Source organism: Coffea eugenioides, chromosome 6 (assembly GCF_003713205.1).
Source record: "Coffea eugenioides isolate CCC68of chromosome 6, Ceug_1.0, whole genome shotgun sequence".
NCBI lineage: Eukaryota > Viridiplantae > Streptophyta > Magnoliopsida > Gentianales > Rubiaceae > Coffea > Coffea eugenioides.
The window spans coordinates 28,389,786-28,461,874 of NC_040040.1; the positions used below are offsets into that span (position 1 = coordinate 28,389,786).

At 36.7% G+C, this 72,089-nt stretch overlaps 2 protein-coding genes across 2 annotated transcripts; both read right to left on the reverse strand.

Annotated features, from left to right (window-relative positions):
* Positions 1 to 1,120: 1,120 nt before the first annotated feature.
* On the reverse strand, positions 1,121 to 4,412 carry LOC113774016 (cytochrome P450 CYP72A219-like). Its single transcript, XM_027318596.1, has 5 exons — positions 4,130 to 4,412; positions 2,979 to 3,196; positions 2,460 to 2,704; positions 1,919 to 2,303; positions 1,121 to 1,567 (listed from the first exon to the last, which is right to left on the reverse strand). Exons 1-5 carry the CDS (start codon positions 4,410 to 4,412, stop codon positions 1,121 to 1,123), a joined length of 1,578 nt encoding a protein of 525 aa, XP_027174397.1.
* A 6,726-nt stretch (positions 4,413 to 11,138) lies between these two features.
* Positions 11,139 to 15,807, reverse strand: LOC113774971 (cytochrome P450 CYP72A219-like). Its single transcript, XM_027319646.1, has 5 exons — positions 15,502 to 15,807; positions 13,398 to 13,615; positions 12,856 to 13,100; positions 12,317 to 12,701; positions 11,139 to 12,086 (listed from the first exon to the last, which is right to left on the reverse strand). The coding sequence occupies exons 1-5, from the start codon at positions 15,782 to 15,784 to the stop codon at positions 11,661 to 11,663; spliced, it is 1,557 nt and encodes a 518-aa protein (XP_027175447.1). The 5' UTR covers positions 15,785 to 15,807; the 3' UTR covers positions 11,139 to 11,660.
* Positions 15,808 to 72,089: the final 56,282 nt, after the last annotated feature.

Consider the following 72,089-nt stretch of genomic DNA (forward strand, 5'->3'; position numbering starts at 1 on the left):
TTATAGACTGGAGAAGGGTACAGCTATGTGATCAAAATACTCGTTAGTTTATGTCTATATGCATAATCTCAAAAAAAGTACCATAGTTTTCGGCCGTTTGTATGGGTCGCTCTATTAATCTAAGGGGCAAATTTGTAAATATTGATGATGGGCAATCCAGCACTAGAATTTTTAATTGGAAAGCCAGCTTTGGACAGTCACTCCGAAGGGCAATCCAACGCTGTGTCAGGTTGAGATTTAAGCCCTTTCCTATCGTCTTGTCAGGTTTTGGTTCTTACAATTTGATTTTGCATATTTCGTCTTTCATATGTTTAAACCGTAAAAATGTCAATAAACTACACATAACCCCTTTGTAGATTTCATAGATTGCCATATGATCCCTTTTAATGTTTAAAATATTCACGTCACCTCTATAATTTTATGTAAAGTGAAAAGTTGATGATAAATAACTTCTGTAACGTTACTAGTTGAAATACTAATGTTGGCTAAGCACGAGATTGAATAATGGCATGACTACCTCTGATTTGTTTACACGTGTCCTGATGTAGGATCTAGTTGAAATACATTTAAGTGCATATCACATTCAGTAATGAGTGAATAGCTTATCACTTAATTTTGCCTAGGAAATTCAGTACTATTTAATTAATTTAGATGTTCAATTTTTGTTAATTGAACGGTCTGAATATGTTGAGATATGAATCCATTAAATTTAAGTACCGAGCTGAATTATCAAAAAGCCTTAGGCAGCTACGCTCCTTTTTGTAAGACTAACACAAACTAATAAACACATATTGCTGCGGAGGTTGACTTCAAGCAAATGAAGCCTATGCGGACAAGCGTGGCTGCTGAGTTTTCGTTCATTTTCAAATGAAATTTAACAAGAAAACTTCACAATGCTTGCTTAAAAATTACAATCAGGGTTGAGGCATTTACGAACGCCACATGATACAGTAAACCACATGATACAGTAAAGACAGAAAGGACAAACTGCTCCATACAACTGTTTGTTCACTCCAGAAGGAGTACATGAGATCTATATATCTCGATTTTGGAAGAGAAGCCAAATTTGAACATCTGAATTTTTGTATCCTTACAAGACAAGGACACAAACAGCTGCAAATTATGCAGTCATAGTTTCATGCTTCAATTTGTGCAAAATCAAGCGAGCACCATACTGCGGTTGAATCGTTATGACTGCGCGGGGTGCATGAGTATAAGAGGGGGAGAGTTCAAAGGAGAAACGCTGGAGAAGCATAGCTACTGCCAGTTTTGCTTCCAACATGGCAAAGTTTTGGCCAATGCATAAGCGAGGTCCCCAGCCAAATGGGAAGTATGCAGTTTGGCCCTTTGTTGCATTTGAGACTCCATCAGCAAACCTCTCTGGCTTAAACTCCTCCACATCATTGCCCCATATTTCAGGGTCATAGTGCAACAAAATTGCTGGTAATGATACCTGCACTTGAGCTGGTAGAGTTAAATTTCCCAACTGAATTTCTTCATCAGTTCTTCGAGGAATTGCAGGTACTGGCGGATATAGTCTGAGAACCTCGTGTAGTATCATGGTGACCTATCACAGACAATAAACCACTCAAATTCCCCCCTAAAGCTCTCCACAACACCTCATTTTAAGAGTATATGCTCTTGAGACCTCACTGGACAAGATAATTGCATAGAGTTTTGTTCTAAATATTGAAGATTGAATGCAAATAAAGATTAATCAAAAGTAATTTAAGATCTATCTAGCAAAGCTACATTATATACATCCAAGTATTTTTTTTTTTCCTAATCAAGAAACTATAGGATGTATGTATTCAAGAGTTTGAGGTGATTTCACATCTATGTGGTGGCAGAGCAACTATAAAAGCATTAGAATATCGCAATGATACAACGATGTATGTAAATTGAAATTAGTACTTACCAATTTTAGCTGATTTAACCCTTTAAAATCAGGCTTGTTAGTCCCAAAGTGTTGCAAAACTTCTTCTCTAGCTCGTGCTTGCCAGTTTGGATACCTACTCAATAAGACCATTGTCCATACAAGCATCACTGAGGTGGTCTCCTGCCCCGCAAAATAGAACAGCTTGCATTCTTCAATAACATCTCCAATAGTCATGCCAAAATCCTTGCTGCCGTGCTCATCAATTTCTTTAGAATTGGATTCGAGTAATATACCCAATAAGTCATCAGCACAAGCTTCCCCTTCTTTCATTGCCTTCAATCTTGCATTTATAATTTCTCTAATAGATTCTTGAACATCTTTGGCAATTTGTTTCATTCTTCTATTTAATTTGGTTGGCAAAAACCTGAAAAGAATATAATAGTTTCACAAACAAGCAACAAAAGCTTGTATATCGGACCTTCATTTACTGGGTAAAGGGATCTTTTCCAAGCAATGGCATCGAATTTAGAAGTCAAAAGTTTCTTCAGAACAAAGAAGGCAGCGAGTTAACACAATTTACCTCCACCCTGGAATGTATACTGATTCTACAGCCTTTAGGAAATGTTCAGCCTGTTCCCTTTGAAGTTCAAATATCCTTTTTCCTTCTTGATAGTTACTTCCAAATGCCGTCCGTGAAATTGCATCAGAAGTCAGAGTTTGAATGTCCGGCCAAACATCCAACTCACAGGAGCCATTGGTCGAAACAATCTCCTCCCATTTGCTCAACATCTCACTAGCACTTGCATAAAATGAAGGGACCATGTGCTACAGGCAAGAACACGGGAAAACGAAAAAGAGGTCATGTACAATGCTACTCCTCCAGTAAGAATTCTCAGTTCATTTTGTAAATTAGGTATCATAGTTGTTTTTGCTTTTCCTGTAATCAGATAGCTTACCACTTCATTATGGTGAATGCATTCATTCCAATGAACTAATCAAAGTTTCCAAGATTTCTGGTATGACGACAACCTTACCTTGTTGGTCTCATTAAGAGATGAAGTAATAATTCATTAAATACCCAGATAAAATTAGAGAAAACCTTCAATTTCTCCACATGGAAAGCGGGAGTGATGAGTTTTCTGTGTTTAGCCCATTTATCTCCATCATAGCTCACCAGCCCTGTTGCCAGCAATTTGGTCAATGGATTAGCAGGAGCTTTTTGAAAGATGTAAAGCTTTGTTGTGATCTCCCTTATGTGTTCAGGGTTCAAGATCAGCACCATCGGTTTTGGTCCATGCCATATGTATGTATTCTCACCTGAGAGTCATTCACCACTTGTTTCAACTCAGGATTAAACAAATATCTTAAATCAATCAAGGGTACCTAGAACTGCTATCTTTATCTGTTTTTTTTTTTTAAATCATTTAACAAGATGGATACGTTGGAAACGAGATATTGGAGGGTACTTGACCTTATGAACTCCTGCCAGTACCTGAAAATCAGACGGCATGCTATACAGTAGATAAATTGGACTCCTTGGATTAATTGTGATCATAATATTTAGTTCTGATCATCCTAACCAATCACTCAAGAAGATATAAAGGCCTCATTTATTTTCGAATACTACTCGGCATTGCTGTCTATTTGATTCACCATGTTTGAGGTTTACATTAATCATGAGAAGATCGAGGCTTCCTGTTGTACTACAGTGTCATTGAGTTTGAACTCTTGAGACTGGAAAGTGGACAAGCAACCTAATTTAGAATAATTTGTCCAGATTAGCACATCCACCCATTTGTATTCATATGCCAAGGTTCAACTCTCGTTGCTCTAATTTGCACTATTTGCTCTGCAATCTCCTTCATGTACTCAAAACAGGGGGGAAAAAGAAAATTTCTTGCTAAAAAAAGCTGTCTCATTTACTGAATAGTGAAAACAGATTAGTATCCACTATTGCATTATTTGCCATATCAAAAATAAGATAGAACTATCCTTATGAAATAATAGCGATAGCGATATTGTTTTGTGTGTTTTGGGGGGGGGGAGCAAAAGGTGTAATGATGACTCTGCAATCTCCTTCATGTACTCAAAACAGGGGGAAAAAGAAAATTTCTTGTTAAAAAAAGCTGCCTCATTGCAAGGTAAATTGAAGTAAGGAATCTTGAAAGGTAAATTGCAATCATTGAAGAAATCCATGAACACTTGCAAAGAAAGCATCGGACGATTGAAAAAGATGATACTACTACTTACCATACTTCTTGACAGCTGCACAGAAGTGAGGAATAACTCTCGGGACGAAGTCGTCAGATACATTGATTGGCTTGGAGTGAGCTTCCTTGAAGTGGGTTGCGATCTCTTTGAAGTCTCCATAGAGAAGTTTGTAAGGATTTCCTCTGAGACCTTGCTCCTTCAGCCGCTTTTCCAGCTTCTTCGGAGTTAACCACGCCCAGTTGAACGCTCTCCATGCAAGCACTGAAATCAAGAGCAGAATACAAGAAGAGAACACAGCAATTGGGCTGTATCCTATCTCCATTACAGAGGCGTAGTTAAAGGTTTATTGTGATCATCTGCTCTTGCATTCATATTTATAGCTGAAAGTTGTCGGAAAGTCCGAGAAAAGTTGTCTTCGTGTTGTCCCAGAATTCAGTTTTAGAGCAAGTCACTCTTTAGTCACTAGTTGTTTAACGACTCACTTAACTTTCCTATAATTATAATTTTAATTAAGAACTATACTTAACCCACATATTTTGGATTAAAGTGTCAAAATCATGCAAATTATTATTGTTATTATTAATTTTATGCTAGAGTCAGTTGAAACCTCAAGACTAATCTCAAGTCACGACGGAAGTTTTTTGTAAAGCATGTAGGGTTTATGCATAGCTTTATAAGTTATAAGAAGTGCATGTAAAAAAGAATTAGACTACGTACTGGAGACTAAAGTGTAATTCATCTTCTATTTATACATCTTTAGTATTGAAGTAATTTTAGCTTTTTTTATATTTTCTTGAATTTTGTCGATTTCATGGGTCATTTACTTTTGTGCATTTTAATGTGAATTTTCTTGTTTTGTAGATTTATTTTTAAAAAAAGGAGAGAGAAAAAAAGGAAAAGAAAGAAAAATTAAAAAAGAAGAAGAAAAAGAAAAAAAAAAAACTCTCTTATCATTTGTTCCAACTAACACACTATTCACCCAATTTAATACTCCACCTCTCTTCCCTCTTTTCTCCGGGTACAAAATTCATCATTTTTTAACCCACAGCTTCACAACAACTCCAACCAACACTTCTTTCTCAGTTCACTCTCTCGGTTCTTTCTTTGGCTCTCAATTCACAAGTAAAAAAAAAAAAGAGTAATCTTATTTACACCGATAGTATATACATTATTACGGTTAGATATACGACACATATGTAAAATTTGAGTTTCAAATTCAAATTCGAATTATGTGTCATGCATCTAATGGTAAAAATATATACACTGACAGTGTATAAAAGATTAATTAAAAAAAAAAGAAGAGGAAAACAACTTTCCCTCAATTCCCTCTCCCTCTCCCTCTCGGCACTTGGGATCCTCGGTGACATATTTTCTATGCCAATCCAATGCCACCTCTACTATTGCGCCAAGTGTCTTATTATTATTTACACTTTAATTTTTTAATAATTTAAATTGATTTGGTTTAACATAAGTTTTCTCTGCCCTTTAAAACTTTGAACCAAGTGATAATTTCTCTGCCCTCTAAATTGATTTGGTTAATTTTGATTTAAAGTTTTAGAGGACAGAGAAAACTTGTGTTAAATCAAACCAATTTGAATTATTAAAAAATTAAAGTGTAAATAATAATATGACACTTGACGCAATATTAGAGGTGACATTGGATTGACATAGAAAATATGTCACCGAGGATCCCAAGTGCCCTCTCGGATCTCCTCTCCCCCTTCCCCTCTCAATTTTTCCACCATCACACTCTCACACTCTCACACTCTCTCTCGGTTCACTTTGCACGCACAAGCACACCAAGCACAAAAACTCTATCAATTTCAAAACAACTCACCAACTTTTTCCTCCCCCCCAACTCTCTCTCGGCTCTCCGTCAAATTTTCACACCACACACTTGCACGCTCCAACAACCTCCAACTCCCTTTCTCTTCCTCTCGGCTCTCTCACTCCCTCCCTCTACACATATTCATCCGTAAACCAAACACAAAAGAGTATCCTTTTCGTTTTCCCGTGATGTTGAGCAAATAAGCAACAAACATGCATTTAATATAATTAATTAAAAAAAGAAAAGCTTAAAAAAAATACATCAATGAAAGTTGTAGTCCCTTGCCAAAGTTTTTGATGGGACCATGTGCTACAGGCAACAACACGGAAAACGAAATGGAGGTCATGTACAATGCTACTCCTCCAGTATGAATTCTCAGTTCATTCTGTCAACTAGGTATCATATTTGTTTTTGCTTTTCCTGTAATCAGATACTTTACCACTTCATCACAGGGAACTCATTGGTTCCAATGGACCAGGGGCAGGAACAGTTGCAGGCAGTTATGTGCATTTTGCACACGGCGTAACTTTGTTTGCATATGGTGTAACTTACTTTTAACAACGTGTTACTTCAGAACAAAATTTTGTGAGTCCTACATATGTTGTTAAATCGAGATATAAGATGAAATATGAACCGTACAATTTTTTTTGGCCAAATCTTGGCCACTCCTGCCCCTCTTCCGGTTCCAATGAACTAATCAAAGTTTCCAAGGTTTCTGGTATGACAACCTTACCTTGTAGATCTTATAAAAGATGAAGTGATAATTCATTAAATACCCAGATAAAATTAGAGAAAACCTTCAATTTCTCCACATGGAAAGCAGGAATGATAAGTTTTCTGTGTTTAGCCCATTTATCTCCATCATAGCTGACCAGCCCTTGCGCCAGCAATTTGATAAGTGGATTAGCATGAGGCTTTTGAAAGATGTAAAGCTTTGTTGTGATCTCCCTTATGTGTTCAGGGTTCATGATCACCACCATCGGTTTTGGTCCAAGCCACACGTATGTATACTTACTTGAGAATCATCCACCACTTATTTCATTAAACAAACATCTTAAATCAATCAAGGGTACTTAGTACTGCTGTCTTTATCCGTTTCTTTTATCATTTAACAGAATGGATATATTGGAACCAAGATACTGGAGGGTACTTCACCTATGAACTCCTGCCGGTACCTGAATATCAGACAGCAATGTATACAAGAAGCACGATTAAAAGAAATGCATTACTGCCAATTGGACTCCTTGGATTAATTGTGATCATAATATTTAGTCCTGATCATCTTAACCAATCACTCAAGAAGATATAAAGGCGTCATTTATTTTCGAATATTACTCGGCATTGCTATCTATTCGATTCACCATGTTTGAGGTTTACATTAATCATGAGAAGATTGATTCTTCCGGTAGTACTGGAGTATCATTGAGTTTAAACTCTCGAGACTGGAAAGTCGACAAGCAACCTAATTTAGAATAATTTGTCCAGATTGGCACATCCACCCATTTGTATTCATATGCCAAGGTTCAACTCTCGTTGCTCTAATTTGCACTATCTGCTCTGCAATCTCCTTCATGTACTCAAAGCAGGGGGGAAAAAGAAATTTTCTTGCTAAAAAAAGCTGTCTCATTTACTGAATAGTGAAAACAGATTGGTATCCACTATTGCATTATTTGCCATATCAAAAATAAGATAGAACTATCCTTAGGAAATGCTTCCAGACTGATAAAAAGAAAGGTGTAATGATGACCCTGCAATCTCCTTTATGTACTCAAAACAGGGGGAAAAAGAAAATTTCTTGTTAAAAAAAGTTGTCTCGTTGCAAGGTAAATTGAAATGAGGAATCTTGAAAGGTAAATTGCAATCATTGAAGAAATCCATGAACACTTGCAAAGAAAGCATCGGATGATTGAAAAAGATGATACTACTACTTACCATACTTCTTGACAGCTTTACAGAAGTGAGGAATAACTCTTGGGACGAAGTCGTCAGAGAGATTGACTGGCTTGGAGTGAGCTTCCTCGAAGAGGGTTGAGGTCTCTTTGAAGTCTGCATGGAGAAGTTTGTAAGGATTTCCTCTGAGGCCTTGCTCTTTCAGCCGCTTTTCCAGCTTCTTAGGAGTTAACCACACCCAGTCGAATGCTTTCCATGTAAGCACTAAAATCAAGAGCAGAACACAAGAAGAGAATACAGCAATTGGGCTGTATGCTATCTCCACTACAGAGGCGCAGTTAAAGGTTTAATTTTGAGCATCTGCTCTTGCATTCATATTTAGAGTCATCTTCATGATGTCCCAGAATTCATCAGTTTTAGAGCAAGTTACTCTTTAGTCCTAGTTGTTTAATGATTCACGCAACTTTCCTATAATTTTAAAAGCTATACATAACTCTCAAATTTTGGATTAAAGTATGTTCGGGGGTTAATATCTTTAATGCTAGCGGTCCCAGAAAAGGGGCGTAAATCCTTCATATTGGTCATTCCGGTTTCCCCTGAGACTTCAATTCAAACTTCCAATGTGCCTTCAATACTATGAGCCTATGAGGTTATCTTTTATCCAAAATGTTTCAGATTCTAATTGCACTTTTATTTTGTAAAATCAAACACCCCTGCCGGGCTAAGTCTGCCGCCCTGTAGCCTGTAGGGGACAACATTCATAACATTCAATTTACCTAGCACCCTAAGATTATTGATTACCCTTGAAACTGGTTCTGAGCAACAAGAAACCCGGAGAGGGAGCAGACTAAGACTCAGGCAGAAACTTTTGAACAATTTCCTGAAAAAAATCGTTAAATTTCAAAATGCAAGAACATTACACTGCCTGGCAGTTCTAGACAATTGAGGGTTACTTTAATAGTGAAGGGTTAGCACTTTGATGGTTGTAACTAATCTGTAACATACATCTCCTAGTCTATAAAGAGATCAATTGAGGGCTAACTTGCTGCAAAAAATCATCTTATCAAAACTTAGATATTCTGTAATAAGTACGCCAAAAGCTTTTTCTTTGGAGCTTTGAACACTAATGCTAAGTACTATCAAGACATGTTTCATTTTATCCGAAAGATAATTCGTCTATGGTGTTGCACTAAAATAGAGTACGAATTTAGCCTAAAAGAAAGTAAATCCAATTCACGACTTGAAGCCAACTTCTTGTTTTTCATCACATGCATACATTCCTCTCATTTGCGCCAACAACAGGTCCCAACCAAATGGGAAGAATGCAACATTTCCCTTTGTTGCATGTGAAACTCCTTGACAAAACCTTTCTTCTGGCTTGAACTCTTTCGCATCTTCGCCCAATATTTCAGGATCATGATGAGCTATCAGGGTTTGTAATTGTAACAAGACTACCATTCCACTGGGAAGAGATAAATTTCCTAATTTTGTTTCTGCAGCCGTTATTCGACCATTGACTAGTACTGGTGGATATAACCTTAGGACCTCGTGTAATATCAAAGTTACCTCAGGAAGAAAAACAAGAAACTCATTAGTCCTCTACCCAGATTTGTCAATGTTAATTATGTTACCAGGCTTGCCACCAACAGAGAAAGTGAGAAAGCTCGACTCAGTCTTCAACAAAACAGACTATGTCATCCAAGTGACATTTTAAGTTGGAATATTTTCTTCAACAATTACATTTAACGATTGTTGATGAGAATACCTTTTGAAAACTTCCTAAGAAGTCCTTTAACTACAATAATTGACTAAGGATGACTTAAAGCAATAAGTAAGCTTACATATTATAAAAGTCCTTTAACTTCCTATAAATGTATGTATGTATGTATATGCACAAAAAATAAAAAAGAGAAGTCTTGAAAGGTAAATTGCAATCTTTGAAGAAATCCGTGATCTCTCGCAAAGAAAGCATCAGATGATTGGAAAAGAAGATTTTACTGCATATCAAATTTCCTGACAGCTGCACAAAAATTAGGAATAACTCTTGGGACGAAGTCATCAGTGAGGTTGATTGGCTTGGAATGAGGTTCCTCGAAACGTCTTTGAAGTCTCCATAGAGAAGTTTGTAAGGATTTCCTCTGAGACATTGCCCTTTCAGCTGCTTCTCCATCTTCTTGGGAGTTAACCACATCTAGTTGAATACTTTCCAGGGTAGCACTAAAATCAAAAGCTGAATACAAGAAAAAAAACTATTGGGCTGTCATTCGTGTTCTACAAGTATCAAATTTATGATGATAAAGACAACGGAGAAAATTTTAATAGGTGGCAATGTGGCACATATTTTTAATGTTAATCATCTGCAAATTATACTTCTTTTTTAATATGGCATAATGGTAGGGTTTTTTTTTTTTTTTTTGCTATTTTAGAAAAGGGAAATGGAAGAAAATTTTGGAGCAAATTTTTGGGCTTTCATTGTTCTAGAAATATCAAAGTTATGATGATATGGTGTACGTTTACATAAACTGTTGCATTTCCTTCAATATTTGATGTAAATAAACAAAATTCACACTTTTGACCAAAAATTGTATCAATAGAATCCAAGCAATATCGAAAGTTAAACTACAAAATTGTGGCTTAAATGCTTTCGACTCACATCTTTATCAAACTACTCATTTCTTTCAAGTGTTTTCATTTATCTCCTCATCACACAATTTAGAATTTCAATTGAAAATAAAACCTGAAATTTCTCCCTTTTGTCTTCTCTCCTTTCCCATCACCGCATTCAGCTTATGCAGCTTTTCGTTGTTTCATTTTGTAGCTAAAAAAATTTTATTTGGCTGGAGTCTAATGCTGATTTTGTCTGAAGATATCTTACCCTCATATGGAGGATTCGAAGATTAATAGCAAATAATTTTTCTTTAGTTTTAACGATAAGATTGGACGACTCTCCGGATGTTTGTACGCGATAAAAGTTTCAATTTATGCCAAACTAAGGTCCCGTTTGGATTGTATTTTCCGTCATTTTTTATGAAAAAATTACTGTAGTGATTTGATGTATGTGAGGAAAAAATGTAATAGAAAAATGTGTTTACGGAAAATGACGAAATTTTTTTACGAAAAACAGCAATCCAAGCAAGGCCTAAATTTTTACTCGTTGATTTGAACTTATGCACGAGATGATCTATAATAGCTTTCTATTCCACATTAAAAGAATTTCTCTTCTTACGCTCGTGCCTTGGGTTGAATTAACCATTCATGGTTTCTTTTCGCAAGTCAATCAACTGAATATTCACCGATGACTAGGAAGCTTCTTCAAAGCTAAGGCTCAAATGGGGTCAATTACAAAGATTACATGTTTCAAAAAATTTGTGATAATAAGTAAATCCTTGTCAAACACGATTTTCAGCATTTCCACGCCACCCCCGCCCCCCTCTTTTTTTTCTGGTGACTAGGGGAAAGTTTACACCCTTCCGCAGGAACTCCTCTAGAAGTAGCCGCACCTATTACATCTGCAGCTAATATGCATCTGTTGTTCCTGCTAACTATAGATCTCGTTCTGCTTGACATTGATTTCTCATTCCTTAAGCATCCACACATCCTTTTGTAGGAGTAGCACAAGAAACTTCACAATGCTTGCTTACAAATTACAATCAGATTTCAGGCTTTTATGAGCAACAGATGAAGATGGTAATAACAGAGAAGCGGGCAAACTGCTCCATACAACTATTGTTAACTCCACGAGTAGTGCGTGAGGGTATTTGGGTTTTGGAAGAGAAATCAAGATTTAAACATCTGAAGTACTTATTTCCCCACAAAGCTAATGACGCAAACAGCCAAGATACATAATTCAAGCTAAAATCTCTGCAAAATCAACTGAGCACCAAACTGGGGTTGAAGCGTTGCTGCTGCCCGAGGAGCATGAGTATAAGATGGCGAAAGCTCAAAGGAAAAGCGTTGCAGAATCATAGTCAATGCCAGTTTGGCTTCCAACATAGCAAAGTTTTGGCCAATGCATATACGAGGTCCCCAACTAAACGGGAAGAATGCGACTCGGCCCTTTGTTGCCTTTGAGACTCCATCAGCAAACCTCTCTGGTTTAAACTCCTCCACATCATCGCCCCATATTTCAGGGTCATGGTGCAGCAACATTACTGGTAATGATACCAACACTCCTGCTGGAAGAGATAAATTACCCAATTGAGTTTCTCCAGCAGCTCTTCGAAAGAGTGCAGGCACTGGTGGGTAGAGTCTGAGAACCTCGTGCAGTATCATGGTGATCTATAACAAAAGATAAACGCACTCAGACTTTACACTGACGAGATCATACTATAGAGTTAACTTCCAATTTTGACTAACAAGTGCAAATAAAGACACTGTACAGTTCCATTAGGTTCATTTGAACATTTTCTTTAATCAAGACACTGTATGGTGCACATGAGTTTGAGGTTGGTTTCACATATACGATGGTGTCAGAGCAATGGAAACGAGAGCTTGCAGACAGTAGTTACCAATTTTAGGTGATTTAGTCCGTCAAAATCTGGTTTATCAGTGCCAAAGAGTTGCAAAACCTCTTCTCTAGCACGCATCTGCCACTCTGGATACCTACTCAATAAGATCATAGTCCATACAAGCAGCACTGAGGTGGTCTCCTGCCCAGCGAAATAGAACAGTTTGCATTCTTCAATAACCTCTAGAACTGTCATGCCAAAATTCTTGTTGCCATGATGATCAATTTCTTTAGAGTTGGATTCCAGTAATATGCCCAGTAAGTCATCATCACAGGCTTTCGCTGCTTTCATTGCCTTCAATCTAGCATTTATAATATCTTTAATAGATTCTTGAACATCTCTTGCAATTTGTTTCATTCTTGTATTCCTCTTGGTTGGAATGAACCTGAAAAGAGCATAATTTGGCAAACAAGCAACAAAAACTTAAATGTCACCACATCAATATTGGCTAAAGGGATCCAAACAAATTACAGTTCTAAATCATTTGAAGTCAGAAGTTTCTTTAGGATAGAACAGGCAGTGAGGTGGAAAAATTGTACCGCCATCCTGGGATGTATAATGATCGTGCAGCCTCAATGAAATGCTCAGCCTGTTCTCTTTGAAGTTCGAATATTCTTGATCCTTCTTTGTAGTTACTACCAAATGCCGTCCGTGAAATTGCATCACAAGTCAGAGTCTGAAGATCCGGCCAAACATCCAACTCAGAGGAGCCATTGGATGAAACAATATCCTCCCACTTGCACATCATCTCACTAGCACTTGTATAAAATGACGGGAGCATGTGCTATAGGCAAGAGAACCAAAAAAGGGAAAAATAAGTCAGTATTACTGCTATTCCACTGGTAAGAATTATCAGTTCATTCTATCAATCAGTAACCACTTTTGATTTTGCTTTTCTTGCAACAGATATTAACCACTTGATCGAAGCCAAACACATTCATTTCAGCTAAAATTTATATATATATATATGTATATATATAGTTTCAAAGATTTATTTTATGATAACCTGACATCACACAGCTTATTGCTTATCATGCTACAATTCACTAAATAATTGAAATAAAATCAGGGAAAACAAAACCTTCAACTTCTCCACATGGAAAGCAGGATTGATGAGTTTTCTATGTTTAGTCCATTTATCTCCATTATAGCTCGCCAGCCCTTGTACCAGCAATTTTAGGAGTGGATGACTATGAGGTCTTTGAAAGATGTAAACCTTTTGTGTGACCTCCCTTATGTGTTCAGGATCCATGATTACCACCGTCAGTTCTGTTCCCTGCCACAAATATGTATGCTTACCTGCAACGCATTCACCACTTCTCTTCACTTTCATCTCAAGGATAAGAATTTATCTTTCCATATAATTATCAAAAAATCAAGTGTACTCAGCTTTGTGCCATACTATCTATGTGTTTCTCTTCTTCCGTTTCACACAATAAAGATATTGGCATAAAGGGGTGTAACGAGGGTGCTTAATCCTGCTCGAACCCAGAAATTAGTCATGTAACATGGTATATGGCAAGCACGTACTCAAATAAATGCATTACTAGAAACTTATGTCCATAATCTGATCATATATGTATATATATTTTTTGATTAACATAATCTGATCATATTAAAGGCTCAGTTTCGAAATATTTCTATTCTTTAATTTGCTTCAGCATGTTTTGAAGTTTATTCCTGTATAAAAAATTACAATTACAATTTAATTCAGTTTAAACTCTTGGACAGTGGCAATATGTGGTTTCATTGAGAACCTTGAGTTCTTCGCCGAATAATTCATTTTAATGACCATTCTATGTTCTTAGACTCCATAAAACATAGTAGACACAGAAAGGGAGAAAAGCAACCCAAGTTAGAACAAGTTGTCTCAATTGGTAAAGCCATACCTCCCTAACAATGTGCCAAGAATAGATGCAACTGTGGTCCCTTCCTCTTAATGTACTTAAAAAAAAAAAAAGCCTCGTAAAAAGTTGTTTCCTGTAGTAAAAGCAGGTTCCCATCTACTCCTTGATAACTAAAGAAATTTCATAAACAGCCCTCCAATCTCAATAAAACTAGTTCTAGTAAGAGTAACTATCAGAAGAGAGAAATAAAGGAAAAGGCATTATCAAATACCCCAAAAAATTAAAAAAAAATCCGCCTCGAGTGTAGGGATATAGTAATTGTGTATTATGAGATATTTCAGCGCAAGATAAGGACTAGCACGTGAAGTCCTTTCAGAGTGATGACGAGATGTAGCGGTGGGCGCAAGGTGTTATGATTCTGATTGCAATTGTCAGGTGTTGGAGTATTTTTTTTATAAAATAGTTTAAAATTATTGTTCCGTCAGAACAAAAGTCCAAATGTCAAATAGACAGATTAGCAATAGTTATAATAATTATTATAACAATAATAAAATTAACTATAATAAAATAATTAAAATAATAATATAATAATACACAAATATAGAGGCCTAAAGCACGGATTTTTCATTTTTTTCATTTTCTTTAAGGTGATTCAAAACGCTGTGGAAGAATTAATTCCGCCGGTGCAGCAGAATCTTTGACTTGTCATCTCCAGAATACAACAATCCAACCACATTTGCTATCATTCTCATTAGTATGCACAATTAAGAGAATATAGCTCCACTAACACCAATTTTTTCTTTTTTCTTTTTGCCAATCTATGAAATAGATAGAGTGTTTCTCTTACGAATTATAGCTCACAAAATATAAGTTGTTGTAGCACCTTTTTCTATCTCAACGACACATATTTACAAGTGAAGAAAAATTAGTCAAATATAACCTACACTAGTAATATGCAAGGTAAATGCTGAAAATTATTGGCTATTCCAGACACATTTTAATTTGAATTATAGATTATAAAATTTATTGTAATTGAAAAATCATAATTTCATATAATAAATCTTTAGTCAAAAATCATCCAAACACGTAAATTTCAAAAACACTTACCAATTATTCTCCTTATAACTCACACATTTAATTGAGAATTTAACTATTTTATTAAAATACTCCAACAGGAGGTTAAAACTTCCAAACTAAAATCTTGATCATTGTAGAAATTAACTTAAAACAAAACAAAAATCATTGAAAGATAAATAATGATCATTGTACAGATCTAAACTTGTAGAAAAGAAAGCATCAGCTGATTGAAAGAGAAGATACCACTACAGTACTACTTACCATATTTCTTGGCAGCTGCATAGAAGTGTGGAATAACTCTGGGGACGAAGTCATCAGTGAGATTGATTGGCTTGGAGAGAGCTTCTTTGAAGAGGGTTGAGATCTCTTTGAAGTCTCCATAGAGAAGTTTGTAAGGATTTCCTCTGAAACCTTGCTCTTTCAGCCGCTTCTCTAGCTGCTTGGGAGTTAACCACACCTGGTTCAATACTTTCCATGCTAGCACCAAAATCAAGAGAAGAATACAAGAAGAAAGTACAGCAATTGGGTTGTACACTATCTCCATTACTGAGGTGTCGTTAAGGTCGGATCCGCCCTTGCCCCCATATTTATAGTGGGAAGTTGGTTATCTTTTTGATGTCCCAAAATGAAATGTTTGGTAAAATTACTCTTTAGGACCTTGTAGTTTGATGTCTTTTCGGTTTACTTCCTTATAGTTTTAATAATTATACATAACCTCCCGTACTTTGGACTAATGTATAAAGTGATGGAAATTATTGGAGTCAATTGAAATATCAAGAGTAACTTCATGTCAAAACGAAAATTATTTGTTAAAATTTATGTGTAGCATTATAAATTATAAGGGAGTCATGAGAAAAAAAGAGTTAAATCGTTTGGAAACTAAAATCAAAAGTCCTTAGATTTATACTTCCTTGGTCTCACTTTGGACATTTTATCTTCATCCCAGGTGGCAAATCAAATTGTAAGGAAAAGTGTGTCTAATCATATCTTTGTGGATTTTATTCTTTTCTTTTTTGGTAACAATTAATTATAGTCCTTTTTATAATTCCGTATTTATAGTCAATTTCTTTCAATCTATTAATGACCCACCTTATATAAATTTGTATTAATTGTGTCTTTTTAACTTTTTTTGTCAATTAACTCATATCTTTTTATTTATTGTATTAATTGTAGCTATTGGCCACAATCAAAAACTTTAAGTCTTGGAGTAAGAGGTCACGGGTTCAAATCTTGTCTGCTACTATACGTGACTTTTTCTAAATTCATATGGGTGCATAAAAATCGGAAGAATGTTGTTCTGACATGGGAATGGTACAAAACTATACTGTCGGGCTGACTCAGCCTAGCAAGAAAGAAAAAAAAATTTAAATGATAGGTTGCCGGGATGACTAAGCCCGGCAGCCAAGCTAGAAATTTTTTTTTTATCCATTTGTTTTGGAGCAGCCAAAAAGGAGGAGGAAGAGGAAACTCTTGATGAATCAATTCTTGACTCGGTGATCAAATTTGTTGTTGTTTCAGTTAAGCAATTTCTAGTGGCCACGGCATGGATAAAGGGCCTTTTCTTGTATGTTTCTTGGGTATACTAGATTGTATACTCATGCACCTGACCTTTCTACTATTCAAGAAAAATAGTCTGGCTTCAGGGAAAAAGAAATAAAAATTAGTTTGGATGCAATTTGTGTGTGTGCGTGTGCGTGTGCGTGTTCGTGTTCATTTTTTTTTTTTTTGTTTTCCATGTAGATTTTAATGGCATTTTTAACTGTGGTTTTAGGTCATTTTTAGCTGTGATCATTTGGTTGCGGCAAAACAGCCAGATATATTCTCTATCTTAGCAATGGTTAGTATATACTACTTATAGTAGATTATTTCTTGAATTTTATTTAAGTGATATTAGTCTTAAAATTAGTAAGGATTTTGACGAATTGATGGTCAGCATATTTTCTCTTTTGGGTAAATTATTGAATTTTTATTTTCAGTTTATTTCAATCAATATGGATGGCTACATGGTGGCAACGGATGTGGAAACGGAGCCAGAGGTTTAAGAAAAAAGCTACCTTGCTAACTGGGAAAAAAGAGACCCCATTGAAGTAGCTGCCTACTGTTATAAAGTGATGGAAATTATTGGAGTCAATTGAAATATCAAGAGTAACTTCATGTCAAAACGAAAATTACTTGTTAAAGTTTATGTGTAGCATTATAAATTATAAGGGAGTCATGTGAAAAAAAGAGTTAAACCGTTGGAAACTAAAATAAAAAATCCTTAGATTTATACTTCCTTGGTCTCACTTTGGACATTTTATCTTCATCCCATGTGGCAAATCAAATTGTAAGGAAAAGTGTGTCTAATCATATCTTTGTGGATTTTATTCTTTTCTTTTTTTGGTAACAATTAATTATAGTCCTTTTTGTAATTCCGTATTTATAGTCAATTTCATCCAATCTATTAATGACCCACCTTATATAAATTTGTATTAATTGTATCTTTTTAAATTTTTTTGTCAATTAACTCATATCTTTTTATTAATTGTAGCTATTGGCCACAACAAAAAACTTTAAGTCTTGAGAGTGGGATGTCAGGGGTTCAAACATTGTCTGCTACTATATGTGATTTTTTCTAAATCCATACAGGTGCATAAAAATCGGAAGAGTGTTGTTCTGACATGGGTATGGTACGAACCTGTTGAGTTGACTCAGCCAGCAGGAAAGAAAAAAAAAATTTTAAATGATAGGTTGCCGGGATGACTAAGCCCGGCAGCCAAGCTAGAAAATTTTTTTCTATCCATTTGTTTTGGAGCAGCCAAAAAGGAGGAGGAAGAGGAAACTCATGATGAATCAATTCTTGACCCGGTGATCAAATTTGTAGCTGATTCAGTTAAGCAATTTCTAGTGGCCACGGCATGGATAAAGGGCCTTTTCTTGTATGTTTCTTGGGTATACTAGATTGTATACTCATGCTACCTGACCTTTCTACAATTCAAGAAAAATAGTCTGGCTTCAGGGAAAAAGAAATGAAAATTAGTTTGGATGTAATTTGTGTGTGTGCGTGTTCGTGTTTCTTTTTTTTTTTCATGTAGATTTTAATGGCATTTTTAACTGTGGTTTTAGGTCATTTTTAGCTGTGATCATTTGGTTACGGCAAATGATCTGGGGTTGTGCGCTAGTATCTGCCTGCATTTCTTTGGTCCTGTTCGGTTACTTGATGATTTTTTTTCTTTTGAGGGTGTTACTTGATGAAAATGATAGGGTGTTAATTGTTAGTAATTTTATTGTTAATTTTCCCTTTTATCCTTGCCAAATATTGTTTTAATTATTAATATTTACTTATATTTGGTATTGGACCCAATTTCAGGGAGTGAAGCAGAAAACTACAAAAAATGAGGGACTTTCTGAAGATAATTGAGACTTCAAATAAGCCACAGACCTGGCCCACATGGTGATAGACGCGGACTGCATTTCTTTTTTGCGAATTAGGAGTATCTTGGAGTGTTGAAGTGTTTGACTATCAAGAGGAAACTAAAGAAAGAAGGACTTCAGAGAACTTCACTTTATGTACACTCCTTTCTCAATTTGTGCGGGGACCACGGAGAGAAGAAAGGCATTAGTCATTTGAATTGAAAGGAAACAAACGTGCAAAGAGTTGTTTTTGTTCCTTATTCGTGGGGACCACTGGTTAGATAGCTTTAGTCATTTCCTTTTGGCTATATAAGGACAACCGGAAGAAAGGCTACGGAGAGTTTTTTAGCATAGTTTAGTTTTATTCTTTCTTGGTTCCTTTGATGGCCTGGATCTCAGTTAAATTACTTTGAGATTTTCTCATGAGGCGTGGCTAAGTTTTCCTAGTCGAAGGTCAATTTGAGAACTCGGTTTTGAACATCTGTGAGATCTAATTATTTTATTTATTTATTTTATTTATTGGTATTTGTGCGTTTCCTGATTTAATTGCTTATGCTTGTTATGTTATTTGAATGTCAAGGGCCCGATATTCGAATTAACCTAATGATCTAATGCTAAATTAATTGATTGAATCCGTAATTGTTCAATTGATTAATACCAGTGGCGACTAGCGTGATTGGTTTCATGTTAGGGAAACGTATGATCTAATTTAAACAAACCCTCGTAGCGTGTTTGTTGGTTAGGATTGAGTTTTTCTAATTATTAATGCAATCAAGTAATTAAATCTTATGGTCGTACCTAGGGTTATTTCTTGGTTAGAGAAATAGTTAACGGTCGTACCTTAACTATCGAGAAATTAAGGAAAGGCTGGTTGTTCATCGCGTGTATGGCAACTATAACCAATCTATTAATAAGTAATTGAATTATCTTTGCGTCGATGATCAGTTGCATGGACCGTGTCTGAAAAGTTATACCTTTGGCTAGAGTCATATTGGTTATTGATTAATTTCTATTTATTTCTATTAGTTATTTTATTAGTTAGTTAATTAGTTATTTTATATTCTCCAAAAACCCCCCATACTTCGGATTCTAAAAGAAATAAATTATCCCCAGTCCCTGTGGATTCGACCCTACTTATCACTATCTACAGAAATTATATTTTGTTTGAGCAGGTATTTATTATTGCACAGACTTGATAACCTGTCAATTTTTGACGCCGTTGCCGGGAACTAGTGCCAGATTAATTTGTTTCTTTTTAAGTTTCATCTTATTTTTATTTTATTTTATTTATTTATTTTTATTTTATTTTTTTTATATAGTTTATGGCTTCTAACACTCCGTATTTTGGTGATAGACTGGATTTTGTTTCCAGGGAAGGCAATGAGGCTAGTTTTTTTGCTAAGTTTGCATATTCAGAAGTACTAAACTCTATTAGAGAAAGAATGGTTGCTGCAACCTGTAAAATTTGTTATGCCAGGGATCATTCAACTAGTATGTGCCCCGAATATCAAGATAATATTAGTGTCCCACTCAATAATTATGGAGATTTTTCACCCTGGTCTCAAACGTGGTATAACCCTAATCCAAACGGGTATGATCAAGGATGGTGGGATAACTCCAATTATAATTATACAACGGGGCCAATGAATTTTCAGCAGTATGAGTCTCAAGAATCATCATCTATGTCAGGTATGTCTCTTGAAGAAATAGTTGTATCAATAGCTACTAATACATATCAATTCCAACAGGAGACACAAATGAGAAATAGGATGATGAAGGATGCAATGAGTAATCTGGAAGATCAAATTTGTCTATTGACATCCAGAATAAATCGATTGGCTTCTCAAATGGAAGAATTGCCCTCGAAAACCATTGTTGATTTTGAAGAAAATAAGAGTGCAATTTGTTTGACTAGTGATGAGGAGATACAAGAGTGTCAAAATGAGAGATCTACAAATGCAGTTGAAAAAGAAGCCGAAAAGGAAGAAATGGAACCCCAACCGCAACCCATTTAAGTGAAAGAATTCAGTGAAGAATCATCAAACGTGGTGACACCACCTCCATTCCCTAACCCGCATTTTCTTAACTCTTACTCTATAATTTCTGTTGATGAGATTGATTTTGTTATACCGGAAGTTATTGAGTCTCATGGCAGGAATAAGTTAAGAGTAGCTATGGTCAAATATCTTGAACCGTCGAATGCTCTTGATGGAAGAGTGGATGAAGAATTGCGATCAATGCTTGATTATTTGGCGCCATTAACTAGTCCATGGAAGACCGTAGCTCGTGTGCTCAAAGATTACTCCATCTATGAGGGTTACCAGGATCACATTGAAGATGAAGTATTGAAACGAGCCACAAGATTTTATCCTCCATGAACAAGACATAACAATGTCTAGCCAAAGACATTAAAGAAAGACTCTTTTTGGGAGGCAACCCAATTGTTGATTTTGTTATTTTTGTGTTCAATGTCTTAAATATGTCGTTTCTCACTTGGGTACTAATCACTCTTGATGTTTTCTCACTATGACCAGAATAGGTAATCTTGGCGTGCCCACGCGAGGAGGGCACGCGTTAAGCGTCTAAATTCAAGTCTCATGGTCAGTGGACGTTTTACAATCTTGGCGTGCCCACGCGGTGTTTGACGACCCAAAAATGAATTCAAAAAAAAAAATTTAAAAATTCACATTGAAAAAAAAAAGCATTTCAAAAAAAAGAAAAAAAAAACATTTTTTTTCTTTCTCTTTGTAGACAAAGAAAATTTATTTAATTTATTTTAGTCAAGATTTATTTAAATTAAATCGATCTTGATTAAATTAAATTAAATTATAGAAGTCCATTATGTTTTGGACTGGCAAATTGGGCCAATATTATATGGGCTATTAAATCAAATTAAATTCATAATGTCCATTTAAGTTAGAGTGAATTGATTGCTTTATTAATTCACCATGGACTATTTGGGTTGGCCCACTATTTAAGCCCAAATTAAATCGGTTTCTTGGGTAACAAGTGATCCAAAATGCAGGAAGATTCTAAGGGTTTTCTTGAAGACCTAGCCTACATATTTTGGCTATAAATAGAGGTCTTCCCCCAAGGCAAAGATAGAGAAAAATCCCTAACATTCGGAGAAACTCTGTCAAATTCCCTCAAGAGCTTTCTTCCTCAAATCCAAATCCAAATCAAGTCAAACAAATCCTCCTGCTATCGGTGTTGAAGACTCGAAGTTCCAAGTGTTTGACGCCATCATCAAATCAATTGTTTTCTACGCCGAAATTGTAGGAAACACCCTTTCGATTGGAGAACAAGTCTTTTCGCCCCTTCAATTGAAGCTATTCGAAGAAAAGAATCAGGGGATTAATTTCTTTGATTCAAGAACTTTCAGAGATTGTAACCCGCTTATTATTTGATTTAATAAATTTGATACTTGTGCAAGTTTTCTTGTCTTTTATTTTAGGCAACAAAATTTGTGCTTACAAATTTCTGGCACGCCCAGTGGGACAATCTCTGCCTCTCATCTCTTTTCTTCCAACAACTTACCAGTTTCAAAATTCGATGGAGTTCAAGAAGGTGAACTTTTCTCTTGAAGGCTTAGTTGCTGATGTCTCAACCACTCAAGGGACGCAGTATACTGCACCTCTGACAAGGAGTAAGGCCAAGAAATTAGCAGAGAAGGCTAAAGCGAACGTTGTGACTGAAGTAGCAAATCTCGAGATGCTTTCTAACAAGAAAGGAGCCCATGATGAATCCATTGGTAGCCCAAGTGATTCTGCTGCCTCTGTGGTGATGCCCGTCATGATGACCAATACCACAACTGTAGAAGACCAAATCTCGAATCTAGCCAAAATTGTCGAAGGGCTAGTAGTGCATGCCCAAAATCAAGATGTCAAGATAGTCAAATTAATGGATATGGTGGAAAATATAGGCGAAAATAGCCTTAGTATGTCCAAACAGAAATCCAAAGTGCAAGATGAAGGTGACTCATCATCAAGGGAAAAGGAGAAAGAGGATGCGAAATCACAAGCCGCGAAGGAATTTTCGATCTCCCCTGATGGCACCATTCATGTTGACAATCTGAAGGAATTTATCGAAGGCACAATCAAGGACAAGATTGGTGGAGGTACCAAGTCATATAGTGGTTACACCAAACCTTACACCGCTAGAGTGGAAAGTTTGAAAATGCCTGTGGGGTATCAACCTCCAAAATTTCAACAATTTGATGGCAAGGGCAACCCTAAGCAACATATAGCACACTTCGTGGAAACTTGTAACAATGCGGGCACTGATGGTGATTTGCTCGTTAAGCAGTTTGTTCGCTCGCTGAAGGGTAATGCTTTTGATTGGTACACGGATCTGGAGTCTGGAACCATTGATAGTTGGGAGCAGCTAGAGCATGAATTCCTTAGTCGCTTCTATAGCACAAAGAGAACTGTCAGCATGACTGAACTTTCTAATACACGTCAATGGAAGAGTGAACCTGTCATTGATTTTATAGACCGTTGGAGGAATCTAAGCTTAAATTGCAAAGATCGAATTTCTGAATCTTCCGCGATCGAGATGTGCATTCAAGGTATGCACTGGGGACTTAGATACATCTTACAAGGTGTACAACCAGAAACATTTGATGAATTGTCCACAAAAGCTCATAAGTTGGAGATTAATCTTGATGGACAAGAACCGCCAGTTCCTGACCCTCACAAGGCCAAAGAGAGACAAGAAGCAAGGAAAGGGGGCAAGCCACCATTTAAAAATGAAAAGAAGGAGGCTATGGCTACAAGTGTAACGCCCTTTAAGGTTGTTCCCAAAACTGCCAGGAGAGAAGACAACAAGATCAATGCACATCAAGAACAAGGAAAGAGGAAACCAACTCTCAAGGAGATGCAGGATAAGGAGTACCCTTTTCTTGATTCTGATGTCCCTGGTATGTTTGATGATCTGTTAAGTATAAACTTGATCACGCTTCCTGAGATGAAGCGACCCGATGAGGCTAGGAATACTGACGATCCAAATTACTGTAAGTATCACCGATTGGTCGGGCATCCCATTCAAAAATGCTTTGTCTTCAAAGACAAAGTAATGGAGTTGGCAAGACAAGGGAAAATTCTCCTTGAGGAAGACAAGGCGAGTGTGAATCAAACGTCCATTGGTTCCCTGCAGTCCATGGAGGATAAAAGGGTCATGGTGCCTGTATTGCCAATAATTCAATTTGGATCACTGGATCCTATAGAAATCAAACAAGAAGGTGCTCATTCAAATCTTCAGGAACATGTATATGAAGATGAAAAGGCGCTACAGCCTGATGTGGATGATGAAGGGTGGACTCTAGTCACGCGAAGAAGGAGGCGAAAGTCTTATCCATCCAGTAAGGCGAGCAAGGTCTTAACAAGAAGTATGGTGACCTGGAAGGAAAAAGAGAAGGACGTGAAGAAAACTAATGACTGTTGTAATCTTCAAGGAGGTCGAATTTTCAAGCAAAAGTCGCGAACTCCTATCACTTTAAAAGAATTTTTGCCAAAAGAATTCTTTGATGTTGATGTGGTAGCAAGTCACACAACGCGAGTAGATCATATCGAGGAACAAAAAGATAATGCTCGCGAATATCTCTGTGAGATGGCCCGTGCGTCCATTGGCAATGAAGAAGGTCGTGTGCCTACCAACAATGAAGAAGTGAATGTCACAAGTATCACTTTTACTAGTGAAGACTTGTTGCTTGGGTCAACACCGCATAACCGTCCTTTGTTTGTGACTGGTTATGCAAAGGAGCAAAAAGTGAATAGAATGTTGATAGATGGAGGTTCCGCAGTCAATATTCTCCCTTTAAAAACTCTGAAGGAGCTTGGTATCCCGGTTGATGAACTCTCCAATAGCCGACTGATGATTCAAGGCTTCAATCAAGGAGGGCAAAGAGCTCTTGGGTCACTAAATTTGGAGATAGTCATTGATGACATGACGTCCAGAGCACTGTTGTATGTGATAGATGCTAAAACAACATACAACGTATTGTTGGGAAGGCCCTGGATTCATGAAAATGGAGTTGTACCTTCAACTCTTCATCAATGCTTCAAGTACTGTCAAAACGGGGTGGCAAGAAGTGTGAAAGCTGATGATAATCCTTTCACTGAAGCAGAAGCATATATCGCTGATGCCAAATTTTACATCAAAAGGCACAATGCGAAGGATAAGCCTGAGCAACCTCTATCTAGGGATAAAATCCAGAACCACGAATCTCCAAATGCAAAAGGGGAGAAAGTGATGACTTCGAAATCAAAAGAGGAAGTTCATGAAGAAACTGATGTTTCATTGCCAAACAATGAATCAGTTGTCTTTCGCTGCCCTCCCAAATCAAGAATGGAACAGGGACAGTCACCTGCAATTCAGCATGAAACTCTAAAAGATTTGACTCTTCCGGTAGCTCATCTTGATACAAAAAAGGCGTCATCTTCTCAACTTAAAAGGTCTAACTTTTTAACCAAAGAATCTGAAGTTGAACAAGAGACCATACCAAAGTCAAGAACTAAAGAAGGTTTTGATCCTATCGCTTATAAGCTTCTCGCTAAGGCTGGATACGATCTCAAAGAATCTGCGGTGTTAAATGTTCCATCCCGTCAATCTACCAGTGACATGATTCATGGGTTGAATCCTACCCAAAAGATGTTGAAGGAAAAAGGATACGCCGTTGAAAATCCCAAATTTGGCCTTGGCTACTCCTCTCCTACACCAATCCGCATCAAGATCAATAGAGTTAGTAGCCAATATATTGCTATAGAGGATGAGTCTTCTCAAATAGTTGGTAAATCTCAAGCTTTTCACGAAAAGGAGAATAAAATTCCACGAGTATCAGTCTTTAAGAGATTAGGACCACAAAAAAGACAAAAATCTCAAAACTCTCATAAGAGTAAAGGAAAAATGGCAAAGTCATTGCAAAATCTTGAAGAACCTTCTGATTGTCCTCATAAATTTGGTAGCATCATTCCTTCGAGAATGAGAAGATGCACAGACCTTGTAATAAAGTGTGGGACTGAATTGAGGGTCAGGGAGTATACCGTGGTGTACACAAGACCAAAAGAGGATGATGAAGAGAGTGTTGCTTCATGCAATCATATAACCATAATTGACGGTGACTCACCTGAAGAAGATGATGATGCTGAAGACGCTCCACCTGAATTGGAGGAAGGTGTTAAGGCTACTGTGGATGATTTAAAGGAGATCAATCTTGGTACTTCAGAGGACCCGCGTCCAATATACATAAGTGCTTCATTGAGTCCTGACGAAGAGAAGGCATATATTGAACTCTTGCGGGAGTATCAAGATGTTTTTGCATGGACTTATAAAGAAATGCCGGGTTTAGATCCAAAAGTGGCCGTCCACCATTTGGCTGTTAAAAAGGGAGTTCGACCTGTGAAGCAAGCACAACGGCGATTTAGACCTGATTTGATTCCGTTGATCGAAATGGAAGTCAATAAACTCATTGAAGCCGGGTTTATTCGTGAAGTTAAATATCCCACATGGATTTCGAGTATCGTGCCTGTGCGAAAGAAAAATGGACAAATCCGCATCTGCGTCGATTTCAGGGATGTTAACAATGCTTGTCCCAAAGATGACTTTCCTTTACCGATCACTGAACTCATGATTGATGCAACTACTGGGCATGAAGTTCTGTCATTTATGGATGGCTCTTCTGGATATAATCAAATTCGATTGGCACCGGAGGATGAGGAGCTCACTGCATTTCGTACTCCTAAGGGTATTTATTGTTATAAAGTGATGCCCTTTGGTCTCAAAAATGCTGGTGCCACATATCAAAGAGCAATGCAAGGTATCTTTGATGACATGCTTCATAAGAATATCGAGTGTTATGTGGACGATTTAGTTGTGAAATCAAAGAAAAGGAGTAATCACTTGGAGGATTTGAGACAAGTTTTCGATCGGTTGAGAAGGTATCAACTCAAAATGAACCCTCTCAAGTGTGCATTTGGAGTCACGTCGGGGAAATTTCTTGGTTTTGTGGTTCGCCATCGAGGCATTGAAATTGATCAGGCCAAAATTGATGCTATATTGAGGATGCCTGAACCTCGTGACATTCATGAATTGAAAAGTCTTCAAGGGCGATTAGCTTATCTGAGGAGATTTATCTCAAATTTAGCAGGAAGGTGTCAACCATTTAGTCGCTTGATGAAGAAAGATGTGCCGTTTCAATGGGATGAGGCATGTAGTAATGCATTCAATAGCATTAAGTCTTATCTTATGAAAGCACCTGTGTTGGCTGCACCTATTCATGGAAAGCCATTACTCCTTTATATTGCTGCCCAAGAACGGTCAGTGGGGGCATTGCTCGCTCAAGAAAATAATGAAGGAAAGGAGGTTGCACTTTATTATTTAAGCAGAATGATGACCCCCAACGAACTGAATTACTCGCCAATTGAAAAGTTGTGTTTAGCCCTTATTTTTGCAATACAGAAGTTAAAGCACTACTTTCAAGCGCATAGTGTGAGGCTCATTTCCAAGGCGAATCCTATAAAATATGTGATGAGCAGGCCAGTGCTGTCTGACCGTCTAGCTAGATGGTATCTTCAGCTACAACAGTTTGAGATTATTTATGTGCCTCAGAAAGCTGTGAAAGGACAAGTTCTGGCAGATTTTCTTGCTGATCACCCTATACCTGCTGAATGGGAACTAAGTGATGACCTACCAGATGAGGATGTACTCCTTATTGAGATTCGTCCACCATGGAAGATGTATTTTGATGGTGCGGCTCATCGTCATGGAGCTGGAGCAGGGATTGTATTCGTGACTCCTGATGGAGGGATATTGCTATATTCCTTTACTCTAAGTCAACATTGTTCAAACAATGTCGCTGAGTACCAAGCTCTCATACTCGGACTTGAAATAGCTGTTGATATGGAACAGTTGGACATTCAAATCTATGGTGACTCTCAATTAGTGGTTAACCAACTCTTGGGAAGTTATGAAGTCAAAAAGTCCGAGTTAATTCCGTATCACAAATATGCAACGCAACTAATGAGGCGGCTTGGAGGTGCAAGTATTAAGCATGTTCCTAGAAGGGAAAATAAGCAAGCTGATGCATTAGCTGTGCTAGCCTCTTCACTTGCCATGCCGTATCATGAGATACAAGTTCGTGTATGCCAAAAGTGGGTAGTTCCTTCACTAATTGATGATGAAGATATTGAAGGAGACGACGCTCATGTGGTTTCAACCTATGAAATTGACAGAGAAGATTGGAGACAACCCCTCGTTGATTATCTCAAGTTTCAAAAATTACCTGAGGAACAGCGTAGGAGAACTGACATCCGTCGTCGTGCCCCTCGTTTCATCTTGTACAAGGACACGCTGTACCGAAGATCATTTGAAGGTGTACTGTTACGCTGTCTGAGCGAAGACGAGGCATATCAGGCGATGCACGAGGCACATTCTGGAATATGCGGAGCTCACCAATCCGGTCCCAAATTGCATTTTCGGATCAAAAGGATGGGCTACTATTGGCCTACTATGGTCAAAGATTGCATAGAATATGCTCAAAGATGTCAAGCTTGCCAGTTTCATGCAAATTACATTCATCAACCACCTGAGCCGTTGCACCCGACCGTTGCTTCTTGGCCTTTTGATGCTTGGGGCCTTGATGTTGTGGGGCCATTACCAAAGTCGTCCGGTCAACACTTATATATATTGGCTGCGACCGACTACTTTTCTAAGTGGGCTGAAGCCATACCGCTCAAGCAAGTTAGAAAGGAAGATGTGGTGAATTTTATTCGTGTGAATATTATTTACCGTTATGGAGTTCCCCGGTACATCATCACAGATAATGGAAAATCCTTCTCCAACAGCTTGATGGATAAGTTATGTGAGAAGTTTAATTTCAAGCAACGCAAGTCCTCCATGTATAATGCCCCCGCCAATGGTCTCGCAGAGGCATTCAACAAAACTTTATGTAACCTGTTGAAGAAAGTAGTGGCAAAGTCAAAGAAGGATTGGCACGAAAGGATAGGCGAAACTCTTTGGGCCTATCGCACCACGTACCGAACTCCGACGCAAGCCACGCCATATGCCTTGGTCTATGGTGTAGAAGCTGTTCTGCCCCTTGAGCAACAAATTCCTTCTTTGAGAATTGCTATCCAAGAAGGGCTCACGGAGGAAGAAAATGTTCGCCTGCGCCTTGAAGAATTGGAAGCTTTGGATGAAAAGAGATTGGAGGCCCAACAAAATCTGGAGTGCTATCAAGCCCGTCTCTCTAGAGCTTTTAATAAGAAAGTTCGACGTCGCTCCTTTCAAGTCGGGGACATGGTACTTGCCGTTCGAAGGCCAATAGTTATGACTCATCGCACTAAAGACAAATTCGTCTCTAAATGGGATGGGCCGTACATTGTTCGAGAAGTCTACACGAATGGTGCGTACAAATTGGTGGACAAAGATGGCGTGAAAGTTGGTCCTATAAATGGAAAATTCGTGAAGCTATACATGCCATAAAAAAAAATGAAGTACTCCATGACGCACGAGTTTAAACTTCCTGTTGCTCCAGACCCGCATGAGCTAAAACTGTGGATAACAACCACCAATAGTGTAGCACGTGGTTAAACTGCTGAAACACTCCACTAAATCTAAGGTGGTAAACAAAAGGATACTCCATGACGCACGAGTTTAAACTGCCTGTTGCTCCAGACCTGCATGAGCTAAAACTGTGGATAACAACCACCAATAGTGTAGCACGTGGTTAAACTGCTGAAACACTCCACCAAATCTAAGGTGGTAAACAAAAGGATACTCCTGACCCGCAAGAGTTTAAACTGTGAATAGTAGGAACTACGTGTGACTTGATTCCCTTTTGGGATACGTAGGCAGCTTAGAGGGCAACTTCTAAGTTCAGTTACAATCATATAAAACTAAAGTCTTTGTCCGGATGATTCTTTTGATAAAAAAAAAGAGAGCGTTCATCTTTAAGACAATTCGAATTATTTTGTGACATATACTTGAAAGTGTATTATTCAGATTACCAAATTATTTGGATAATTATCTTTTCAAGTGTGATCAAAATTATGCAAAGATAGAATTGTTCATACTACGGTTGGTAGTCTAAAATGGTGGCTATCGAAAAAGCAAGTAAAGACGAGGACGTCTGCAAGAATGTGAAAAAGAGAGAGCAAGCTTCATTATGAAATGTTTGTGCTCATAGCTACACGCTTTAAGCAGGTAACAAAAGATGAAATTTGAAACAAAGCAAAAAAAAAATTTGCAAATATTCCTAGAATTCAAATGACGACAGCTCCTTTCGGTTGCTTTCAAGTAACGCTTACATCTTGTCCAAAGTTTGACTCTCCTCAGCAAGTAGGGGCGGGGAATTCTCAATCTTTCGAACTTCATTTTGTAAGTCGACCATCACGCCTTGCACTCGGGTAAGATCATCTTGCTCTTCTCGTAACAGTAAAAGCGTCTCCTTTCTGTGAGTATCCAAGAACTCAAGTCGATTCCTCAACTCTACTTCCTCGCGATCGATTTCCTTAAGCTTCAACATGTGTGTTGAGATCTTCTCCGCCTGTTGTCTCTCCTTACTCTGAGCGTCTCTAAGATGTTGGGTGGCCGTAGAAAGCAACTCATCATATGATTCAGCTGGAATTTTATTTGAGAGAGAAGATTTCACTGCAACGTAACGAGCTGCATTTGCAAAGAAAGCCTTTAAAAGGCCTTGCAAATTTGAGATATCCGTGGCATTGAAGCTTTGCATTTCCTCCATGATCTCGTTGGCTTTTATTTCAAGAGTTGGCATGCGCTCCAAGGCTGTTTGAGATATCATCACCCTCAAGTTATTCCACAACATTTGGATGTAGTCTCGACGGCATGTTGAGATCACATTTTGGGGGCAAAATTCAGATACTCGCCACGATGGTGGATCAAAAACTTTGAGTTTCCTTTTGGCCAATGGAGTCATATGCTCCGCCTTCTGTGCCATGATTTGCTGAGTCACATTTTCATCATCTACTGCCTTTTTGGAATTCTCACTAGCACCCTTTTGTTGGGTAGAACCGACCACTTGTTTGGCCAAAAGTTCAAATGCAGTAGGTCCTTCAACTAATACTTGACTTGGTTCTCCATCATCAATAAAGATCAAGTCTTGATCATCCAACTGTAGGGAAAACGTCATGACACAAATCATGTATATGAAATTGACAAGTAGATTTCAAATGCTAAATTAAAGAAGGCTAGGGGGGTCCTTACAATATTGGCACGGCTTATACCAGGCACAGATATATCCGGAATGTCTTTAAAGAGTTCTTTAGGATCTAAACCAATATCATCCAAAGGGAAAGTCATTACCTTGGACTTCTTGCGCTTCCAATGCTGGTCCGTGCTAGTGGATTGCTCATCCTCCTCATCAAAAGGCTCGCTCCTCTTCTTCTCATGTGAATTGCAAGAATCATGATCAATGGCTTTCACAATTTTTGAGGAAAGACGAAATGAAGTACCCTTCGAAAATTGTTCATTAGGGGTAAGGTCCTCAAGGGCAGCAACCTTCTTGTTTGAACTCTTCAAAATTTCCTTCTCGTTTCTCAAAGTCTTTTGCTTCATCTCAAGACTGTTATCAACTTTGGAGAGATTGTTCAAGTTTGCAAGTTCCTTCCCTTTTGACCTCTTCTGCTCCCCACTTGATTGGACACTCTTAATCAAAGTATCACGCCCTTTGAGGAGGTAATCATCATATACCGTAGACCACCATGTTTGAAAGCCTGAAGATATGTGCTTGCTAGCATTCAAGGGATAGCTAGGAAAAAGTATCTTTGACTCTGTTTTACTGCGACTGGCAGTGCGCCAGAGTATTCGACTCAAGTCATAATTTGTGGAACGCACATCTGCCCCGAGTTCCTGTGGAGGAACTTGATAAAACCCGAATTGCCGCGCGAATCTATATGGACTATATGGCTCAACAAGGAAATCCCCTTCAGCATGCAAAACTAAGTAATTTGAGCAGGCGCTTACAAAATAACTTAGTTCGAGATTTGCTAGTTTGCCATCGTCAATAAAGAGTTCATTGCGATTCTTCACAAGAGAAGTGATTCCCCAAGTTACTTTATCTCCCTGATGAATGAGGTCGCGAGCACTATTTTCATCAAAGTATCGTGCGCCACCCTCTCCAGAATAGTTGGTCATGGTGGGTCCAGGCATGGTATTTGGAGTCGAATAATGGGTAGAGAAATAACTCGCTAACCAAGCATATACGTAGTGCACCGGAAAAGCCGCACGTGCACACCCTGGAGTAGCTGAGTTTGAAATTTTATCAAGCCCACGGTATATGTTTAGCAGGACAAGAACAGCAAGGCAAGTCTTACGACCGGCAGCCATCATACTAGCCATTTTGAAAGTAGATGGTCTAATATAGTGGGGGTCCTCATCTGGTAAAACAAAGACACAGAGCCAGCAAGATATAAATGCTGCAAGATAACTCTCTTCCCGCAAGTGAAGTTTAACTCCAATGGTATTAAATACACCATTGTCTTGACTTGAAAATTTGCGCGGTTGTCCAATTTCGCCATCCGGATTTTGGGTTGCTTGAGCACGAGATGCCCTCTTTATCCTTCTCTGCTTTGGCTTTGAGTACCTGGTTTTGCCTTTAAACCAGAAATTAATCCATTGGTCAGCAGAAACTCCAGCTTTGTTGGATTCTCCACGTTGGAGATGATGTAAGGCTGCAAACAGATACTCACAACTTTGTGGAATATGCCTTAATTTCTTTTCATTAACCCCAGTTAGCTCCTTCGCGCATGGGATTACCTCTTCATAGATACCCCCGATGATTGGAAGTCCTCCTAACTTGTGCAAGTCCCAAAGTGAGAGAGACAGTTCTCCAACAGATGTATGCAAGGTATTAGTGTCCGGACACCACGCCTCGCAGAATGCTCTAAGTACATGGAGGTTCCTATCATATGTGAAAAGCGAAGCATATAAGGCATCAAACAAGCAATTTTCACGGAGCACTGGTTTGCTCCTGCCGAGGATATCCTCCAACCATTCCCAATAATTCTCGATGTAACTGAATGCACCACTGAGTCTCAAGGAAGGACCCCAGTGTGCATCTCCATCTATGATCCGCCTGCCAAGGGTTTGAAAAGGAGTTGTCCTTGGCTCCTTATCATGAATAAGGGATTTCAAGGAGTGAACCTTCGTGCCATCATCTTGAGGAAGTTCGAGTGACCAATCCTTTAACTCTGGGTACTGGTGAGAATGCCACTTACCTGAGTAACTTCCTTGTATAGGGGGATGTACCAATAATTTCGTTCCTTTGTCACCAGAGTCACCATCGCTGTCAGTGATAAGGAGATACTTTTCGTTTGAAAAAGCGACTTCCTTGAACACCACCATTGCATCAAGACTAACCTGCAGCAAAAGGAAGGAAAAAGAAAGTTTAGTTAAAATGGCATGGTTGAAAGTAGTAAAAGACTTCTTGAATTTTGGGTGAGTTTTATTGAAGTGGGTAATTGCATCTCCTTGATACTCCTCAAGCCATAATATGGCTCTCGTGGGAGTTTGCGGTTGCCCCATCTTCAAATTTCGGTTGCGCCATCTCCTTGGTACTCCTCAAGCCATAATATGGCTCTCGTGGGAGTTTGCGGTTGCACCTTCTTCAAATTTCTTGGTTGCACCTTCTTCATGTACTCCTCAAGCCATAATATGGCTCTCGTGGGAGTTTGCGGTTGCGCCATCTTCAAATTTCTTGGTTTCACCTTCTTCATGTACTCCTCAAGCCATAACATGGCTCTCGTGGGAGTTGGCGGTTGCACCTTCTTCAAATTAGATATCCACCATGTATGATGTGTCGAGGGATCTTTCCTTCACATTGTGAAAAAAAAAAAAAAAAAATCGGCAGTGACAAGAAATAAAAGCCATGGAATAGGTGGATTACCTAAGTACTCCAAGTGATAAAATTCTTGATGGTGAAGTCACGACCATGATTGAGTCGAAGATGCAGCTTTGTGTGCAAACTAAAAAAAAAGGGGGGAAGAGTGTATTAGTTTGCCTGGAATAACAGATGCCACCACAAGGTGCAAAAAAAAAAAAAAAAAAAAATCCATTAGACAAACAAAATTTTGCCTTGCTGCGGAAAAAGTGACATTCAAAAGAAAGTCGTGATGCATGGCATTGCAAGAGCACTTCGTGTTCGCTACTAGTTAAATTAACATGGAATTATATTAAAATAAGAGGGGACCATGAACTTGACCTGGTTCTGCATGTTGTGATTTAAAAAAAAAAGGGAAAGATGTTTTGCATGTACAACGACGTAGAAAGCTTGAGCAGTCTCGGGATTGAGACACTTATTAACCAAATAATGGCATGAAGTAACCATCTGGCAAGCGGCCTTACCTTATGGTATTGGTGAAGGAAATTTTGTTGCCTAAAATAAAAGACAAGAAAACTTGCACAAATATCAAATTTATTAAATCAAATAATAAGCGGGTTACAATCTCTGAAAGTTCTTGAATCAAAGAAATTAATCCCCTGATTCTTTTCTTCGAATAGCTTCAATTGAAGGGCCGAAAAGACTTGTTCTCCAATTGAAAGGGTGTTTCCTACAATTTCGGCGTAAAAAACGATTGATTTGATGATGGCGTCAAACACTTGGAACTTCAAGTCTTTAACACCAATAGCAGGAGGATTTGCTTGACTTGATTTGGACTTGGACTTGAGGAGGAGAGCTCTTGAGAGAATTTGACAGAGTTTCTCCGAATGTTAGGGATTTTTCTATATCTTTGCCTTGGGGGAAGACCTCTATTTATAGCCAAAATATATAGGCTAGGTCTTCAAGAAAACCCTCAGAATCTTCCCGCTTTTTGGATCACTTGTTACCCAAGAAATCCATTTAACTTGGGCTTAAATAATGGGCCAACCCAAGTAGTTCATTGTGAATTAATAAATCAATTAATTCACTCTAACTTAAATGGGGATTACAAATTTAATTTGATTTAATAGCCCATATAATATTGGCCCAATTTGCCAGTCCAAAACATGATGGACTTCTGTAATTTAATTTAATTTAATCAAGATCGATTTAATTTAAATAAATCTTGACTAAAACAAATTAAATAAATTTTCTTTGTCTACAATGCTATTTTGGGTGTGTATTCTCTCAAAGTTATGTTAGTTTCATTAAGTTGCTTGTGATTTGATTTCGAAAAGGAATAAAATGGATATAAGTTGCTTGTAATTTGACTTTGAAAAGAAATAAAATGAATATCTTGACATTTCAACTAGGTCCATTACAGCGGACAATTTCATTCACTTTGACGCTTTTTATCCAATTCACAAGTAAATTATGTGTAAGTTTTGAGTCTATATATGAAAGCAGAAAACCACAAAGGGCTAAAACATTTAATTATAAAACAAGTGCAATTTCCTTGCAAACATACAGATCCAAGTCTTAGGAGTTATTACTATCGCGAGACTAGTCCCTTTGTTTTAATTGGAGAATGTATCTATGAGAATATTTTATTCAATGTACTTAATACATGCAGGGGTTTTATTTATACAAATAAACATGCTGGTGTCTTATTTATACTAACGAACTCTCAATTTTAGATCTTCTTCCCATCTCCAGAGCTTTCACAGGATTTGGTAGCAGATTTGGCTTCCTCAGATACTTTCACTTGAAATCATGAATGTCATTTATTAGTACATGCAAATGAATCTTCCAATCATTTCAGTGACTTGATACAAACAAAATGTGTGCATCAATTTAAATATGAACTTGTAAGCCACATTCAGTATCTATGTGTCTGTATATATATATATATATATATTAGGATCAAGAACTACAATATTTATTTGGCTAAATCTCCATTGCGAATCGCATTAGTACTCTTGCAACAATCTCCTACTACAGCAAATAAATTGAAGTAAAAGATAGAATCATGACTTGAGATTATCAAATGCTATACAAATGCTATACATTTCTTTTTGTTGAAAAGAAAAATTTGTTCATTGTATAGAGAGAAAAAGATGAGTAGAAAGAATATTAAAAATGAATATAGACTTGAACATCCCAAATGCACTCCTTATAAATTAACATTTGCTATCTTCACTTCTTCCTTTGAGAGACTTGAAGTTTGGCTAGATTCCATTGATGATTGATTTATAGGTTCAGGTGAACTTTTCTTGTCTATTTCAAAAAATTAAGTTGTAAGAAGAAAGTCTACAAGTTTAAGAGATCGTTTCTATGTTTTTGAGGAATGAGGGATGCTGATGAGAGTTGGTGAAAATCTTTGCTATATGTATATGCATCACAAGATCGACCTTAGGTAACACATCATAGCTGATATGACAGCTGAATATGTCAACAACCTCTCTCTTCTTTAACTGCATTATCCTCCTTAGTTGTGGTGTGCACCGCATGCATACTTCCTTGTTTATATGTAACTACTTGTTCAAGAACTTCTTTAAGATAAAGAATGAGGAACTTCCATCCTAGAATTTGTCATTCTATAATAGCAAGGCAGCTCAAAAGTTAATTAGGATTAGTACTAGTTTTAGCAATATTTCTAATTGTTCATTTATAAGTTTGATGTATAGTGAGTGTAGAATGGAAAAAAAAATTAGAAAAATGCAACATTGCCTCGCAGAAAAGATTCGTTGCTGGTTCCTCTCCCATCAGGATTGGACCCCTCCCGTGCATCCAAGTGAAAGCACTACAGCCTTGTTTCGCATCTTGAATATGTGAATCGCAATAATGAATCCGCATACATTAGTGGCCAGATGCGACTTTTGTTCCTTTTAGAGCTTTAGTGTGTTTTATTTCCAATTTTAATTTAACTTATTGTAAATTATAAATAGGCACATATAGGGTTTTTGTATTCATTCCTTAATCAAACTTCGGTTGGTTTGTAGCAGCTGTTGTGATCTTTCTCAGGGTTCCATAACACATCATTTTTTCAACCAAAATTTTTATACAACATCTATTAGCATGATGCTAAATTATTCTATGTATTTGATTACCGACAACTACAGTTTCAAGCACATAATAATAATCTAAACAAATATATGTATCTTGATTATATGACAAGTAGAAGGAATTAGAGCCACTAAAGTTAGTGCAATGGTTAGGGAAAAGCTATTAGAGTCTTTCCTATTATTAGGTTTAGGGTTCGAATCCTGTACTTGGGTAGCTTGGGATGGGGAGAGTATAGGGAGAGGTAGGAGGGTAAAAATTAAAAATTAAGAAAACCACAAGGGATTAATGACAAAATTGTGAAAAGTTTTATTGTCCTGGTGATGCTAAAAGAATATTTCGAAGAGCAAAATATTGATAGAATCATATTGATGTGTTAATGTATGTTGTACTTGCTTCCAAGAGGTATAACAGTTAATTTATTAAATAATCTTGTAATGGCATAATGAGTTTGCTTTATAAAGTAGAGAGTTACTTGCAAGATATTGAAGTTATTTATTACAAACAAATAGACATACACACACGTTCTTGCCTTTTTCGGGAACTTATATTGTACTTTATGAAAATGCTATGCTACTCATGGTATATTGCTTATGCCACCCATCTTTGTGGTCTTCCATGGTGGAAATTTCCAATCTCTCTTGAGTTACCAAAGATTGGATTATCGATAATTACTTTTTTATAATGTTGCTTAAATATTAAAACAGTTTTCATACTCCTTTTTTCCTCCTCCACGTAACAAGGCTTAGGGCAAGCTACTCAGTCAGCAGCTCGGCTCGAGCTCGTTTTGACCGACTTTGAGCTCAAGCTCGAGCTACTTGATAGAAGCAGCGAGTCGAGCTCGAGATTCAATTTTTTGCACTCGAAGGCTCGACGAGCCTAATCGAGCTTTTTCTAATATATATTTTAATTTTTATTATTGTGAAATGTCAATAATATCCTTTATTTAAAATTATATGTAAAATATTAATTTTTATTACGTGAGCTTGAGTAGGCTTGATTGAACTCGAATAGGCTCGATTGAACTTGATTTGAATTGATTAGATTTAATTAAACTCGAGCTCGGGTAACGTAAATTGAAGTCGAGCTCGAGTTTAAGCTCGAATTCTAAAAGCTTGACAAGCTCGAGCTCGATCTCGAGCTTAGTTATTTTACCTGCACTACTCGAGCTCGACTCAACTCGAACGCACCCCTAACAAGGCTTGGCGATGAAAAATCAACTTCTTAATCCGGTAAATGTCAGTAATCCTCATGTCTTTAGCAATTTCTGGTTTGAAATTGTGGTTATTTGCTTTCTTGATTGACCAAATTATTCTAGATTATAGTAGCAGGACTCAAAACTAACTGCCGTAAAGAAATGCCATGAAAAATTGCACAAAACACTATGAGCAATCGAAGGTCTGTTAATGAATGCTATATGTTCAAGTAAGTCATTGATTGATTTTGAATTTTGCTTATATTTATACTGTTCCGGCCTTCGCTATTGAGCATTCATTAATTGTCTAATGATCCAAAAAAGGATCTAGTATTAATTAGAGGCAACGTAGACCTTTTCTTGCTAGTTAAGGACATTGACAAAACAGATAACCTGTTGAACTTGTATATTCAAGCATCCATACTTCCGATTCCAAAGAAGTGCAAGTACTAATCGATGTGTGCCTTCGTGGGAGGGGGAAAACATCTTTGGGAACCATGCAGATTATAAAAAATTGGCACATTTTGAGCCGCATAGTTGAAGGTATGAGACTTGCAACCCATAATGCTCGCAAATCTTTGGTTGTAAATCAGCTTGATATAATTATTACCACTCGAGAATGCCGCCGCCGCCGCCGCCGCCATCATACTTATATGATTTTGGGGATTATGAGAATTTCACTCACTACTTCAATGATTACAATACAAGTGGTTCCATTATCATGTAGGATATGGGAGAATATTATGTGCTTCTAGAATTACCTGTGAAGGAGAAAAAGATACCGTCTTTTATCTCCATAGTCAAATTGACTCTCTTACTTATCCTTTTGAATTTTAGATATTTGTGATTTCCTTTGTTGCGAGTGCTTAAACTGTCTAGGATGTTGCAGTCGATTCACCTTCTGTGTTAGTTGTGATTATTTGGTTGTTGGATTTATTCTGCGAACTTTGTTGATTGTTTAGTATTCAAGTTAATTATACCTTATAGATCCACTTGGACATGCATTTGGATGTGAAAACTAGAATTCGAAATGAATGGATTTCAAATATCCTTTAAACTACCTTACATGGCTAACTCTTCCATAAAGAGAATTTCGCTAATCAACCAAAGAAGTTTGGTAGAGAAAAAACTGATTAGTTTAGGGGTTGAATGTTGATATCACATTTTATTTTTCTTCTTCGAAATTGAGAAGTACAATACATTAAATTTATTAAGAACACCGCTTCTCCATTGCTCTCCCAATAAAGGGTTCGACCAATGGTTACGAACAATACTGTCTCACGCTCATTAATTGCATACTACTTTAGGGTAATATCACAATGAACAAAAAATAATTGGAGTAACAAAGACATCGTTTATTCCCCATTTTTACCTTTTTTTGTGATTTTTTACTGTAGTTTCTGTTTTAAAAATTGAAAAGGACCAGTCAGATTAAGCTGTCAAAATGCATTCCGGCCATAGCACAAGTCCAGTTCACTTGTCAATTTAGAAAATCAATTGAAGTAATCAAATGCAATCAAGAACTAGCCAAATCGGTCAAAATTTATAAAAATCAGATTTTTGACCCGATTCATATGAAATTTTCTTTGAAAAAGAAAATTCAAAGTCATCCATTTTATATAATAATTAAAAAATAAAAATAGAAAAACTTTTGGACCGGATTGAACCAGTTTGAACTATAAACTGAAAGTTCCTCCAGTTCACTTAACAATCCAAATTACTAACAAGCATAACATTTCTTTCCTACATAAGAAGTAAAAAGCACCCAGTAAAGTTTTGTATTTTTTCTAAAGTTGACAGGTGTCAAGCTTGTGCAATTATAAATACCTACTTGTATATAGAGCTAGCGGGGTCGAATCCACAGGAATTGGGAAAAATTTATTTCTTTTAGAGTTCAAAGTCTTGGGGGGGATTTTTATAAAAATGGAAATAATTAAACAACTCAAATAAAAAAATAAGTAAATAAAACTAAATAACAATTTATTAGAATTGAATCAATAATAACTAACTCTAGCCGAGAAATAATTTCAGAAATGGTTCACTTAATTGATCATTGATACAATAATAATTTTATTTATTAACTGATAAACAAGTTATAACTGCCAAACAAGTTATGACAGTCAACTTCTCCTTACTTTATCGATAGCTAAGGTACGGCCGTTAACTACTGCCATAATCAAGAAATAACTCTAGGTACGATCTTAGAGTTCAATTCTCCAATTACCTTAAGAATTAGAGAAGCCCTATTCTAGCCAAATAACACGCTACGAGGGTCATTTTAAGTTAGCTCATATGTTCCCCTGACACAAATCCAATCATGTCAATTACCACTAATTTAGAAAAATTAACAATTACGGATTTAATTGAAATAATTTGTGAGGACCCAAAAATTTTCTTATTTTTATCGAATATTATTGGTTTATTTAAATATTTATTCACCCGTTTTCTCCGAATAATTTATTTCAACCATTTTAAATCCATTCGTATGGAACAATGTCATCCTTATATTTTTAAAACGTCCCGTTAGTAAATTTAATTTTTCGGAGGTTCGTTTAAGTGAGGAATAATGAGTACACGTGTTTCGATGCAAAATTCTATCAGAGAGTGCAATTATCTTGGAGAATTAAGAATGATTAATAGTAGATTAAGAAAAGTTAATTGAGGAATTGGAGGTGAATGCGTTCTAATTAAACTTATACCGTATTCGCGCCGAAAGTTTTCGAAAATCGCACCACGCGACAAATTGGAGGATTGAGGAATCAATATGTGTGAGTACTCATAGTTTTATTTCTAAAATAACTATTTTATGATTAATTACCCTAGTAGTAGTTACTTATATTATCGTTACAAGAATTCCATTTAAGTTTCAGTTTATCGCGCGCGAATCGAAAATTCGCGTAAATCGAGCCGGAGCGGCTAAGTGGAGATTTAAGAAACTTAATCTAGACTACTAAGAGTGAATAATAATAATGTTTAAGGAAGTGTATTAGAGGTTTAGTGTACAAGTGAAATAAATCCGAGAGAAACGGACACGAAACACGCGCGCGCAATTACTATTGATAGTTGACATTCACCAATCTTTGGCCCCAAGTTTTATCAAGCTTCCAAGAGGAGCTTTAGCCATCAGATTTTTCACTCTCTCTCTTCCTCTCAAGCTGCCGAAAATCCTCGAGCAAAGAAGAAGAGCAAGAGCTCTCTAATTTCACACCAAATCTTCTTACCATTTCACTCCAAAATCACCACACAAACTCACAACAACTTGGAGATTCACTTGGACTAGGAAGGGAGCATCTTTCTCACGGTTTCTTGGAGCTTTTGGTGACCCAAATTTCTGATTTTTCATCATCCAAGAGGTGGTAATCATCTAACCTTTTAAACTTGGTTCTAGTGAGTTAAATTTGACTTGGACGCGTGTAGCTTCATGTGGGTATCTTTATTTAGTTGAAAATCATTTGAGTGGGCTCTATGAAATCCCACAATGGACATGTTGGACTGATATGATGATTGTGGGTGTTATTTATGTTGATTAAGTGTTAAACTAGTGGATATAAGTTGAAAATGTGGAAGGAAAACCAAAGGAAAGTTGCATGGAGAAGGGGCCGAATTCTGCCCTAATTTTGCCAAGCCCTTGGTTCAATTTTTTTGTGATCAAATGACCTTGAATTTGATGTAAATATGTTGTATAGGTTGTGTGGAAAGTTTTCACCAAAAATCACTTGATTTGGTTGGGAAAAAGTTGGAATTTCGAAAAAACTTCAAATCTGGAAAACAGGTAACAGGGGCTCTCTGGCAGTAAACTTTGAACGATCATAACTCTTTGCTCAGACTTCAAAATCAAGTGCCGTTTGCGGCATTTGAAACTAGACACTTCTACTTTTCTAACGGTATAAAATGTATCCCCTGATTCGAACTGAGTGAGTAGTACTAGTTCTTCAAAGTTACCTGTTCTGTTTTACTACTGTGCTAGAGAGTCAGTGGTGTGCTGGGAGTTACTTGAATTTGAGATAGCTATGAACTGAATTTCAAAACAATTGCTTATGATGAAATGTAAACTTATGAATGTAGTTTCAAAAGCCATCAATCATGCTCAATTCCAAGCTGAATTGACTGAGTTATGGCCAAATTACAGAAATGCACCAGTGATAGAAAACCCTAATTTTGGCTAGCCGAATGGCTTGGCTCGAATTGGGACTTGTTATTTTGAAATTTTTGGTGTCAATCACCTACCAAATGTATGTTGGATATTTCTTAGATATTTTCTTCATAAATGAACCCTGTTTGGGATGATTTCATTGGCCAAAGGTTCGAAAAAGAAAAACGGAAGCATGAAGGCAGTTTTGTCTTCGGATTTCCTTAAAGTTTGGTAGTTTAGTTAACTACCTTTCCTTGTGAATTTTTAAGCGAAATTTGGTAGAGGAGTAGCCCTGATATGGAAGTTGAATTGTACTAATTTTGGTGCTATTCTAAGACTGTTTTGATGTACAAAATAAGTTACCAAAGTTATTCTTCCAAATCTGGAAAATTGCCCAACAGTCCTCATTTTGAACCAACTTTGAGCTGCTATATCTTGGCGATCAAAACTCCGATTCTTGTTTCATTTGTTGCGTTTTAAATTTTGATTGTAGCTCTAATTGAGTTTCAAATTTTAGAGGCTAGTTCACATTTTGTGAATTTTTCCGAATTTTCAAACTTTGCCAAAAACCAACCCCGAATCTGTCTTGGAAGTGCAAGTCAGTAGTTTTAAGCCATAATTTGAGTGTCTTCCATTTAGAATCATGGAAAAGTGTCTTCTATAAATTTTTAGTACATTGGAAGTAGTTTCCAACGTATCCAGTTTTCCAATTTTAGACCTATAGAGAGTGAGATATGATTTTTCAAAGAATGCACCTCAAATCTGAAAGTTCTGAACTTAAAGGAAATTGAGTTTTTAGAACTCTCCATTTCCCTTCGATATTGCTTGACCGTTTTATACTTGATTTCAAAGAGGAAAATCAGATTTTCCTTGTATTATTAAACCTCACTTTAGAGTCTCGATTTACGAGTAATTAAGACTCATTTTCATGATATTCTCTTAGATTGTACAAGAGTACCATCTTCCTTGATAATTGGGGGTTTTAAGCGAAAGTGTGTGATAGATAATTATTGTCTGCTCAGGCATTCAAGGGGACCTTCAAGAGGACCTCACAACGGATGCTTAAACACTTGAATTGTGTATCACTCTCTCATTTTGACTAGGTGAGTGTCAAGTGTATGTGAACTTGTTACGTGCTTAATCGTTATTAGTGATTGAATATTTTGAAAATCCTGAGTCGAGTGTGTACTTTACCGCACTCGTTCTCATTTAAGTGAATTGTACTTGAATTACTTGACATGAAATACTTGAAGTGAATATTTACGCGAAGTGTACTTGAATTACTTGAAGTAAATTGCTTGAAATGACTTGTTAAATGAATTAAGTGAAGTGTTTCAATTATTAATTATGCTATGGCTGCATAAGTCGATTGGAGTGAATCTCCTCGACTCCTAGTGATACTAGTGGGGACGCCCAAATCTCATCGGCTGACCTTGCGACTCGAGCCGGCATGGGTTCGGTCGAAAAGTTTGGTGAGCCAAGAGAAACGTGTATAAGCTTGATCTAGTGGGGATATCTTACTTGGCATACTCGAGCAGTATCACCTATAACAAAAGAATGTGCGGGCCCGGAGCAGGGGGAGTAACTGTGAACGAGGAACGAGTAAGTAAAGTTCTACGGATTTAACCTACCCGATTGACGGAGTGTCAACTCGTGGAGGTTCTTGATCGTGCAAGTGGAAATTAGCTCTTGAGAGCTCTTATATTCTTGAATTGTTTCTGTTTACTTTTCTCGCCCGAATTGTTATTTACTTGAATATTACTGTTGTACTTGTTAAATGGGATTGTTACTTGGACAACGTGCTTGCATGTGTGTTTCTTGGCCTCACGAGCAATCGCTCACCCCGTAGATTTGTTTTCCTTAACAGGAACGGATATGGAGTGAAACTCGGAGAAACCATTGGGATGAACTTTTGTATTAGGGTTTCAATTGTAATCGATTAAACAGCTTTTTGGTAGTTGTATATTTTGGAAAATGGATGTATTTTGAATGGTGGTGTAAGACTGGATATTTATATATGTATGGAAGCGACTTTACCTTTTTTATTTTATCTTGGCGTATTAATTATCATTGTATTAAACTTGAACGAGAATTGTACCGAGTCCTGGCGAGAGTTGGGCAGGCGTCCCGCCGATACCCTTTGGTTCGCCTTAGGGAGAAGTGGGGGCGTCACAGTTGGTATCAGAGTTTAGGTTTTAGATCTTTGTAGTGTATCATAGGCTTAAAAGTTTAGGATTCCGGACTGTGGAACTGGTTGGGAAGTTAAGTGACTGCTTGTGGGGATGAAAATTAGAACCTAGGTTTGAATTAATAGACAAATGGGAGTCTCAATCTTGTAAGAGATATGTGGGATAGTATGAGATGATTAAATTTAGTTTATTTAGTATACTTGGACCAATTTAAGCTTTTAATTTTAATTGTAAATTACGGAAGGTAACGGTGGTATTGAACTATCTCGGGGACACATTCCGGTGGCCATTGTCGGGAAAGGCCTAGGGGAGCTCGTTAGAGGTATAACCCAACTCGCCGAACTAGGACTTCATATGATTTTCAGAGGACTTACCTGTATCTAAATAACGTGGTGTTAGCTGTAATTGATGACCAGGGGCGGTTGTCTAAGGAAACTGGGATTGTTCGAGAGGATAATAGAGAACTGAGGGCAATTGTGGATGCCCAGACTACTAGACTTCTGAAATGGAGACTGAGGTACTTGAGGAGTGAGGAAAAGACAAAGGCTCCTTGTGAGAAGTTTCAAAAAGCTAAGAACCGACTTGCTAGGGTAGTACCGAAATTAAAAACTGGACGGATAAATTGATGGTTGGGTGTGTCACCTCGGTCGAACAAGTAATAAATGGCAAGATACGTAACGGAAAAAAAAATGAGAGGAAAACTCCTAGTGCTGAAAATGAAAATAATTCTATTGAAGTAGCAGAGACTTCTGGCTCCGCCAATCGCTAAAATAGTGACTTAGTCTACTTTAATGGTTTTGTCAAAATTAGTCGGGGTGATGCCTATTCAAAGGCCATTGCATTTTATATTTTGCTTAACTATGTTTACTACCTTATGAAGCAAGTGAATGTTACCTATGAGATGCTTGATTTTCTTGCTTTATGACCTAAAAAATGTGCTATGGGTTGTACACATTTGCGATTATTTCAGTGTTCCTTTTATTTTTGTTTTACATGATCAAAGAGTCCATTTTCAAACTTTGCTTATATGTACTCATTTTATGTCATGCCTTTAAACATGTTAAAATTTTGGACAGCCAAAAAAGTGAAAGGCGAGGGGTTAGACAACCCATGCTCAAGGGGATGTTTAGGGAATGGCAACTGGGCCGAACCAAAACCCTAGAAATGAAGGAAAACAATCACGTAGCTACTGCCATTGACCATATGATTGCTGTCCTAGCACGATTAACTGAACACTAAAGCTCTAAACTAATCAACCCACCTAAGGACCAATAGAGGTGTGAGGATAGAACGATTCTTGAAGTTCGCCTATCTAAGTTTCACGGAGAATCTAACATCGAAATAGTAAGATTGATTTGAAAGGATACAATAAGGCACTAGTGAGAGCAAGAGGTTATGATTTCTTCTCGTATAACTTCGTAGATAAGTATTGGAGAGTGAACTAAGACATGAAATTTTTATATTAAGGAATAAGGTTCCTGTATGTTGTTGTGTTTGTAAGTAATGATAGTAATCTCGTGGAGACTTAAGAGCTCGCCCGTATTGCGCAGAAAATAGTTAAGATTTATATTCCGGGGTAACCTATAAGCAAAAGAATGAAAGAGTAATATAGCTCGAGTTTTCATTATAAATAGCTACTTATTTTGATCCTTTGATTTGCCTGGTGGGCTAGCATTTGACTTGAACCAACTGGTAAGATGACAATTTTGGAAGAAATGCGTAAGGAAATGGACATTCTTCCAAAGGAGGTAGAATTTCAAAGGAAATTGGCTGACTACTGAGAAGGACGGTAGAAACAAGAATATGCAGAGAAAACTGAGTTGCTACGCAAGAACGTAGAACTAGAGAAGAAATACAAAGGAAATCCTCAAACTGGTCAAGCCGTCACTTCTCACGCAAATTGTGGATACTGTGGCAAGATTAACCACACTGAAACCAAATGCTGGATAAATCAAGGAAAGTATCTGAGGTGCGGTAGTACCGAGTATAAGTTTTCGAATTCCCTTGGTACCTCTAAAATGAGGAAATACTCAGCGGCTAGCTAGATCTGCCACCAAGCAATCAAGTGCCAGAAGGGATCTAAGCGCTGGAAGTTTTACGAGTGGGCGTGGTTAACTCCACTCGAGGGATAGCGGTTGTAGTTTTACCGTAAACTAGACTGGCACTTTTGGAGATTTAATCTTTTGTATAAGGGAAAGTCTTTTCTTATTTTGTATCTTGGTAACTTGGCACGTTTTGTTATAATCTTGTTGTTTCCCCTTTTCCTTTTGAAATAATTTGATAAACCTCTTCCAACTGGATGTAATTATTATAATCTTTATGACATATGAAAATTGATTTTATGATTTACATGTATATTTAAACTTTGCCCCATACTTTTAGATTTATACTAAGACATGAATGGTAGTAGATGTAGTCGAGATCGTACTTGAGAGCGTATGTAACCCCGAGGTCTTGGAGATGACAAGAAAATCTTGTGAGTTCTGCTTAGTAGAAAAAATAAATTTTGATAGATTTGATGAGCCTAACAATTAAGGGACAGGATATGATTGGAATGGAAGTTTGAGACTGTACATAGACTATCGAGAGTTGAACGATGTGACTATTAAGAACAAATGCTCCGTCACCTTACATAAACGAGAATTTTGATCAATGGCAAGGGGTCATGGTATTATTCAAGTTGAATTTAAAGTAGAACTATTACTGGTTGAGGATCCTAGAAACTGATGTGTTTAAGACCATTCCCAATTCAAGATGGAGACACTTTGAATTTTCAGTTACGCCTTTTGGGTTAACTAATGCACTAGCAGCAATTATAGCCTTAATGTATCGGGATTTTAAACCATATTTGGATCAATCTGTGGTGTCATTTATTGATGATATATCGGTACACTCTAATGTTTGAGAAGATCATGAAAGACACCTGATGATAGTTTTGCAAACCCCGAAAGAACGCCAACTTTCGTTAAGTTTAATAAATGTGAGTTCGATTGAAAGAAATAGCCTTTCTAGGTTATACAATAACTAAGGAAGGAATTGTTATTACTCGGCTAAAGTGGAAGCTGTTTAAGAGGAAACGACCGGAAAATCCTACCAAAATTTGGAGTTCTTAGAGTTAGCCGAATATTACCTTTGGTTTATCAAGAACTTTTCTAAGAGTGCAAGACTTGACAAGTTATTTTGGATTCTAAATGTGATGAAAAATTTTAAAAGTGAAAAGTGTTTAACCGATGCACCTGTGTTAGCCTTACCGAGCGGAGGAGGTACTTTTGTGATTTATACAGATGTTTCAAAGCATGGTTTAGAATGTATATTAATAATACATGATGAGGCGATTGTATATGCCTCTAGAAAGTTAAAATATCACGAGAGAAAGTAGCCAACTCATGATTTAAAGTTAGTGGCTATAATATTTGCATTAAAGAAATGAAAACATTACCTATATGAGGTAGACATGAAGCCAATTAAATTGCCATATGACTTGGAAGTCAAAATGCCTATTGGGGAAAATCAAGGTTTAATTGCTAGTGGGATGAATAGAAATTGTGAAGTATGGGCTGGAAAACGTAAGTTAGTGATTGATCTGGTAGGCTTAATCATTAAGGGAATGATATTGTCCTGAGTGTGAATTTCGAGGGCAAAATTCTTTTAAGGAGGGAAGGATGTGAGGACCCGAAAATTTTCTTAATTTTATCAAATATTATTGGTTTATTTAAATATTTATTCACCCGTTTTCTCCGAATAATTTATTTCAACCATTTTAAATCCATTCGTATGGAACAACGTCTTTCTTATGTTTTTAAAACGTCCCATTAGCGAATTTAATTTTTCGGAGGTTCGTTTAAGTGAGGAATAATGAGTACACGTGTTTCGAGGCGAAATTCTATCCGAGAGTGCAATTATCTTGGAGAATTAAGAATGATCAATAGTAGATTAAGAAAAGTTAATTGAGGAATTAGAGGTGAATGAGTTCTAATTAAGCTTATACTGTGTTCGCGCCGAAAGTTTTCGAAAATCGGACCACGCGACAAATTGGAGGCTTGAGGAATCAATATGTGTGAATACTCATAATTTTATTTCTAAAATAACTATTTTATGATTAATTACCCTAGTAGTAGTTACTTATATTATCGTTAAAAGAATTTCTTTTAAGTTTCACTTTATTGCGTGCGAATCGAAATTCGCGTAAATCGAGCCGGAGCGGCTAAGTGGAGATTTAAGAAACTTAATCTAGGCTACTAAGAGTGAATAATTATAATGTTTAAGGAAGTGCATTAGAGGTTTAGTACACAAATGAAACAAACCCGAGAGAAACGGACACGAAACATGCGCGCGCGATTACTATTGATAGTTGACTTTCACCAAACTTTAGCCCCAAGTTTTATCAAGCTTCCAAGAGAAGCTTTAGCCATCAGATTTTTCACTCTCTCTCTTCCTCTCAAGCTGCCGAAAATCCTCAAGCAAAGAAGAAGAGCAAGAGCTCTCTCATTTCACACCAAATCTTCTCACCATTTCACTCCAAAATCATCACACAAACTCACAACAACTTGGAGATTCGCTTGGACTAGGAAGGGAGCATCTTTCTCATGGTTTCTTGGAGCTTTTGGTGACCCAAAATTTCTGATTTTTCATCATCCAAGAGGTGGTAATCATCTAACCTTTTAAACTTGGCTCTAGTGAGTTAAATTTGACTTGGAAGCTTGTAGCTTCATGTGGGTATCTTTATTTGGTTGAAAATCATTTGAGTGGGCTCTATGAAATCCCACAATGGACATGTTGGATTTATATGATGATTATGGGTGTTATTTATGTTGATTAAGTGTTAAACTAGTGGATATAAGTTGAAAAAGTGGAAGGAAAACCAAAGGAAAGTTGCATGGAGAAGGGGCCGAATTCTGCCCTGTTTTTACCGAGCCCTTGGTTCAATTTTTTTATGATCAAATGACCTTGAATTTGATGTAGATATGTTGTATAGGTTGTGTGAAAAGTTTCCACCAAAAATCACTTGATTTAGTTGGGTAAAAGTTGAAATTTCGAAAAAACTTCAAATCTGGAAAACGGGTAACAGGGGCTCTCTGGCAGTAAACTTTGAACGATATAACTCTTTGTTCAGATGTCAAAATCAAGTGCCGTTTACGGCATTTGAAACTATACACTTCCAGTTTTCTAACGGTATAAAATGTATCCCATGATTCGAACTGAGTGAGTAGTACTAGTTCTTCAAAGTTACCTATTCTGTTTTACTACTGTGCTAGAGAGTCAGTGGTGTGCTGGGATTTGTTGCTTGAATTTGAGCTAGCTATGAATTGAATTTTGAAACAATTTCTTCTGATGAAATGTAACCTTATGAATGTAGTTTCCAACGCCATCAACCATGTCCAATTCCAAGTTGAATTGACTGAGTTATGGCCAAATTACAGAACTGCACTAGTGATAAAAAACCCTAATTTTGGCTAGCCGAATGGCTTGGCTCGAATTGGGACTTGTTATTTTGAAACTTTTGGTGTCAATCACCTACCAAATGTATGTTGGATATTTCTTAGACCTTTTCTCCATAAATGAACCCCGTTTGAGATGATTTCGTTGGCCAAAGGTTCGAAAAAGAAAAACAGAAGCATGAAGGCAGTTTTGTCTTCGGATTTCCTTAAACTTTGGTAGTTTAGTTAACTACCTTCCGTTGTGAATATTCAAGCGAAATTTGGTAGAGGAGCAGTTCTTATATGAAAATTGAATTGTGCCAATTTTGGTGTTATTCTAAGACATAAGTTACCAAAGTTATTCTTCCAAATCTGGAAAATTGCCCAACAGTCCTCATTTTGAACCAACTTTGAGCTGCTATATCTTGGCGCTCAAAACTCCAATTCTTGTTTCGTTTGTTGTGATTTAAATTTTGATTGTAACTCTAATTGAGTTTCAAATTTTAGAGGCTAGTTCACATTTTGAAAATTTTACTGAATTTCCAAAATTTGCCAAAACCCAACCCCCAATCTGTCTTGGAAGTGCAAGTCAGTAACTTTAAACCAAAATTTGAGTGTCTTCCATTCAGAATCATGGAAAAGTCGCTTCTAGGAACTTTTAGTACTTTGGAAGTACTTTCCAACGGTACTCAGTTTTCCAATTTTGGGCCTACAGAGAGTGAGATATGATTTTTCAAAAAATGCACATCAAATCTGAAATTTCTAAACTTAAAGGAAATTGAGTTTTTAGAACTCTCCATTTCCCTTCGATATTGCTTGACCATTTTATACTTGATTTCAAAGAGGAAAACCAGATTTTTCTTGTATTATTAAACCCCACTTTAGAGTCTTGATTTACGAGTAATTAAGGTTCATTTTCATGATATTCTCTTAGATTGTACAAGAGTACCATCTTCCTTGATAATTAGGGGTTTTAAGCGATAGTGTGTGATAGATAATTATTGTTTGCTCAGGCATTCAAGGGGACCTTCAAGAGGACCTCACAACGGACGCTTAAACACTTGAATTGTGTACCACTCTCTCATTTTGGCTAGGTGAGTGTCAAGTGTATGTGAACTTGTTACGTGCTTAATCGTTATTAGTGATTGAATAGTTTGAAAATCCTGAGTCGAATGTGTACTTTACCGCACTCGTTCTCATTTAAGTGAAGTGTACTTGAATTACCTGACATGAAATACTTGAAGTAAATATTTACGTGAAGTGTACTTGAATTACTTGAAGTGACTTGTTAAGTGAATTAAGTGAAGTGTTTCAATGATTAATTATGCTATGGCTGCATAAGTCGATTGGAGTGAATCTCCTGGGCTCTTAGTGATACTAGTGAGGGACGCCCAAATCTCATCGGCCGACCTTGCGTTTTAGCCGGCATGGGTTTGGTTGAGAAGTTTGGTGAGCCATGAGAAACAGGCTCGGTCGAGAAGCTTGGTGAGCCATAAGAAATGTGTATAAGCTTGATCTAATGGGAAGATCTTGCTTGGTATACTCGAACAGTATCGCCTATAACAAAAGAACGTGCAGGCCCGGAGCAGGGGGAGTTACGGTGAACGGGGAACGAGTAAGTGAAGTTCTACGGATTACAATCTACCCGATTGACGGAGTGTCAACTCGTGGAGGTTCTTGATCGTGCAAGTGGAAATTAGCTCCTGAGAGCTCTTATATCTTTGAATTGTTTCTGTTTACTTTTCTTGCCCGAATTGTTATTTATTTGAATATTATTGTTGTACTTGTTAAATGGAATTGTTACTTGGACAACGTGCTTGCATGTGTGTTTCTTGGCCTCACGAGTAATCGTTCACCCCGTAGATTTGTTTTTCTTAACAAGAACGGATATGGAGTGAAACTCGGAGAAACCATTGGGATGAAGAGGCTCCTGTTACAGTCAAGGAAAAGGTTTCGGAAAGTGAAGATAAGGAGACTGCTTCAACTTGAGAGAATACTAATGCCTTCAGTTCCCATTTTTGATTTGGTTAAGTTACTACTCTCACTTCAGTCACCACCTATTCCATAGAATGTCTAGTCTGGTGAGGTCAGTAGAGTGTCAGAAATGGGTGGCAATGGTGTGGGTCTTCTTGGTCAGGTGTAGAAGTCTGTAGATGGTTGGTTTAAATTCGGGTTCTCTTTATGTGGGGAGTCAACATTGTTTTGCTTGTTACCGACTTTTAGTTCAACAAATTATATTTGAGCATTGACTTTTGTTTTTAAATTACTAGATGCATTATGCTCTTTGGGATAATTTTACAAGTCCTTTGGGTTTCTGGTTGACGGAATTTATAGCAGGGAGCACTACCTGCAGGTTGCTGCTATATCAAAAAAAAAAAGAAAAAAAACTCCTGGTAATTAAAAGTGTTAGCATAGCTCAGCTTCTAAAGCAATATCCTAATGTGGTACTACAGCTATCTTGACACTTTCGATTATCAAAAAAAGGGATTTTGGTTAGCAGATAGGACGCTATAACAGCATAATTTTCCTGACACGTTTGAATGCTACGAGCCTATCCTCACATTGAAAAGGACGACACTCGTCCGAGATGTGAGGAAAGGTAAAGTGTCAGTTTAGATTATCTATACTGACACCTTTAAATGCCGTTAAAGGTCATTTTTGTTGTAGTGGTTGTTATTCACTTCATGTTAGTTATGTAAGCATGCAGAGTAAATGAGCATAATTCTAGTGTAAAACTTCAATTTATAACTTATTCAATTAAATTTGAACAAAAATCACAATTATAGCGATATTGTACAAGTTTACACCCGATGTTGTTACACTTACACAACTGGTTGCCATAAATGGCTCAAGGTAACGAGGCTCTGCAACTCATGGCAGTGGGGCCATCGCTATTTGAGACGCAGCATTGCGATGGCTAATGTTTCATGGAGCTTTCAAAAATTAGTGAAGAACGAAGAAAGCAAAATATAGAAAAAGGAAGAAAGTGAGGAATTTTTTTTTTCAAAATTATGCTATTTTGGGTGGGTATTCTCTCAAAGTTATGTCAGTTTCATTAAGTTGCTTGTGATTTGATTTCGAAAAGGAATAAAATGGATATAAGTTGCTTGTAATTTGACTTTGAAAAGAAATAAAATGAATATCTTGACATTTCAACTAGGTCCACTACAGCGGATAATTTCATTCACTTTGACTCTTTTATCCAATTCACAAGTAAATTATGTGTGAGTTTTGAGTCTATATATGAAAGCAGAAAACCACAAAGGGCTAAAACATTTAATTATATGACAAGTGCAATTCCCTTGCAAACATACAGATCCAAGTCTTAGGAGTTATTACTATCGCGAGACAAGTCCCTTTATTTTAATTGGAGAAAGTATCTATGAGAATATTTTATTCAATGTACTTAATACACGCAGGGGTATTATTTATACAAATAAACATGCTGGTGTATTATTTATACAAACGAACTCTCAATTTTAGATCTTCTTTCCATCTCCAGAACTTTCACCGGATTTGGTAGCAGATTTGGCTTCCTTAGATACTTTCACCTGAAATCATCAATTTAATTTATTAGTACATGCAAATGAATCTTCCAATCATTTCAGTGACTTGATACAGTGCATCAATTTAAATATGAACTTGTAAGCCACATTCAGTATCTATGTGTGTGTGTGTATATATATATTACGATCAAGAACTACAATATTTCTTTAGCTAAATCTCCATTGCGAATTCGCAATAGTACTCTTGCAACAATCTCCTACTACAACAAAGAAATTGAAGTAAAAGATAGAATCATGACTTGAAATTATCAAATGCTATACAAATGCTATAAATTTCTTTTTGTTGAAAAGGTAAATTTGCTAATAGGGAGAAAAAGATGAGTAGAAAGAATATTAAAAATGAATATAGAGTTGAACATCCCAAATGCACTCCTTATAAACTAACATTTTCTATCTTCACTTATTCCTCTGAGAGACCTGAAGTTTGGCTAGATTCCATTGATGATTGATTTATAGGTTCAGGTGAACTTTTCTTGTCCATCTCAAAAGATTAAGTTGTAAGAAGAAAGTCTACAAGTTTAAGAGATGGTTTCTAAGTTTTTGAGGAACGAGGGATGCTGATGAGAGTTGGTGAAATCTTTGCTATACATATATACATCACAAGATCGACCTTAGGTAACACATCATAGCTGATGCGACAGCTGAATATGTCAACAACCTCTTTCTTCTTTAATTGCATTATCCTCCTTAGTCGTGGTATGCACCACATGCATACTTCCTTGTTGTTCAAGAACTTCTTTAAGATAAAGAATGAGGAACTCCTATCCTAGAAGTTGTCATTCTATAATAGCAAGGCAGCTCGAAAATTAATTAGGATTAGTACTAGTTTTAGCAATATTTCTAATTGTTCATTTATAAGTTTAATGTATTTGTGCCAATAAATTATAGTGAGTACAGAATGGAAAAAAAATTAGAAAAAATGAAACATTGCCTCGCAGAATAGATTCGTGGCTGGATCCTCTCCCATCAGGATTGGACCCCTCCCGTGCATCCAAGCGAAAACACTACAACCTTGTTCCCCGCCTTGAATCTGTGAACCGCAATAATGAATCCGCATACATTAGTGGCTAGATGCGACTTTTGTTCCTTTTAGAGTTTTAGTGTGTTTTATTTTCAATTTTAATTTAACTTATTGCAACTTATAAATAGGCACATATAGGGTTTTTGTATTCATTCTTTAATCAAATATTAATCAAACTTTGGTTGGTTTGTAGCAGCTGTTATGATCTTTCTCAGGGTTCTATAACACATCATTTTTTCAACCAAAATTTTTATACAACGTCTATTAGCATGATGCTAAATTATTCTACGTATTTGATTACCGACAACTACAGTTTCAAATACATAATAATAATCTAAACAAATATGTGTATCTTGATTATATGACAAGTAGAAGGAATTAGAACCACTAGAGTTACTGCAGTGGTTAGGGAAAAACTATTAGAGTATTTCCTATGATTAGGTTTAGGGTTCGAATCTTGTACTTAGGTAGTTTGGGATAGGGAGAGTATAGGGAGAGGTAGGAGGGTAAAAATTAAAAATTAAGAAAACCACAAGGGATCAATGACAAAATTGTGAAAAAGTTTTATTGTCCTGGTGATACTAAAAGAATATTTCGAAGAGCAAAATATTCATAGAGTCATATTGACGTGTTAATGTATATTGTACTTGCTTCCAGGAGGTATAACAGTTAATTAATTAAATAATCGTGTAACGGCATAATGAGTTTTCTTTATAAAGTAGAGAGTTACTTGCAAGATATTGAAGTTATTTATTACAAACAAATAGACATACACACACCTTCTTGCCTCTTTTCGGGAACTTATATTGTATTTTATGAAAATGCTATGCTACTTATGGTATATTGCTTATGCCACCCATTTTTGTGGTCTTCCATGGTGGAAATTTCCAATCTCTCTGGAGTTACCAAATATTGGATTATCGATAATTGCTTTTTTATAATGTTACTTAAATATTAAAACAATTTTCATACTCCTTTTAGTTCCTTTTTCATATATTTTGGAATCAAGAACTACATTATCTTCTTTGGCTAAATCTCCTTTGCAAATTCGCGTTAGTACTCTGGCAACAATCTCCTGCTTCAACAAAGAAATTGGAGTAAAAGATAGAATCATGATTTGAGCTCATCAAATGCTATACAATGCCATAAATTTCTTTTCGTTGGAAAAAAAATTTTGCTCATTATGTAGAGAGAAAAAGATGAGTAGAAAGAATATAAAAAATGAATATAGGCTTGAGCATCCAAAATGTCATCCTTATATACTAACATTTGCTATCTTCACTTCTTCCTCTGAGAGACATGAAGTTTGGCTAGATTCCATTGATGAATGTTTATAGGTTCAGGCGAACCTTTCTTGCCCATCTCAAAAGATTAAGTTGTAAGAAGAAAGTCTACAAGCTTAAGAGATGGTTTCTGTGTCTTTGAGAAATAAGGTATGCTAATGGGAGTTGGTGAAATTCTTTGCGGTACATATATGCATTACAAGATCGACCTTCGGTGACACATCATAGCTGATGTGGCAATTGAATATGTCAACAACCTCTCTCTTCGTTAATTGCATTATCCTCCTCAGATGTAGCAAGCACCGTATGCATACTTCCTTGGTCATGTGTAACTACTTGTCCAAGAACTTATTTCAAATACAGAATGAAGAACTTCTATCCTAGAATTTGTCATTCTATAATGGCAAGGCAGCTTGAAAATTAATCAGGATTAAATAATTTAGATAATCGCACTAGTTTTAGCAATATTTTTAATTGTTCATTTATTTTTTTAATTTATTTCTGTCAATAAATAACAGTGTGTGCATAATGGAAAAAAATTAGAAAAAACACAACATTGCCTTGTGCATCCGATTGAAAGCACTACTGCCTTGGATCCGCGCCTTGAATCTGTGAACCACAATAATGAATCCGCATATATTAGTGGCCAGACGTGACTTTTGTTCCTTTTTGAGTTTTAGTTTGTTTTTATTTCTGATTTTAATTTAAGGGTAAAAAACCTCAGCAGCCACTAAACTATTGGTCGGATCATGTTTTGACCATCAAACTATTTTTCGTCAGTAATTGGCCACTAAACAACTTAATCAGTAAACTCATGACCATTTAGTCGATAATTGCTCTTAATCTATAAAATTAGCAGTTAATCTGTGAAATAGGGTCGCGTAATTGTTGGACAAAATTACCCTGCACTTTGCCACGTGTACAGCTAATTTCACAGATTAAGAGCAATTATCGACTAAATGGTCACGGATTTACTGATTAAGTTGTTTAGTGGTCAATTACTGACGAAAAATAGTTTGATGGCCAAAACATGATCTGACCAATCGTTTAGTGGCCGTTGAGGTTTTTTGCCCTTAATTTCAATTATTGTAACTTATAAATAGCCACATATAGGGCTTTTGTATTCATTCCTTTATCAAATATTATTCAAATTTTGGTTGGTTTCGACTAGCTGCTGTGAGCTTTCTCATGGTTCCATAACAATTTTTCAACCAAAATTTTTATACAACATCTATTAGCATGATGCTAAATTATTCTATGTGTTTAATTACCGACAACTACAGTTTTAGGTACATAATAATCTAGAAAATATATGTACCTTGATTGTATGACAACTGCAAGGAATTAGAACCACTAGAGTTAGTGCAATGGTTAGGGAAAAGGTATTGGAGTCTTCCTTACTATCAAGTTCGGGGTTCAAATTCGGTACTTGATAGTTTGGGATGGAGAGAGTGTAGGGTGGGATGGGGATCAAAATTAAAAATTAAAAAAATCACAAGGGATTAATGACAAAATTTGTGAAAAAGTTTTATTGTCCTAGTGATGCTAAAAGATTATCTAGAAGAGCAAAATATTCATAGAATCGTATTGCTATGTTAATGTATGTGTACTTGCGTCAAAAAGGAAAAATAGTTAATTAATTAAATTACCTCGCAGAAAAGATTCGCAATCAGATTCTCTCCCAAAATAATTAGGTTCTTCCTGCAGATCTAGGTTAATGAGCTACTGCCTCAGATCCATACCTCGAATCCGCAAACCACACAATAATGAATCCACACACACTAGCAATTGGACGTGACTTTTGTTCCCTTTAGGGTTTTAATAGTTTTTATTTCCTATTTTAATTTAACTTGTTGTAACTTAAAAATAGGCATTTTAGGACTTTTGTATTCATGCCTTTATCAAATATTAATCAAACTTTGGTTGATTTCTACCAATTGTTGTGGGTTTTCTTACAATTCCGTACCACATCATTTTTTCAACCAAAATGTTTCTAAAACATCTATCAACATGACGCTAAATTATTCTACGTGTTTTATTACAGACAACCATAATTTCAAATACATGATAATCTAAAAGAATATGTGTTTACCATGATTATACAGTAAGTACAAGAGATTAGAACCACTAGAGTTGGCCTAGTAACCAGAGAAAGGTTATTAGAGTCTTGTGTTAGTCTGTGTTGTGCTTGCTTCCAAGAGGTAAAATAGTTAATTGATTAAATTATATTGCTATAACATAATGAGTTTGGTTTATAAAGTAGAGAGTTACTTGCCAAACATTGAAGTCATCATTACAAACAAATAGACATGTGTGCACGCATGCACACTTTTTTGCCTCTTCTCATGAACTTATATAAAACTATATGAAAATGCAATGCTACTCATGGAATAATACATATGCTACCTATTTTTAGGGTCTTGCATGGTGGAAACTTCAAATTTCTCTTGAATTACTAGAGTTTGGATTATCTTTAATTGCTTTTTTGTAATGTTGCTTAAATATTAAAATAGTTTTCAAGCTTCTTTTTATTTTTTTCCCTCCACGTAACAAGGTTTGGCAATGAAAAATCATGCTCTTGATCTGGTAACTGTCAGTAGTCCTTATGTTTTCTGTAATTTATGGTTTGAAATTGTGGTTATTAGCTTTCTTGATTGATCACACTATTTCAGATTATTGTAGTAAAACTCAAAACTAGTTGCTCTAAAGAATGCCATGAAAAATTGCACAAAAGCATTGCGAGTAATTGAAGGTGTGAGACTTAAAAGTCACAATGCGTGCATTTCTTTAATGGTAAATTAGCTTCGTATGATCAGTATCACTCAAGAATACCAACACCGCCACCAATATCATATCCATATGATTTGGGGATTACGAGAATTTCACTCACTACTTCAATAATTACAATACAATTGGTTGCATTGTTATACAAGATACAGGAGAATATTATGTGCTTTTAGAGTTACCTGCGGAGGACTACAAGACATAACCTTTTGTCTCCATAGTCAAATTTGACTCTATGTGTTATTCTTTTAAACTTTAGATATTTGAGATTTCCTTTCTTGCAAGTGCTTAAATTGTCCAGGATGTTGAAATTTATTCACCTTCTATGTTAGTTGTAATTGTTTGGTTATTGGATTTATTTTGTGAATTTTGTTGATTGTCTAGTTTTGAAGTTAATTATACCTTATAGATTCATTTGGAAGTGTGTTTGGATGTGAATAGTAGAATTTGAAATGAATGGATTTCAAATATCCTTTAAACTACCTTGTGTGGCTAACTCTTCCATAAAGTGAATTTCTCTATCAACCAAAGAAGTTTAGGGGTTAAATATCGATATTAAACTTTTCCTTTCTTCAAAATTGAAAAGTACTATACTTTAAATTTGTTAAGAACAACATTTCTCCGTTGCTCTCTCAATAAAGGGTTCGATCAATGGTGACCAACAATATTATCTCACACTCATTAATTGCATATTACTTTGGGGTTATATCACTATGAATAAAAATTAATTGAAGTAACCAAAACCACATTTGTTCCCCATTTCCCCCTTTTTTGTGATTTCTTCTCGTAGTTAGTGTTTTGAAAATCGAGGACCAGCCAATTCAAATTGTAGCACAGATTCAGTTCACTGGTCAATTGATACGAATCCCGTTGGTGAGAAGATTCGCGACCCAAGATCGCTTGTTGGATTTGACGTCGGGTGCAAGAAACGGTGGCAGCGGAAACCCTACGACCCCTCTAATCCCCGTGACTACGAACTTGTTGATACTATCTCAACCCGTAATCAAACGAATTAGTGAACCTCAGGCAAGTATAGAAGGCGCCACAATTCAAGTGTCGTTCTTGAATTGATAAGCCAAACAAGAACACTAGAGTAAAACTCTAAATTGTTCAAGGGTTGCTCGAAAGCTATGGAGAAAATTCTCACACTAGGTTTTTTTGATAAAAGTGTCTCCCCTTAAATTATCAAAGCTTGGCTATCTATAGCCTTACAAAGAAGCAAACCTAATCTAAGTTGGAAACAATGCAAGTTTCCTTATTCGATTTGACAACTAAACTAATAACTCACTAATCATAGTTAGGGCTAACTAATGGACAGCTTATAATCGACCTAATGAAGGCTTTAAGCTGGCCCAACATAACCCAATAAAAGCTAATTAACCAACTTAAGTAATAGTGAGCCTAGACTCTATAAATCGGATTCAACTCAACATGAGGTCTTGGACCGAACTTATTCCTACCAAATAAAATAGAAATTTGAAAAATAAACTACTAAACTATTACTAAAAGATTTATTCTCTTGCAGCCCGAAACATGGCCCATAAGCAGCCCATATTTCGTATCATCAATTTAGAAAATCAATTGAAGCAAGCAAATCCAGTCAAAAACTGGTCGAATCAGTCAGAATTGATGAAAATCAGATTTTTGAGCCTCTTCATACTAATTTTTAAAAAAAAAAAAATTTAAAGTCATCCAATTTATGTAAAGAAAAAAAGAATAAAAATAGAAAAACATTTGAACTAAGTTGAAACGGTTTGAACTATAAATCGAAAATTCATCCAATTCACTTAACAGTCCAAGTTTAAAAACTTTGCTTATATACTGCTTTTGATTAGAAATATTGTTTATACTGCTTATATGGTCCAAGTTTTTGATTCCTGCCTTCATTCTTTAGTCTCCAAATACTTACCTTTTGATTAAATACTGATACTTATCTATCCTTCCTTATTTTGTGACTACATATTCTTTTCTAGCCTTACTTCAACACTCTTCTACAAATTTCCTGCTCTTTTTGTCTCATTTTTTTAATATATTCTTGCTTATACTACTTTTCTCTTCCATAGTTTTGTCCATTCCTTTTTCTAAAAGTTTTTCAATTTTGTGAAACAAAAGTGAAACTAACTTTGTTGTTAATTGTGAATAAAATGATAATACATTCAAAAGTTATATAAGTAATATTTAATGACGAGTTACAACTAGAAAAGATTAAGAGAACATCTCATATTTTCTTGAAAGAGACTCATATTTTACTCTTTTGCGATGATTTATTTATAATTTCTATATAAAAAGTTAAATGGGTCAAATTGGGTTAAAACACAACTAGACATGTTAGTAAATAGGTTTTGATATGAACACACAACAAAAACAAATACTACAAGAAATTTGGTTTTTTGTGACAACAAAAAGTCGTCACTAAAAACCAACAAGTCGTTATTATACGAGTATTCCATTGTCACATGGTTATCACTGATTTTATGTTACAAATAGATCCATGTGACAACCCTTTGAAAGTCGTCACAAAATCTTGTTATTCAATGACGAGGATAAAGTCGTCACTTATGGTGATCATTCTATGATGACTTTTCTTGTCATTGTTTCACATATTTTTTTGTCTTAAATGTAGCAAAAGTCATCACAAATTTGAAATCTACAGTGATGACTTGGGCTTGTCACTATCGGTCCTAGTATTCAGTGACAAAAATAGTCGTCACTTAGTGAACTTGCATATTAAAGGTTGCCACTGAGTTTTGTCTTGAAGAGCTACAATTAATCATTACAAATATAGCATTGTCACGGTATTTCCAACAATTATAGCAGAACATTTAATTTGACAATAGGCTTAGTGAACTTGCATGCTAGTAACAACCTTCAAAGGTTGAAGGTTGTCACTGTGTTTGAATTGTAAATTATTTGAGATAATTTTGTGAAAAAGTACTGTAGCACTTTTTTGATGTGATGTATGTGAGATAAAAAGGTGATTGAAAAATGTGTTGATAATGCAAGTGTAGGCAATGGAATTTTAATTAAATTCTAAAAATTACCATTGGTTTATAAATTATTTTTATGGCTTGTTTTTATCCAATCGGATATTACCATATGTCATGAACACTTGAAAAAATTGGTTATTAAATGGTTAATTATATTTTGTAACGTGTCAAGTTGAGGTATTCCAATCAATTGAAATGGCCGGGATATATCTCCCAACCAAATTATACTATGTCGCATGTCTTTATGACTTGGCAAATTACGGATGAATATCTAAATATTTATTTCTTATTAAAGAGATAATATTTATAGTTATTTAATCCATATATATTTCTTATATACTGCAATAACTTGTCCAGTCAAACGATGCCACGTCACGTGTCCCCACGAGTTTGGCCAATCGAGAAATTACTTATCTCTTTATTAATAAATATAAAATGAAGAGATAATATTTGACCGGCACAGTCCTAATATGACTGCACGTCTTGCAAGACAAGTAAAGTGGTATATAGGTCTTCAACCTTTACCTCATACCACAGCTATAAATAAGGGTCTCTCTACTAAGTCAAGAACACACATATCAGGAGGCATCTCATACACTCAAGTAGTGAAACTCCAAACTACGAAAGTCTGGGTCTTCAAGCTCTTCAAGTCCTCCATGTATTAAGGCTTGAACCTCCAAATATTTTCAAGTTCTTCAAATCTTCCATATCAAGATTTGAAGGAATCGGTGGTTGATCCAAGAACAAGCTGCGAAGCCCTTAGATTGGCATTTGAGGAGAAGAATCGAAGGAAACTCTCTATCAGTTCGAGAAAATTCCAGAGATTGTACCCACATATTTTTCCAAATTTATATATTACATATTTGTCGTGTATTTCTTTTTTTTTTGTCATTTTGCAGATTTGAAATTTTAATCGAGTACAAATTTTTGGCACGCCTGGTGGGACCATCTCTGCCTTCCATCTCTTCTTCTCGAATAATCAACTACATATATCACCAATGGCACCAAAGAGCAACAAGTCCATGACTGGTCGTTCCAAAGCTGCTAATGCCAAACCTATTCAAGAAGCTGCACCTGTTGCCACCAATACTCACGCTATTGGTCCTATGACAAGTAGTATGACGAGGGCCTCCGCCCAAAGTAGTATGGAAGCTCCATCAACGTCAACTCCCGTCTTTGGTTCAACATCACCAATGAGCTCTTCTTACATAGTGGGGATCAAAGACGTTCCTGCCTTGATTGAAAAGGCTCTCGCCATGCTCGAACTTGGATCCGAATCCAAATTTTCTAAGTATGATGATGATTCATCAAGCACCGGATCAGTCTCTTCCCATGAAACTCTTCAATCAAAATTTTTTATTGAAAATCCCGCTGTCTCTTCTGCTGTAATGCCTGTTATGATGACAAACACTTTAAGTTTCGAAGAACAAGTTTTGAACATATCCAAAATGATGGAGACCATGATGAAACACATCAAGGACCAAGATACTCTTATCGCTCAAATGCTCACTCAGAAAGATTATGTTCCTGAAGGAAGCCATATGAATCCTAAGGAGCACCAAGAGCGTGAAATTTCCTCCTCTAAAGGCAAGGACAAGGTGAAAGAAATATATGTGACTGCCGAAGGAACTATTCCCGTAGAACAACTAAAGGAGCTCGTTGAAGACGTGATTAAAGACAAAAAGGAGAGTGACTCAAAGTCAAGCTTCACCTATTCCAAACCTTACACTGCTAGAATTGACAAACTAGTAATGCCTGCTGGATATCAGCCACCTAAGTTTCAACAGTTCGATGGAAAAGACAGTCCAAAACAACATATGGCCTATTTCATCGAGACCTGCAATAATGCTGGAACTTATGGTGACCTGCTAGTCAAACAGTTTGTTTGGTCCTTGAAGGGCAACACATTTGATTGGTACACTGATCTCATACCGGGGTCCATCGACAGTTGGGAACAGCTTGAGTAAGAGTTCTTGAATCACTTTTACAGCACTAGAAGAACAGTTAGTATGTTGGAGTTGACTAACACTCACCAATGGAAGGATGAGCCTGTAGTCAACTACATCGATAGATGGAGAAGTCTGAGTTTTAATTGCAAAAATAGACTGTCTAAACCCTCTGCCATAGAAATGTGTATTCGAGGGATGCATTGGAGTTTAAGTTACATTCTACAAGGTATACGTCCAAACACATTTGAAGAATTAGCTACTCGCGCTCATGATATGGAATTGAATATCACAACCAATGCAACTGATGGGCTTCCTATTCAAGTTTCGCGAGTACAACCGCCCCGTCAAAGCAATGAAAGACAAGAAAATAAAAAAGGGGGCAAACTTCTTCCAAGACTCAATAACAAAGAGTCCATGGCAATAAACACAGCTCCCATGAAAATTGCTACCAAGATGAGTCGAAAGGTCACCAAAAAGTTAGACTCCTCCTAAAACAAGTCGATAAGAAAACCCACTCTAAAAGAGATGCAAGAAAAAAAATACTCATTCCTTGAATCTGATTTACAAGGGATGTTTGATGATCTTTTCAAGAAGAAACTTCTTAAACTTCCCGAAATGAAATGCCCAGAAGAAACCGGTCAAGTCAATGATCCAAATTATTGCTGTTATCATCGGCTAATTGGCCACCCTCTCACAAAATGCTTTGTCTTTAAAGACAAAATTATGAAATTAGCTCATCAAAGAAAAATCCTCCTCGAGGAGGATAAAGTATCGGCAAACCAAACAACAATAATGTTGGGTCTGTGTGTTGTCCGATAGAAATTCTATCCACATCAAGCAGTGCTCTATCTATAAAAAGGGAACTTGAAAAATCTTCAATTGAAGATGTTATTGAAGATAACAATGAAGGATAGACTTTAGTCACTCGAAAGGGGACTTGCAAACCAAAAATAAAGAAGTACGCCTTTTCAAAAAGCATTCGTTCGACAAAAGCTAAAGTGACAATGAAACAACGAAATGCAACAAAGAAACAAAAAGGAGTGGCCATAACACCAATCTCTTCAAATCATTCGCTCTTTCAAGAGGTTCGACAACCTGTGACACTGAGAGAATTTATGCCCAAGGGATATTTAAGTGACGATGATGATAATTCAATTTCTTATCACGCCATTAAGGCTGAAAATCCTCAAGTCGTACAAATTAGCACTGAAGTTGAGAAAAAACTCAAAATTGATGATAAATCACCGGTCGATTGTGCAACGACTATCATTTTTTATGATGACGATTTAACAATTGATTTCAAAATCCATAATTGACCTTTGTTTGTTAGTGCATATGTCCGAAAATAGAAGATGAATCAGATACTCATTGATGGGGGATCTGCTGTCAATATCATGTTCGTACGCGCTATGAAAGAACTGAAAATCTCAAGCAATGAGCTCTTCCACAGCCGCCTCATGATCCAAAGATTTAATCAAGGGGGGCAAAGAGTAATTGGTCTCATAAGACTTGAATTGCTCATTGGTGAGTTGTCTTCAAGTGCGTTATTTCATATTATTGATGTCAAAACATCCAACAACATACTTTTGGGAAAACTCTGGATTCATGAGAATGAAATTATGCCGTCTACTCTTCATCAATGTTTCAAATATTGTTGAGATGGTATAGTTAAGAAAGTTACTGCCGATGATAAACCTTTCACTAAGGCCGAAACTCACTTTGCAGATGCCAAATTTTATCTGCAAAAAGAAGCAAAAAGAAAAGAATCAGTAAGGGAAGAAAGTCAAGATTCCAAAGTACCCATTTTGCGTTATATTCCAAAATCAAATAGAGAAGAAGGTCAGTCTTTTTTTATTAGGAATGACGCATTAAATCTTTCGCTCACCAAAATAGAGCCTGTTAAAAGTGAGAAAGCAAACTTGTAAGGGTTTGTCCGCCCCAAAGAAGAACCTACAGTGGAACATTACTCACTATCAACTAATTGGACTCAAGAAAGTTGTGATCCAAACGCATATAGATTTCTTAATAAGGCAGGTTATAACTCAAATGAGAATGATGCATTGGGCAAACTCCCTTCTGAAGTGACGGGCGAGAAAACTCATGGATTGACACCTACGCAGAAAAAATTGAAAGAAAGAGGCTATAATGTTGAAAGTTCATCGATGGGTCTTGGTTATCAACCGCCTTCTCCTGTTCGTATAATGATCAAAAGGGCAAGTTGTAACTATGTGAACGAAGAAATGGAAGTCACAAGTCGAAAGTTGTCCGTTTTCGATAGATTGCGAAATAAGTCAAAGTGCACTTCTGTATTTGATAGACTGGACCCGCAATTGAAGAATTTAAAATCGCCCGTCTATGAGAGATTAGGCAGTAAAAACAGGAGTACCAAGTTATCAAGGGAGAAAATCTTACTCCAATGAAGAAGAATGGTCCGAGAAAATGAGATTCCAATTTCTTCATGTATTATGGAAACTTGTTTAACGTAAGGATCGAAACCATCTTTGAAGAACAGGGTTAAGAAAGTATTGTTTCTTGCCATTATATTACAATCAGTGATCCTGAAGAAGAAGAAGAAGATGCGGATGACGCTTCCTCTAAATTTGAACAAGGAGAAAAAAATACAGTCGATATATTAAAAGAGATTAACCTTGGCACAAGTGACAACCCTCGCCCAATTTACATAAGTTATTGTATGACGCTTGAAGAAAAAAAGAATATGTTGATTTGCTACTCGAATTCAAAGATGTCTTTGCCTGAATTACTCAGAAATGCCTGGTTTGAATCCAATGATCGCTGTTCATAATTTGTCTGTCAAGCGAGGAATAAAACCAGTCAAGCAAACTCAAAGACGCTTTCGACTCGAATTGATTCCTCTGATAAAAAATGAGATAAATAGATTGATCGAGACTAAATTCATATGGGAAGTGAAATATCCAACATGGATTTCAAGCATTGTCTCTGTGAGGAAAAAGAATGGGCAAATCTGAATTTGTGTTGATTTTTGAAACTTAAATGAAGCTTGCCCCAAAGATGATTTTTCACTCCCCATCACAGAATTAATAGTAGATACTACAACAGGACATGAAGTACTATCTTTTCTAGATGGATCATCTGACTACAATCATATACGCATAGCAACCGAGGACGAGGAGTTCACTGTCTTTTGCACTCCCAAGAAAATCTATTGCTATTAAGTGATGCCGTTTAGTTTGAAAAATGCTGTAGTGACATATCAAAGGGCAATGCAAAGAATTTTCGATGATATGCTTCATAGAAATGTGAAATGCTACATTAACGATCTTGTGGTGAAATCAAAGAAGCGAGAAGATCATATTCAAGACCTTCGAAGAGTTTTTCAACGCATTCGGAGATACCAACTGAAAATGAATCCTTTGAAGTGCGCATTTGGGGTCACTTCTGGCAAGTTTCTTGGTTTCATCGTTCATCAACGGGGAATAGAGGTCGATCGATCTAAAATTGATGCCATTGTAAACATGTCTGAATCGTGAAATATCCATGAATTGAAGAGCCTTCAAGGAAAGTTGGCTTACATCTGGAGGTTTATCTCTAATTTGGCGGGACGATGCCAACCCTTCAGTCGACTGATGAAAAAAAGGGTACCATTCGAGTGGGATAAAGCTTGTAGAAATACTTTTACAAGTATTAAAACGTATCTTATGAATCCCCTTGTGTTAGCTGCGCCAATTCCAAAAAAATCATTGATCCTCTATATTTTCACCCAAGAACGGTCGATTGGGGCCTTACTTGCTCAAGAAAATAATGAAGGTAAGGAGAATGCACTGTATTTCTTGAGTCAGATGATGACATCTAATGAATTGAATTACACACCTATTGAGAAGTTGTGTTTGACACTTATATTTGCCATTCAGAAGTTAAAATATTATTTTCAAACACACACTATCCGATTCATATCCAAATCCAATCCTATTAACTATGTCATAGCAAAACCTGTACTGTCTAATCGACTTGCGAGATGGTACTTTCAGTTTCAACAATTCGAAATTATTTATGTACCTGCGAAGGCTGTCAAAGGGCAAGTATTGGTAGACTTTCTAGCCGATCATCCCGTGCCTGCCGAGTAGAAGTTGACTGATGAACTCCCCGATGAAGAAGTGTTTATGGTCAAATCTCCGTGGTCGATGTATTTCGATGGAGCTACTCACCGTGATAGAGTTGGTGCGGGAGTTATCTTTTATACTCTTGAAGCAGATATATTGCCATACCCTTTCACCTTAACACGTTGGTGTTCAAACAATGTGGCCGAATATCAGGCGTTAATTCTCGGTCTTGAAACGGTTGTAGACATGAAGCAGTTGCATCTTAGAGTCTATGACGATTCAAAATTAGTGGTAAATAAACTTCTTGGCATCTATGATGTCAAGAAACCTGAATTGATCCCATATTATAAGTATGCAAGACAACTCATGGGATATTTAGACAATGTCACTATAGAATATATCTCTAGAAATTTCAATCAACAAGCTGACTTTTTGGTAAGATTGGTGTCCATGATCACTTTACCTTCTCATTGAAATCAAATTTCAATATGTCAAAATCGGATCATACCTCCGATGTTGGATGAAGAAGATAATGGTGGGGAAGAAAATGCCTATCATATTTTTGTCCATGAGATTGAAAAGGAGGATTGACGCCATCTCATCATTGATTACCTTAATCATAGAAAGTTACCAGAAAATGGTCGATATACGTCGTCGAGCGCCACGTTTTATTTACTACAAATGGATGCTTTACCGAAAATCATTCGATGGAGTATTTTTACGATGTCTTGGAGAAGATGAGACTATGCAAGCAATAGAGGAGACTCACGCTGGGATATGTGGTGTTCATCAATTTGGTCCGAAATTACACTTTCGCATTAAGAGAATAGGATACTACTGGCCAACGATGATGAAGGACTGCATCGACTTTGCTAGAAGATGTCAAGCTTGTCAATTCCATGGCAATTTCATCCATCAACCTCCTGAACCATTACACCCAACTGTAGCTTCTTGGCCGTTCGATGCTTAGGGTTTGAATATAGTTGGACCGCTTCCAAAATCTTCTGGTGGACATATCTTTATTTTGGCAGCTACAGATTATTTCTCAAAGTGGGTTGAAACAGTTCCGCTAAGAGAGGTCAAAAAGGAGAATGTAGTGGATTTCATTCGTTTGCACATCATTTATCGGTATGGAGTCCCACGTTATATTATCACCGATAATGGTAAACCTTTTTGTAATGTAGTAATGAATAACCTTTGCGAAAAGTTTCATTTCAAACAATACAACTCTTCCATATACCATGCTGCTGCAAATGGACTCGTTGAAGCATTCAACAAGACATTATATAATCTGTTGAAAAATATCGTGGATAAATCGAAAAAGGATTGGCATCTTCGAATTGGAGAAGCTCTTTGGCCATATAGAACTACTTTTCGAACTCCCACGCAAGCAACCCCATACGCGCTTGTTTACGGTATTGAAGCTGTTCTTCCACTTGAGTGTCAAATACCTTCGCTAAGAATTGCGATTCAAGAAGGGTTCAGTGAAGAAGATAATGTTTGTTTTCGCCTTGAAGAGTTAGAAACACTCGACGAAAAAAGATTGGAAGTTCAGCAACGAATTGAGTGTTTCAGGCTCGCCTTTCAAAAGTATTCAATAAGCACGTTCGATCTCGCTCTTTTTAAATTGGAGAGTTAGTGCTCGCCGTTCGAAGAGCAATCATTCTCACTCTTGGCGGATAAAGGAAGTTTACACCTAAGTGGGATGGTCCATATGTTGTGCGAGAAGTGTATACGAATGGTTCGTATAAATTGGTTGCTAAAAATGGATTAAGAGTTGGCCCCATTAAGGGCAAATACCTAAAAAGGTATTATGCATAATCAGAACAGCATGTTGCTCCTGACTCGCATGAGCTAAAACTGTGGATGACAACCACCAATAGTGTAGTATATGGTTAAACTGTTGAAACGCTCCACCAAGTCTAAGGTGGTAAACAAATAGATACTCTTGACCCGCATGAGATTAAAATGTGAACGGCAAGAATTACGTGTGACTTGATTCCCTCTTGGGATACGTAGGCAGTTTAGAGGGTAATCTCTATGTTCAGTTACACCACTCCAAACCAAATCCTTTTTCCTTGAAAAAATTTGCTCTTCCTTAAAAAAAATAATAAAAAAAATAAAATGCTACATTTGAGTTCTTTTATCTTAAAAAAAGGGAAACTAAGGAACGAAAAGCATTTTACTATTTATAGAAGATTTCATTACATGAAAAAGATGAAGGAAAAATTCAGGAAAAAAAGACATGGTAAAAAGTCTAAATGTCAAATTTGTAGTCCACTACAACTATTTTGCATGATTCCAGTGTAGACTTCATGTTTTCAAGTTCCTTCACTGCGTCATCAGTCAAGATGCTAGTATTTTCAATAGAAGAGAGCTCATCACGTGCTTGGCTTATCTCAGTCTAGATCTCTTTGAAGGTTTCATACTTTTGATCGATGGTCGAGCTGATTTCCATGCCTTATTTCTCCAAATCAATAAGTTCCTGTTGCAGAACTTTCTTCCTATCTTCAATAGATTGCAACTTTTTTTCCAGATTTTGCAGATGACAAGTTAGTTCTTCTTCCTTTGCCTTGGCTCTTCCAAGTTGAGCGGTCATTTTGAAACGGAGTTTTGCATGTGTTTCTCTACTCTTCTTTTTTCATGATGAAGATGCCAAAATATCGTACGTCTCTCATTTGACAAACAATTCTATCAAGTAGTCTTTTAAAGAAAAATCATTGGTGGGATCCGTCCTTGTGATTTCTGTAATAATTTTCTCTGCACACTCTTTTAAAGAAAAGATTTGCTCAATAAGAGTGTCAAAAATCTGTCCGCGAAAATTCATCCACAAACACTGCAAGTACTTCCTTCTATATGCTTGGATGAATTTTTGACCATGAAATTCGAAAGCCAATACTACATTAGGTCTTTTCCGGATCTCGTGCGAACTAGTCAGCTCCTTCTTGTGCATTGATGAGGTACCTCCACTGGGGGCAAGTTGTTTTAGAATGCTGATAACGATTTCGTCACCTTTCTTGTTTGAAATTGTATCATCAGTTTCAAGTTCAATTGGTGAATTGGTACCAACATTTTCTTGACGAAATTCAAGAAATGGGGGTTGAGAGAAAAAAAAGGGAAAAGTTATGGAAAATAAAAAGAAAAAAAAGGTTGTAAAAAGGAAAAAAAAATGGAGAGGTGATTACATTTAGCGGCGACACTCCAACCGACGATGGTATAAAGGAAACCTCCTCTAAATCAGAAGATGTCATCTTCTTTGATCTGTTCCAATGACGATCTTGACTGCTACTGCCGCTTGCCAATGAATGGGTTTCCCCTTGGGTAGATTCGGTACCCTGGGCTTGAGTTCCTTATTTTTCAATAGTCTTGATAGAATCGTAATCATCCAACATTTCAATTTTAACGTCTTCTTCTATGGAAGTCCTGGTTAAAGATTTTGGAATGGTAGATGGCGCCTTCTTTACTGGAGTCACTAGGTTCGTCTCTTTGGGAGTCCGTTGAGAATTCTTTGAAAGTTTATTTTTTGTGACAACACTTTTCAGGCGAGTGCCTGTCATTTTACCTTCCTGCAAGGTAGATGCAGTAAAACCTGTTCCAGTCCCTATAGCTCCGTTGTGACGTATCGGCTCATTGGTAGAAGTAACCTTGCCCTTCTTCGATGGCTGTTAGGGGATCTTAACCGTGAATTTAAAGGAAGTTGAAGAGACGCTGTTTGACCGTGTTGACCACCAGGCGTCATAGTCTTTTGTGATCAATGGATGCTTCCTATGCGTAGGTATAGTCATCTGAGATTGCGTCTACGTGCGAACTGAGGAATCCCATAATTAAATAGTCTCACCCAAAGTATAAGTGTGAGTGATCTCTTTCAAGTTATTTAGAATATCCTGACAGAAATCGAACTGTCTGCTAAACCTACAAGGATTATATTTTTCGATAATAAAGATATTATCCTTGCGTAGAGTTAAGTGGCAAGAGCGTTGACTGATAAAGTAGCTCGTAACCTTGATGATAAGGATCCATCATCGATCAACACTTTTTCTTCATTCTCAGTCCAGCACAGTTTGGAAAGCATCAAGGATTCATTTCTTTGAAGATTTCCTCGGCTTCTGATTTACCATAAAATATCGCCATTTTCTCACCGTTAAATCTCATCATGCGCGCATGGTGGCTATTTACTTGATTATTCTCATAATATATGTCAAAGTTTGGCCAATCCAAGTACAGACGTAATGGATTGAAAATGTCACCCCACATTCTCCAAGGTTAGGGGCGTAGACGATCTCACTCAACTCATGATATATACTCACAAGCACGGGAATGGCAAGAGAAAATCGTTTTCCTATGACCATTAAGCATGCAACCTTGAAGACACTTGGGCGGATGCGATCGACCTTTTTGCTTGGTAAAAAAAATTTGCAAATCTAACACGCTATGAAGGCCGCAATATATGTTTCCTTTCATAAAGACCCTGGGATATCCAATATATCAAAAGGGATGTTAAAATCCTTTGTATCAGCAAGGTCATGAGGCTCTACGCTTCCAGAAAGATTATAGGTCATTTTCGGTTTAGATGTGATCTTTCTTCTATTCGCCCTGTTCGGAGGAGCCTTACACCCAGCCTCTCCTTTGAACCAAAAGCGGATTCAATCTTTCATCCAGACTCCTTACTCATTCGTCCAAAGGTGGTAGTAAGCGAAAAAGATATGCCTGCAACTCTCAGGGAGAAGTGGCTTCCCTTCTTTGTCACGAGTGAAAAGTTCCTGCGCTGAAGGAACAATTTCATCAAAGAACGAGCCATCGATCGAAAAGCCACCAAGTCGATAAAGGTCCCAAAGTGTGATAGACAACTCTCCAACGGGCATATGAAGTGTATTTGTTGAGGGACACCAATATTTGAAGAAAGCTCGCAAGATATT

Bases quoted from the DNA above. Each gene is read 5' to 3' on its own strand.
- LOC113774971 (XM_027319646.1), bottom strand. From the start codon at position 15,784: ATGGAGATAGTGTACAACCCAATTGCTGTACTTTCTTCTTGTATTCTT. The intron at 13,616-15,501 runs GTAAGTAGTACT...AATGCGTTGCAG, and splicing joins TGCAGCTGCCAAGAAATATG to GTAAGCATACATATTTGTGG. The intron at 13,101-13,397 runs GTTTTGTTTTCC...TCTTGCCTATAG, and splicing joins TCCATGTGGAGAAGTTGAAG to CACATGCTCCCGTCATTTTA.
- LOC113774016 (XM_027318596.1), bottom strand. From the start codon at position 4,412: ATGGAGATAGGATACAGCCCAATTGCTGTGTTCTCTTCTTGTATTCTG. The intron at 2,705-2,978 runs GTTTTCTCTAAT...TCTTGCCTGTAG, and splicing joins TCCATGTGGAGAAATTGAAG to CACATGGTCCCTTCATTTTA. The intron at 1,568-1,918 runs GTAAGTACTAAT...TGTCTGTGATAG, and splicing joins GGTTAAATCAGCTAAAATTG to GTCACCATGATACTACACGA.